This window comes from Molothrus aeneus, chromosome 6 (assembly GCF_037042795.1).
Source record: "Molothrus aeneus isolate 106 chromosome 6, BPBGC_Maene_1.0, whole genome shotgun sequence".
Classification (NCBI taxonomy): Eukaryota; Metazoa; Chordata; class Aves; order Passeriformes; family Icteridae; genus Molothrus; species Molothrus aeneus.
Genome location: NC_089651.1, coordinates 17,227,391 through 17,279,584, shown reverse-complemented (window position 1 = coordinate 17,279,584; position 52,194 = coordinate 17,227,391). Strand labels below are relative to the sequence as shown.

The window sequence follows — 52,194 nt, the reverse complement described above, 5'->3', positions numbered from 1 at the left end:
AAAAGGGAGAGCAGGCAGAAGTAGAAGGACAGGTAAGAGAGAGCCTTACCAGGGTGTGCAGAGCTGAGCCATGTTGAGGACACAGTTGAGGAGGGAGAAGAAGCAGGCGATGGCAGCGTGCTGGTTTTGGCTGTGGTGGGAGCAGAGGACTCTGTGACAGGAGACTCCTTTGCAGCACTGGTTGTTGGGGAAGAAGCCCTGGGCCTCAGGGTTGTAGGTGTGGGCCTGGGGCTGGTGCTGGGAGCTGCTGTGGAGGAGGCTGTGGAAGTGGTGGCAGTGGATGGCAGCCGGGTGCTGAGCGGGCTGCTGGGGGCAGGTGGAGAGCTGGGATGTGGAGAGGCTGTTTCCAGAGGCACTTCTGTGGAGACAGAGGTCTTGGAGGTGCTGCTGATGGAGGTGGCAGCTGTGGTCTTGTGTGTGGTCACAGGTGGCCCGATGTGTGGCACAGTTGACTGTTCATGGGTGAAGGCTGCCAGGAGGGAAGCACAGGTCATTGGTATGTTGCTGGCTTATGGGAAGTTGGGTGATGTTGACTCTTCTGTTTTGAAGGTTTTGTGCTCAGTTATGGGCCAGGATGGGAGACCTGGTTCCCACTAAATCTGGTTGGTTTTGGGTTTGGTTTTTTTTCAGTTAATAAAGGTGTCCATTATCCTAAATATGTTCTATCCTGTCCTGCTTCTCTTTCATAAGTACTTGCTGTTGAGTATTTTGAAGGTTGACCTCTAGCAAGTTATCTCCTTCTTCCTCAAACAGCTGAGTGGGGAAGAGGTATCACTTGTTTACAAGCCAGTTTAAAACTGGCTTGCTGCAGACTTCTCTGGGAGGGATCCGTGGGAGGGCCATGGCTAGTGAAGGGATATGGATGCATTGGCCAGGGATGACTCTTATCTCTTTCATGACCAGAGCACTCACCTGGTACTACTTTAGTAGTTGGTGTCTTAGCTCTGGTTGGCTCTCTTGCTACAAAGAAAGGGATGAGAGAAAAGAATGATTGAGTCTTGGGAAGGATTCTAGGCAAAGCATGTTGTGGCATCTCCCCATAGGAGGATCAGTACTAAGACAAATCTGGCACGTGGGTCTAAGTGAGAGAACTTTAGCCTGGAGTTGAGTGTACACTTTCTTGCCCACCCTCCACTGGTGACTCTTGCACTCAGGGTCAGCATTGGTCCACAAGGTCATATTTGTTGAATGGCACTTTTCATGGATGTGCCAGGGCCTAGGCATCCTTTGGCTGGAGATGATGCCTTGGGTTATGCCTCTCACTCAAAACTGTCCTGAGCTCTAAATTGGAGATGTGTTTCCAGTTTCCCTGCCTTTTGTTCACCCTGCCCCACTGTGCATTCTCAGAGCAGCACTGTAAGAAGAGAGAGGTGTTTTAGCTTGTATCTGATTGGTAGCTGTAGGGCTCATGGATGCCTGAACCCTCAATAGAGGCCTGTGCCACAGAGCCAAAGCCCTGAAGTTGCAGGAAGAAGGATACAGTCAGGGTCATGTGTGAGTCAGCCCCAGCACCTGCTGGTGTCCCGTGGCAATAGCAGGGGCAATTGAGAATGAGCACCAAAACTGAAGCCTTTGTGGGACATGCTGCTTAGAAGAGAAGGGTGGGAGCTGGAAGGAGCAGGCAGAGCAGCAAGAAGGGCAGGAGGGAGCCTTACCAGGATATGATGTTCCCAGCTGAGTTGAGGAGAGGGAAGAAGCAGATGAGGCTGAAGTGATGGGCAAAGAGCTGGAGCTTGGAAATGTCCTTGTCAGCGGAACTTCTGGGCTGGTGGCAGGGCTGGTCTCTCTCAGGACAGAGGTGCTGCTGGTGGATGTGGCAGGGGTGGTCTGTGTCTGTGTCATGAGGTGCTGCACAGGCTGTGTCAAGCTTGTTCTTAAGTGGGTAACAACTGCAGAGAGAAAAGCACAAGTTGATTTAGGGTGGGTCTGACAATTTGACATTCCCTGCCTTTTTCTGAAGTTCCTGAGGAAAGAAGAGCCATATTGGATGCACATGTTTCCCCTCCCAAGTATTCCAAACTGGGCAAGACCATCATCTGGAAAAGCTGAGGTAAGTGAAGCAGAGTTTTAGGCCAAGGGCATCTGTCTAGTCCCTTTTACTCACCTTCTGGGTAGTGCAGAGTGGTTGCTTCGGTTCCCTCACTCTCTGTGGTGAAAGAATGAATATTAGTAATGGTTGGGAGCTGGTAAGGTTCCTAGAGGAAACTGTAATTGCTTGCACAAGAAGACCAATATATATGCACCCCAACAGCATTTTGTGTGAAAAACCTGGATTTGGGAAAGAGTGTACAGATGCCCTCCCACTACAGTAGACTTCCCACCACACAGTGTCCCAGCCTGTCAGTTGCTAATGTAACAATTCATGTTGTCAAACAGCCTCAGAGGACACTGTCCTTGTTTGTATATTGAGTGACAGACATTCAAAAAGGTTAATATTTTGGGGGGAGTATTTCTTACTATGAAATATATGGGGGTGGGGGAATATATAATCTGTGGTCTGTGAGTTTTCAAGAACTTGCTTTGATGCACAGAGAGATTTTGTCTAAATTTGGAGGAACTGTTGAAGAGAAATTTTAGCTTTAACATCATATTTGGAGGTCAGATGCTTGCTCCATTGGCAAGATAAATTTCCATTTTAATCACATTTCTTGTCCATGTCCTTTCCTTTCTGTTAGCAATGTTAAGACCACTAGTAAGAATGCTTGGCTTTTTTTATAAGGAGTATATTGACATATGCCTTGTGAGTGATGGCTTCACCTGACAGATGTAAGAAAGTGCTATTTACCTGCTGTTGTTAGTTTAGGCTGGCTGAAAGTTGTGCTCTGAGTTGTGGTTTGAGTAGGTATTGAGGAGGTTGCCAATTCCGTTTTGGTGGTGGTCTTGAAGGGTGGTGAGGTGACCCCTGCTTGTTCTGTCTCAGTTGAAGTAGCAGTTGATGAGGCAGAAGGTGATGAGGGAACAGACTTTGGTGTAGTGGCCATGGTTCTTTTCACTGAGGTAGTTATGGAAGGGGTAGTGATGGTTGTAGTCATGTTTGGTGTGGTAAAAATTGATGTTGTATGTTCTTTTGTAGTAAAGGTAAAAATATAATGTGAGTAACCAATTCATAGAAAAATTAAAACCAGATAAATTATAAAGATATTAATATTTTAGAGATAATTCTTTATTTTTCAAATATTTTCAGTATGACGGTTGTATTCATGTTCTCATAAGCTTACCAAATATTTCTGAGCTTATATTTGTTTTCAATTGTCTCATGTCTATTTTCTGTTCTAATTTTCTGTATTTTTCTGTATTAGATTTGTTTAATATATAAGTAGTTATCTTTGTTGTCACTCTGGCTAAAGTCCATATGGGCTTTGTCCATTGGCTTTTATTATGTTCCAAATCAGCCACACTTGCAGCTTTATGCAATTTGTATTGAAAAGCTAAATAACATCATACTATAGACTGCCCTTCCCTCAGTGCAAAAATCATCTGTCACAATGTCAGCTTTCATGTGTTTTGACTCCTTTGGGACCTGTTTTTACCTCTGCTTTCCCTGACAGCCATGGTCCAAGATGGTTTATTGGCTGAAGTGCATGTTGGTATGAAGCTAAATGAGGCTCCACAAGCCACAGAATCAGAAAGTAATTTATGCTGGCAGAGTCATCCTCCAGAGAACAGGACTTTAGAAGGCTGGACAAAGATGCTACACTGATACCTGTGTGACTCTGCTTTGGGGCTTGCTTCCATAATTTAGAGTCAATAGATTGGGTGCTCCTTGAACTCCATAAATGAACCAGTGGAAAAGATGCTGAAGCGGAGCTAATAAATCCAACTGGAGCTGGGCTTGCTCACTGCTTATAGAATTTCTAATTGTCATTCTCAGATGACTACTCAGTTTTTGGTTGCATTTTTAACCTAATGCCTATATCCTATATCTTTTTATGCACTTTCAATCTACGCTTCTGAACATTTCTGGTTTACAAACTCCTTTCTGGAAGCCTGCTTTGCCTGCTTCATGATTTGGAGTCTAATGCTTGGATGTTGTGTGAATTTGAAATGCGTTCCTAGGAATGGTATCTCAACGATGTACAGAGGTTTAGAACAAGCTTATAATAATTTATTTTAGACAATAACACTAAAAACCTACCAGTAGTTGACTTTATTGTGACAAGAGGTTGTGGGGGTGAAGTTCTTGGAACTGTAATTTTTGCAGTTATTGTTGGATTTGTAGTCTCAGGTGATACAGTTGTTGCAGAAGAAGTACTAGGTACTGTTGGAAGTGTGCTTCTGGTAGAGCTTCCTGTTACTTTAGGCTGCACTGTTGTTACTAAGAGAAAAAAAATCAAAATTAAAAGATGAGAAATAGTCCTCAATAGTCTATTGATAACATATGTATATTAATGGAATTTTTCTAAAGTAAAACAAGTGTTTTTATAGCTATTAGCAGTAGCTACTATTAAAACCCATTACCTTATAAATTAAACCTTGAAGAGCTGTGATCCATTGCTTCCTTTGCTATTATGTGCAGTGAATACCATTAAACAGGTATTCTTGGAAATGCTTTATACCTTTTTCTTGACTTTAAAGTGAATCTCGCATAAACCCTTGTTCCTATCAGCAGAGATGGAACAATATTCCAATCTTATATCAAGTAGTATCCATAATTTTATTATTCACACAACCCACAGTATAAAATTTTCCAATACTATCTGTCTTCAGGGAAATTAATGGAATTTCTAACAAATTTAAGATCAAGATCTGTAGATTCCTTTCCTGTATCAGGCTATAGGGGTTTGGTATAGTCAGTCACATGTTTCCATAAAGACTTTGTTCAATTGTTGAAGTGTTACATGGCCAGTCCCTGGTAAGATTTGGCATAAGTTTATGTGAGATCCTTTTCATCATAGAATGACTTGTGTTGGCTTAGACCATTAAAGATAATCTAATCCACTCCCTCTGCAATGAGCAGAAATGTCTTCAACTAGATCAAGTTGCTCAAATGCCCCTCCAGCCTTAATTGAATGCTTCCAGGTAAGGGGATTCAACGGTCTCTCTGGGCAACATCTTCCAGTGTTTTACCAGCCTCATCATAAACAATTTCTTCCTTATATCTAGTCTGAATTTTCTCTCTTCTGATTAAAACCATTACCCCTTGTCCCATCAGAACAGGCCCTACTTAAAAAGTCTGTCTCCATCTTTCTTATAAGCCCCATTCTAGTATTGAAAAGCCGCAAAGAAATCTCCATGGACCTTTCTTCTCCCCATGCTGAACAACCCCAGATCTCAGCCTTTTCTCACAGGAGAGGTGTTCCAGCCCTCTGGTCATTTTTATGGCCCTCCTCTGTCTTTCTTGAATTAAAGACTGGACAGAGCGAGCATTCCGGGTGGGCTGTCATCAGAGCAGAGGGGCACAGTGCCCTCTCTTGCCCCGCGGGCTATGCAGCCTTTGATGCTGCCCAGGATATTATGGTACGAGGACATTTTTTAACATTTCACCTTATGCATGTGAAACTGATAATGCAGCTATATCACACAAAAAAGAACATTACTGATTTCATAAACACTTATCAGGACATAATATCAGTGTGTAAGTTACACAATTGGTCAACTGCGTAAACTAACCTGGTGAAGGTGAAGATGGTTCGGGTGTGGTGGTAACATTTACTTGACCTGTTACATAAAGGCAAAACAGGTTATATTTGTGAATAAAAATATATTAAAATATCCCAGATGAAGTACATCTAATTGGATTGGATTCCAAGAACTGTGCTAATTACTGAGCTATTCCTGAAAGTATTTATTCTTACATATTTCAGTGGTCAAAATCACATCAAAGAACTTAATTATAAAGAAATCAATACATCTCATTATTATAATGAACACTAGCAAGTTTTTCCTATCTTTGTTATGACTTTTATGGCTAAGGGCACCTCAGTTTTCAGGGATAGTGGAACATAGTTTTGTATGTAAGGGAGATCACTAGCTGAGATCCTGGTTACCCAAGACAGAATTTTGTTTGAGAATTTTGTTCTTAAGGTTTTTTTTTACATCTGCATGAAAATCCAAACTGTCCAGCTAGAGTCTATCCACAACCTGATTTATTAAGATAGGTTTTCATGGAAATAAGACATATGGTAATAAACCTCAAGTTAATTAAAAAAAAATCTAGAAAGATATTTATTGAGTCCAGTAGCTAAATCTGCTCTTCTGCTACACATTTCCCTTTTTTTCCTGTGAAATGTGTTGAATACCTCTGAGACTCACAGCTCTGCTGGGCCTGTGACTCACACAGATTAGAACACCAATACTGTATTTTACAAGCAGTGTAGTAATGGGTTTATTTTGAAAGGAAGTTGTGTTTAGATGAACACTCATTTATGGAGAGATACTAGAAAAATATCTTCTCTGAGTCTGTGCAAAAGTTCTAGTATGGTTTTCAAGTTACTGTGGACAAAGAAATGCTGCTTACCACATGGCATGCACCTTTCTTCTTCATGGTCAAAGTATTCATCATGAGAGCAGTTGTAACAGCCTGAAGAAAGGGGAAGAGAAGTTTGTTTTACATTTCTCAGAGAAAGGCATTTAATTTACACTATTTATAATTGAATATATTATATATCTGTTATTAAAAAAATAGTATCAAGTTCAGCATCACCTATTCAGGTAAGTATTTCCAATGTTATCCTCCGAAGGAGGTTTTGTCTATGTAGGAATTTGTTTAGTTTCTCCAGCTATATCCATTTGTTTAATAAAAATACTAATTTCTCTCTCCACATTTTCTTTCCTAAGTACAGTGCATTCATTGACTTGGTGCAAGTCAGAATTTCTCTTCCAGACAGGCTGAGCTTGATGTAAAGCTAAATTTAGTACGTCTACTGAGTTGATTATGTATTTAAAACACTACTAGTAAGGGAAATATCAGCAAAACTTCTTCAAAAATAACATCAATTAGATTATCATTATTTAACTGTGGCATGACTGATAAAAAAAACAAACAACAGCACTGAAACAATTATGTTACTCTTTCCTGGTTAACAGTAGTAGAGATTATTACCTTCAATATTGACATACTTGTAGTTTTGATTTGGACAGTTACAAGGCCTGTAGTGCCAGGTGCATTTGTCATCATTGTATCCACGGGAAAAAGCAGCATCAATTCCTTTTCTATTATGAGAATTGTAATACTCACAATAGACAGCTAAAGAAAGGACAAGCAAGAGAGAAGATTTTTGTTTTTCAAATTAATGGCATGATACTTCCAAAGTACTAGAAGGAAGACAAAATCAATTAACAGTTGGAATAAAAAAACCTTCACTGCAGTGATTAGCTTCTGATGTAAATATGTATTTTAACTCACAGAAGTCAGATTCTTTTTTGCAAGTTCAGTGTGATGACATTTCCACAACTTTTCATACACAATATATTGAAATGTGGAAAGAAATCATCAAAGATGACAACTCTAACATTGATTTCTAGCATGTTCATCCTCTTTTTTCCTTTGTATTTGCTGTTTTGGAACACCTTGATGTCATTTTCCTGTTTTACAGTGTTCCAGCCAACACAGCTGTCTACATTCCCTTGACATCCACAGAGAAATTGATTTCACCATAGCTCAAATGAAACATATTTTTTTACAATTTCATGCTTTCTCTGCTGGCAAACTCACAGTGCACTATACACTGATAGCAGAAGAAACAATCTACTTTCTGTGAGCACATTATTTTCTCCCTCATTATTCCATGGTAAAAAGAACTAAAATATTTTGGTAGAGATTTCAAAACCCAGGTGACTGAGGTTAACTCTTTGCCCATGGACAAAATGCAAACTTGGAGGAAGTTATTACTAAGTTTCCCATGTTGCCAAATGAATATACTGACAATAAAAATCTCTTAAACCTGTTTAAGGAGAGCTTAAGGAAACTCACGGCAGAACTCAGGGGTCCTCCAGTCAATGCAGATGCCCTTTTCCAAGCATGCCATGGCATAGACTGCGATGGCGTCACACATGCACTGGCAGTCCCCTCCAATGTCACACCCACAGGAGTCTCGGACACAGGCCTCGTAGTAGGGCATCCGATTCACCTGCATGGCAAAAGGAAGGGATTCATTTTCCAAGATTACTCTGTGCCTATTATACTCTAAGTATATGCATAGCCACTGCAGCATTAGCCACATTTCTCACTGGTTTTCACCACCTGAAAATGCATTATCAATATCAGGCATCACCAACAGACTGACTAATTCCTGATTCTTAAGTTTTCATTCATTTTTTTGCTCTTGTAGTTTTAGCTAATCAGTTAATGGCATACACAGCATCTGTGTTCACAAAAGGGCTGGTGAAGTGGAAATAAAAAAAAGAAAATTAACATAAATGTGAGCCATAAGCATTTTTATATGTATTTTGTTGAAACATTTTACCAAACAGAAAATCACCTGTTGGAGCGTGAGCATTTGGAAGAATACAGATTATGCCTATAAATAAAAAAAAGAGCAAATAAATTCTTACCTTATTGTGACAGGCAGAAAAAACATGACTGTTGATGATGGAACACGTCTTTTCTGCCCATGCTTTACGATAAGGGTTCTTGCTACAGGGGTCCACTACAAAGTACACATCCCCACAGAGAGGATTCTCTTTCCAAGAGTTGACGAATTCCAGCTCGTTTGATGCCACGTACTTGCTTCGAGTTTCAAAGTCATCCCTCATGTTGCCATTATAGTTACCACACAAACCACAGATGGTTTCCTAGATTCAATGAAAGCACCAATATCAATTCAGCAAGTTACAGTTCTCACCTTTCCTTTTGGTCACTGACTGTTTCCTGTGCTTTAGGAGTGAATGTCATCTACAAATACTCTCTCATAACGTACTTGTGCATGGGTTTCTCCTCTAAACTGTAAACTGTCACCAAATTCAAACATGCAGTTACATAAATTACAAACACTTAGCTCAGAAATTTCCTGAATGCAGTATAGAAATTCCTTAAAAGTTAACCTCTTGTGAAGATCTCTGCTGTTTTGGAGATAATGATAAAAATGAATTGCTGGTAGCATTTCTGGAAAACCTTTGCCATCACAGAGATTCAAGGCAACCATGATCAAATGTTCAATTGGAATGGAGGGACACTTTAAGGAAATTATTTGCAATACCTGTGTTTCTCTGGAGATCTTGATGAAGAAGTTCATGTGCTTATTCCAAATAAGAGTCATGTTGTATTTTCCTGGGATAATGATGTCAAACATCAGGTGAAGGGCATTCTTTTTCACTTTGTATCTTATACCAGGATTTTCCCCAGAAATAGCAAAGGTTTCATCTCTCAGTATAATTGTCAGATTCTGGAAGAAAATTTATTTGGAAGTTACAACTTACCAAGTTTCAGTATTTTCCTAGCTGAAGTTCAGCTGCTGTGATACTGCAGCAGGAAAACAGTATTTTTTTGATTGAGCAATTCACTGCAGAGTAAACTTAAAAATTTCCTGGCTTCTACATAGACAAGATTCTTGGAGAATGAAACACAACATGAGAATTTTAAAAACCCAAACAAACAGCTATGGCATTTCCTACTAAAACCTTCTAAAGGCTCTAGGTTTAGCACATAGATCTTGTAAGTGAAATTTTCTCTTAAGATACAGCTAAAGCTTCCAAAAACTGAAGAAAACCTGTTCTTAAAATCTATTCAGTTGGATAATGGCAGAAAGAAGAGCTTACCCCAAGGTAAATGCTGATGGATCTGGAGCACGTAACTCCTGATTTCCCACAGATGACATTCTCAGTAACAATTTTGAAAGAGGAAATGGGTCTGTTAACACTGCAGCCATCCTAAAAAAAAACCCCAAAACAAACCACAAGAAGCACAAAGGCTCAGTAGACTGTGCCTGAAGTCTTCCAATTTAAAATGTTAAAGTATAAGAAAATACAGGATGCTTAAAATGTCATGAGTAATTCTGTTTTGGGAGGCAATGACCTCTGCTTTGCTGGTCGAACTGATGTAACTTCCCTAAAAGACATATTTATCTTGTACAGCATACAATGACTGTTAAAACATATTTTTTAAAAACCTAAAATTGGTTATAATTGCATGAAAATCATGTTTTTTTAGAAGCAAAATATTTTCATTCTAACCATTGAAATAAACATAATATATAGAAACTCAGTAAGTGGTTATAAAGATTCAAAGTGCTGTATTGTTTATTGATGCATCCTAGCACATTTTTGTTATTCTCTTAAATTCAGCTATTTCTTGATGCTGAGATGCTGCTGCAATAACCAGAAGGAAGCAGGTTACCATAGCTAATATGTATTCACAGTTGCCATCAAACACAAAACGCTGTCCATCAAAGGTGGTGATGTGGCCTTCTCCATATAGATTACAGGTGGAGGAACACCTTGTTTTCTGAACACATTTCCATTTGCCTTTCGTGCAAGTGCTGGGAGTGAGAACAGAAACCACGCTCATATTTCAAAGAAATGTCATCGTCACCTGCTTATTTTTATACATATCCACTTTTATCAATAACATGTTCAATTAATTAACTTATGTATACTGAGGCCAAGTTACGGTTAATATAAGAACCAGAATTAAAATTTATGGACTGCCTAGAGAATGAATTAATAATAAAGAAGAAACCTTTTTGTACTTTTGTACTTATTGTATTTTTGTACTTTTTTCATTAAAGAAATAGTATATAAAACCCATTTATTTTTGCTCTTAATGAGATCAGAAATCACTGCTCTGTGTAGTTTGGGGAGTGGTTTTTTTTTAATAATAGATTAGCAACTGGAAAGGGAATAAAGTACTTTGAGAATGCTGCTAAAGAGATGGGAATCTTTTTGGCAATGGTTGCTTTTATCTACAGAAAAGAAAGATAGATTTTGCCCTCATCTTTACTGAAATGGGTTGTTAATAATACTTGACTTTATATAATTTACAGTCACAGGTCCTACTGATGCCTTTATTCCTGAACATACATAAGGCAGAAATTATCCCTGAAGCTGCTACAATGACTCTTATCCATACATACATTATCAAATGTTAAGCTTCTCTCTCTTGTTAATCCCTGTACTCTGTCATGGTATTTCTTCCCTTCAGCTATTGCCATTTCCTACTCTCCAGTCAGTTAAACACTTAGTTTTAAGTGACTGTACACTTCAGTGAAACAGAGAATCAGCACTGAAAAACCCTGTGATTCTTACCAGATCTCACATTCTGTCTGGATTTGTTCACCTCTTCCATAAGCAAGGCCACCATATTCACATGGACACTCCTCAGCTGGCACACACCTGCCATCGAGATTTTCATAGAGGCCATCAGCACAGACACAGCCTGATTCACACTTTGTGGGTATCTGGGAAAGGCCAACAGATTGCAAAACAAAAAGAAAAGAATGTAAGATGCATTTTATCCTGGATGCAAATGGTGTCAAGAGTTAACCTGTGCTAGGTTCTGTTTGGGCTTGATTTTAGTTTTGTGATGTTCCTTGTATTAATATGCTGTCAGTTGAACTAGTTTCACTGAAGCTGTAACTTATACTTGTGGTCTGAGATACTAAACCCACCTGAAGACTCTGAAAAACTTATTTTCCATCACTACCAGTCTTTCAAAAACAGTACAACAGAATATTCTTCATATCAAGGAAGCTTATTACAATTTTTCCAATTTGTCTGTTTCCTTAATATAAGAAAACCCTATCAGGACAGCCCAGATCTTCACCTAGCCCAGGTCTCCTGCATTCTGTGATCAAAAGCAGCAAAGAGTTGAGAAAAAATAGAACAGGAAGCATAAACCCCGTATTTCCTTTCACATGGAGTCACAGCTTATGGAGTACCTGAGCCAGAGATTATATATGGAGTTAAGCATCCTTAATGTATTTTTATTCTAATAAAATTTAATTCATTATTTCATCCAATTAATTTCTTTAATCACTTCTTAAATATGTGTACAATTTTTCTGTCCACAGCCTGATATTTAACTGCATCATGTAAAATAAAATAATTCCTTTAATTTCACTAGAAGCAATGTAGTCTAGTTCTAAGTAACAACTAGAACATTCTACCTCTCTCAAAAGGATAAATATCTCAGAGTTGTGAAACTCACACATTCAATTCCAGTAGCTAGCATTTGACAGGTAGGGGCACATGCAGCTCCATACTTGTTTTCTAAATTGTCAGAACATGATATGTATTTCTTAGGAGCTTTGCAGTTTTCTAGGAAAAAGGAAGAAAAATTAACATTGAGGAGAAATTAACATAGAAGAGAACAGTGAAGTAGTAATTTTACAAAATAAAGGACAGAAAATGTTTCCAAGTAAACAATATCAGACTCATACCTGCAGGATTTTGAGGTTTGCCTGTGCAACTTAGCCTCCCATTAACACAGTAGCTAGGAAGAAAAAGAAAAATCAATGAAAGTCTCTTCTAAGAAAGAAATTTTGATTTTTTGCAAAATTGTTTTATTAAAAATGTTTCACTCATGTTACTACCTCCTTCCCATCCTTTGAAGTGGAATATGAGTCTTGAACTTGTCTCTTTGCTTTCTGTATTTTGAAGTAACATCATTTTGGAAAGTGAATGCCTGTTATCACTAGTAGGCAATTGTCACTAGGAGGATGGCCTATCAAGTTATTCCAGAAGTTTGTCTGGAATATAGCTAAGTGCTGTTGACAAAATCTCCTAGTAGGAATAATCAGATCTCAGCTATTATTTTTTATTTTTCTTTGTAACATTTCCAAGCTGAAGGTAAGTAAAATGTTTTCTACTCAGTCAGAATATCTATAGTTTAGAAAAGGGCAAAAAAGTTGTCTTGAAAAATAAATTTATGCTATTAAAAATACAGGAGACTGTACTGGTTTGGGCTGGAATGGAGTTAATTTTCTTTTTAGCAGCTCAGTGGTGCTATGTTTTGGATTTCTGACCAAAACGTTGCTGGTAACACAATGTTGTTTTAGCTGGTGCTGAACAGTGTCCCAGCATTCTTTCTCCTCAGGCCGCCCTGCCAGGGAGGAGGCTGAGAAGCAAAGTTTTTTCATTCTGAGCAGAAACTGGGAGGGGACACACCCAGGACAGCTGACCCCACTGACCAAAGAAAGATTCCATACTATACCACCTCAAGCTCAGCAATAAAAGCTCAGGTAAAGAAGGAAGAAGGAGGGATGTTCTGAGTTACAGCATTCATCTTCCCAGCAAACCATTATGCATGGCAAATTCCTGTTTTCCTGGAAACATCTGAATGGCTGCCTGCTGACAGGAAGTCCTGAATCAATTCCTTACTTAGCTTTGATTGTTCATGCTGCTTTGCTTTTAAATAAGCCTTTTGCTTATTATTCATTAAGAAATTTAGTAAACTGTCTATATCTCTACCCATAAAGTTTCTTGCTGTTGTCCTGATTCTCCTCCACATCCTGCTGGAGTAAGTAGCTGTGTGGTGCTTGTCTACTTACTGCAGTTGACCCTTGACAGAGACATGAAGACCCCCTCATCTCCATTTTCACTTTGTTCTCCTTTAAACTTGACACACTTACCAGGTGATCCCACCAGTCATTGTTGACTGGTCAGGCAGGATGTACTTTCTGTCCTCTAAGTAGCAAGGACAATGAGATTTACGAACACACTCATTCTTGTGGTTCAGGTACGTTCCTTTAGGACACTGGCACCCTTCAATAGGAATATCAGTTGGATGGCATTCCAGGGCTCGGTTGGAGAGTGACAAGCATGTCCTGTCACACGCCTGAGTGTTGTAGCTGAATGTTTGATTGCCAGTGCAAGTAATGGCTATAAAACAAGACAAGAGCGTATGTTAAACTCATTTACTGATTGTCTTCCTTGTAAAAGATAATGTCCTTTTGCTTATTATGTGCTGCTTATTTTGTGCCAATAGTTTCATTGCTTAATGCTTCCAGCTGCTTCTCTTCCTGTGGATGTGGAGCTCTAGCAAAACATGTTGCAGACCAAGACTTAACAGCAAACTATGCAGTTATTCAGAAGTTTCATGCAGGTAAAATACCTTACAGCTTTTTTGTGAATCTTGGAATTTAATAACGCAAAGGGAAGCTTAGCAGAAATATCAATGTATTTTTGAGTAACAGTGAAACCCATGCCTGTGTCTGAGTTTCAAAATTATAAAATAAAATCTGTAGAGAGTTTTCCCTAGTTCTCTCCCATTTTACAGGATAGCTTTATTTTTCTGGCTATTCTGTACCTTAATTATCAAGTCCTGGAAGTATCCACATGCTCACCTTAAAGCATATGAATAATCTTTTTCATATAGTCTTGAAATAACAACCCTGTTGAGACAGACACTGGAAAGGTATCTAATAGTTGGATATTTGTTACCCAATTGCAGGTCTTCTTTCTGATCACTATTTTCTCATTACTCATCTGATGGCAGACCACTAAGAGCTGGTTCAGGTACTCACTGCAATTGTCCATACTGCTCCTCCAGTTCTCAAGGATTAAACCCATGGAGCTGCATGCTCGTGCATATGATCCCAGAGCAGAACAAATATAAGGAAAGGTCTCTTCATAATTACAGGCTTGGTAGACACATCTCTGAAACCCAACACACAGAGAGTACTTTGTTACTGGGGACCAGACATTGGAAGTGCTAAACCCTGAAGGTATTTGAAAGACATGTGGATGTGACATTTAGGGACATGGTGTAGTGGTGGATTTGGCATTGTTGTATTTATGGTTGGACTCAATGATCTCAAAAATCTTTCCCAACCAATATGATTCTATGCTGAACTACAGAACAAAGTCACACAAGATACATATTACTGCATAACTAAAACTCATGGAAAATATCTGAGTAATTGCATTGATGTAAATAAAATACACTTAGTACCCTAAAAAATGCCTTTGTTCATCTGCTGCTTCTCATTTTTAATATTCAAAATGTTCTGCCTAGATTGACAAGTATACTAAACTAGATTATGCACATGGTAAAAATCGACACTTTGCACAGTTAAAGTTGTTGTCATGGACAACTGCAGCATGAGCAAAAATATTTTCTGATTCACAGGGATGGGACTGGTGCCTGTGACCAAACAGACTTTCAGTGTGGTGGAGACATAATTTTCAAAACCACACCTGTTCCTAAGCTTCTCTGCATTGCTGATTCAATGTGTGGGACACCGTATATGAGTCCAATCTGATTTATATTTGGACTCCCTCTGTACAACATCCATCATAACAACTTCATACCTTGTAGAAAGGAATAGGGTTCACCACAGCATGGCATTTCTCAAACACTGTACCCTTCTTGGTCAGAACAGAGCAATGAGTCTCAGCAGATATTTCTAATGAAAGTAAACAATAAACATTAAAAAGGGAAGGTTAGGAGGAAAAATGGAAAAGGAAATGTTCAAAAATTTGGTGTTTTAGGCAAACTTTCGGCAATGATGCACTGAACAACAGGACAATTCCTAGCTTGTTAGCTTTCAGACTCTATTCTTGTACAAGTAGCTCAGTAGAGCTTTTTTTTTTCTTTTTCACAATTTATTTTTTTTAAGACCAATAGCAACAGAGAGTTGGGAAGACAAAACCTGGATTTCAGTCTCAGTACTGCTGAGCAAACCTAAGACACTTGTGGACATTGCAGTTTCACTAGACAGATCAAACCACTCTCATTCAGCATCTCAATCCCAGATCTGAATTTGTGAGGTTCAGTCCTCTCAGTCTCTGTTTCTGTGCAGCTCTCTCATTTCCCTGGTATGGGCTTATGGAAGTGTCAGACAACGCCAGCTGGAGAGATCAGTTACCACAGCATCATGCACTTACTGTTCAGTTGGCTCAAAGCACAAGGGTCAGTCTCTCTCTCTAAGGCAGGATGGCAATTTCCTGCCCTCCAGGAATCTACAAACAGGGAGGCTGTCCCTTCAGTGATATCCATGCTAGTCATGAAGTCATCTGTAGTGTCTCCATTGTAGTTGCCACACAAACCTGACAACATCAGAAATGCAAGGGATGGCAGAAATTAAATAATGTGTGCACAGTGGCCTATGTTTCATTCTATAACAGTGAGACAATTGATTCAAAAGCTCTACATAGAGTGTCAATGACTACTCAGGTCAAGTAGCCAGAGAATGTTGATTATGTACACATTCAGTCACTGAGCCTCTGCCTCCTCAAGTTAAGAGTGTCAGCTTCTAATCAATGACAAAATCATAGAGAAGTTATTGTCTTTTTTTTCAGAAAAAAGTGGTTTTAAATAATGTAAAAAAGAAAGGCCATGAAAAGCTTTTGAAGTTGCATGTTTTCTTATGTATATTAAATGCATAATGACAAAGAATATGCATTTAGGCTTTTGTAAAAGCCAAAGCCTCTCTGTAATTCCCCATAATCAGAATGCAAAATACGCTTGTGTAGCTAATGTTGCTGTGCAATAAACATCCCCATCTGGTGATTACCAGCTCAGAAGCTTTTAGATTCTTAGGCTCATTATGTTTACAATGGTCGTGCACTACATTCAAAGAACTTTGTGCTCCAAGATGCAGAGACCACACAGACTTATTTGTTGCTCCTTCACTGTGTAGTATAGCACATATTGAAAAAGGCACACATAAAATACAGAACAGCATTGTGTTATGTATGAAAAATGCGACACCTTTAGTTTCTTTGATTCATTTTAAAGTTATTAGTGAAAAATCAATTCAGTTTCCAATGTATTTTTTTGCTTTGAATCTGGAGAAGAAAATTGATTTCCTAAGAGATGAATACTAAGTTATCAAAATTATACTCCCTATATTTCCTCTTTTGCAAGGGGACTTGTTTACTTACCTAGTGTTCTGCCTTTGAATTGTGATCCAACTTTCACATAGGCCTGGAACACAGGCGATGTTTGAACTACAAGTTCCAGCCCAAAGTTTGTATTCATCTGAACGTACATGGAGGACTGTCTGAAAACAGTGATGTCTCCTGAAGGAATAAGCACGTTTAAAAATAGAGATGTTGGTGATACTGCAAGGTAACGATTTTAACACATATATAAATGTTCTAGCACTCTGTCTACAACTCTTCTCCCACACACAACTCTCCACAGAGGAACAGATGTAGCAGGAGAGACTTTAACCTTCCTCTAAAACCCCTGGTATTAGCAATTGAAAGATGGTGAAAGATGCTGGGTTGTGTAAAAACAGACAATTTAATTTGGATATAACTTATATTCCCCCTTTTTTTTTACCTGATCTGTAAGGCAGCCGCTTGAGTTCATCATCATCAGTAAGGAGATCATTCTGAGAAATCACAATTTTGTCCTGTAAGAAGAGGACATGGAACCAGAAGTAACTATCTTTACATATGGTATTTATATGTTAAATTAAGCAACTGTACTGTCGATGATCTATGTAAAAGAAAAAAATTAATTCAAGCATTTTCTCACACTATAACATGCTGCTCTTAGCTTTCACTCTGAAAATACCTTCCTGAGTTGATGTAGCAACTGAGATCTTTACTGTGTATACATGAGCAGAAACATATCTTTAGTATTTACCATCCATAATTTTTAAGTTCAAGCTACCAGCAATGACTTTGAGCACTTATTTTGCTAATCTAGTGATAAAATCCTGGATGGAACCTGTGAAGGGAATACCTACCTTTGCAGACTGGTAAATTATAGCACTAAGTGAGGTCTCAGAATGAGAATAACCAGTCTTTTCATACACAGCCATTAGGGTTCCATTGTGTGGCAGGCTGGAACTCTGGAGGGAAATGGAAAAGAGAAGTAAAAAGAGAAGCCATGTCAGTATAACAATGATTTGTAGAATAAATATGTATCTTATGAAGTCCTCAGTTTGTGTTCCAATAGGAAACCAAATACTGACTAAAATATATCCATCTGATATTCTGTTGAAATTACCTTCATAAGAACATAAGTGCAAACCCCGTGGAATCGATATGGCCTCGAATCAAACGTGGTAACAAAGGAGCCTCCTTCCAGTGAACACCTTCCAGGGCAGGGCAAGTCTTTGCAGTTCCACTGGCCCATCACACATTTACTGCAGAAAACAAGAAATTCTGTGCAAGATTATTCTTTTCTTCATGTTCTAAAAGCTCGGCTACTTCCTAGCAATGAAATATGTTGTTTTTATCACTTATCTCCTTTTGTTTTCTATGCTTTGATCTTCTCTGTCTACATATATATCAGTTGAAGTTGCTCATCTTAATTCAAAGTTGCTAAACTCTTTTACGGATTGTCAGTAAACTTTCCGAAACTGTGAAAGGTGCTGCCCTTTGAAAAATTTTTTTAGGCAAAATTTTCCAATGGTCTGGTAAAGGTACTTTTTATTCTCTCATGGAAGTAACTGTCGCTACTCACCAGGTCCTACAAGCTGCTTTCATTGTCTCACCAGGAGCATATGTTTTCCCATTCAGTGTACATGGACACTGGCTGATGTGAACACATGTCCGATTCTTCGAGATATCATCAAGAACAGTTCCTGCCAAAGAAGATAAACAAAACATTTTTCTCCATCCTCACTAGCACTACAGTAATTATGGCTTGAGTGATTTCTGAAATTAGCCTGAGAATGCTGTTCTTGCACAGCCAGTGTCCATACTCCGAGATATAACACGCAGGATATTTTCTCCTAATTAAAATGAAACTGAATATTCACAAGTGACAACAGCTTTTGACTACTTTGTCATATGAAAGCAAAGTCAATTGTCCTATTTTGAAATGCAAATGATAGGATTAATCACAATTTCTGTAATGAGTTAATCTTGAATTATTTTAAAGGGAATTTACAAAATTCCCATAATACTGCAGAAATACTCTGAAGCATGCTACCTCTTCCTGGTGTCTGATCAATGTATATTTAAGTAAAGAACTTTAAGCAGATGGCATATCTTTCTCTCATCACAAACCATGGTCTTGTGAGGAAAATGTATTCATAGCTCTGTTCTTGTGAAGAGTGACCATCCATCTTGAAGGACCACAATTACTCAAGACTCCAGTTACATTATGTTACCTGAGAAAGAGCAGTTCTAGCAGCACAATGCCCTGAAATGCACAGCTAGTTCATTATTAAGCAGTCCATTCCACTTGACTGGATATGTGCAAAAAACATTTGTGTGATCCATTAAGAATATGATGAAATGATACCTTCTGGACAAAAGCAGCCATAGGTACAGTGACTGGAACAGCTGTACTCGGGGTTGGAACAGGTTTTAATACACGGAGAACCACATTCCTCATAGATTTGGTTTGCAGAACATTTTCCCACAGCTGCAGCAAACAGTGGGAGTGTTAAGATTTTGAAAGTGTAAACATAGAATATTTCACCTGCTACCTAGCAAGGAAAAGACCTTCTGATTTCTGACACTAACATTCTTTTATCCTGCCTCAATATTAATTTCTTCATTTGAGTACTCTTTATTCATATATCATCATACATTCATTCTGGCTTTCTTTAATTTTTCTTGCCCAAAAAATTGGAAACATTTTTTCAGAAGCTTGGAGAATGGCAAACAGGCCATACTGCAGCCTAATGAAGTACCAAAAATCAGATTTTCTGTAGTATTTCAAGGTTTTGCTTCCAAGCAGTCATTGTAAATAAGAACATCTGAAAAAGGACTACTGAAAATCATCTTTTAATAAAAGGAGCTATGACAATTATTAGTAAAAAGGTTCAAAGACTTTGGGGGCTATTGAAAAGTGCTCTCTCTTCACTGGCTAATTTTCCAAGTACAGTTATAAGAAAACTGTTCTTAGAACAAGCAGCCCCCTCCTGTAGGAAGTTTGAGAAGTTAAACAGTTTTCACTTGGTGGATGTTTATCTGCTTTATTGTCACTGATCTAGACATAGGAGCTATGTTTTTGAGCTTCCTTCTTTGAGGTTTCCCTGCTCTCCTTACAGCTTTATCAAAGAACACTGTTCTCTGTAAAAAATCATTTGTTTGATTAAAGACAGTAGAGATTTTTTAAAATATTCCAGTTATTATCCTTATCCCTCTATTTAAGACACAGAAAAGTTAAGCACAGTCTCTCATGAATAAACCATTTGAACTTACAGCAGAAGTTTTCAGTTCTCCAGTTGAACACCATTTGGTGGGACATGGCACATTGCCTGGAATACTCTGACAGTGTAGAGCAAGTGCAGTTGTTTTGTCCTGGCTCGCTGCAGTCCTGCATATCAAGCTGGCAACGAATGACAAACCTATCCTTGGGCACACTGCAGGTTGGTGACACCAAATTAAGTAGCTGAGAGCAGATCATAGCCTGAATAAAAAGAGAAAGAATATTGTTCCTGGTGGTGTTTCCTTCATATGAAAACCACAGTGGAATAACACTGCTAGTTATTCCTAGTAATATGCCAGATTTTCTTGTTACTTTGTTTGCTTTCCCCCCAGAGTTTTATAATGGATATTTGACTTAAAATGCATGAGAAATTCACAGATAGAAAGGAATATAAATTCATTGTACAATAGAAAGAACTTGATATATTGAAATAATTCCACTTCTCATTATCTTGAAAATTAATTCACTTTCTGTGCCATCAGCCCCCCTAAAAATGGCTGAGAACATTACACACAGGAAATGTGTTGTGTCTCATGGCAAACATGACACAACATGTTCTGTGAAAAACATCCCAGATGAGAAGATCACAAAATTCATTCCTCTTGGAGCACACACTTGGTACATTTCTGTTGCCTGCATGTTTGTGTTTCCTATCATGTGCCTACTGCAGTGTAAGGTCTCAAAGGTTCTCAGGCACACTGATTTTCTTTTCACTTACAACTGTGATAGCTGTTGATGGTGGTTGTCCCTGTTATCAGTGCTGTTATCTGGCAGTATGTCATAGGCATTGTGAATATCTTCAAATCTGTTCAGCTTATAGTATCAGGTCTCCAGGTGTTAGATAAAAAGTTCTTAAAGCTTTACTGGTTTCCATGAATTTCCCGTGATAACCTGCCTGGAATCCCAAAAAGTTCTGATCTAAATGCTGGTTGATTTTTATGAGTGATTTAAATCTAGCCTCAAAATCGCCTGTGGCCTTTTGTTCAAATGTGGTTTTAATGCAAAGAACTCCTTTCTCATATCATGCTATATAGATGTTGACTGTACCCATTTTCATGGAAGTAATTTTTATGAAACCACTGCCCCTCTGTTGTTGATTTCTATTTATCTTGCCCCCTGCTAAGAATTATGCTGCAGAGAAGCCAAGAAGATCTTTCTTACATATTTTTTGTGAGGAACAGCAGAAATTGGTATCTCCTCAGACAGGCAGATCTCTGATGGATCATCCATTTTTTGTAATGCAGCAAATTTATATGTATCCAGCAATTTACCTGGAAATTAAAGGGTAATAATTTGTCAGAAAAAAGACTGCATTGATCTGATGTAGCAAAACTCAGATTTTACTCTTTGACTGTTAAATGTCCTACTAGTTAATTTTCCCAATGATAAAAACTGCCTCTTGTGGAAGTCAGGAGAGTTGATCCTTACCACCTGTTTCTAAAAGAGAAGAGTCCTTATCACTTGTGTGAGGAACCCATTGTATTATGCTTATAGCAGATAACAGAGTGTAGCATAATCACAGGAGGAATGTTGGCGCCCCATGGGACTGCTTTACTCAATTCTGATACGCAGCAATGCTATCACAGTATTCAATTTTCACCTTGACTCACTTTAACTCATTCTCCTCCTTTCTGAAATGTCCTTGTCTCTTACCTTCACGGACAAATTCATTCAATTCATAACCATCATAGTTCCCACACATTCCACATGTTTTCCCCATGTATTTTTTTTCAGCCAAAACCTAAAATAAAAAAGAACAAAATATTTTAAAGGATCACCCTAAGTAAAATTATCTATACAGCAATACCTTTCTCAAACAAATTCACTGCAAGCACTCAATTAAAAGTGATTCTTCTCATTAATTTCAGTGACTTTTTGGAGGAAGAATTTTGTATACAGTGAACTCTTTTCCCAATAGGCAAATAGTGATTTTTAAAAATTAGTATTTAATAAAAAGAATAAGATTTGAAGACACAGGGAATTGAGGGGGGATAACATTCTAAGGATCCAGGAAAAAAAGAAAATAATGTTGAAGCCTTGCTAATATCTCTGTTGACAGAGCACAAATTTCAGGTTTCTTCTCTTAAGAAACTTAAGGTTACAGGAAGAAAATCTATTTTCAGAAGAAGGTGAATCAGTTCTCTGTTGTTCTGGAGACTAAAATGGTAGTATTACTACTGGCTACAAACAATGAATTATTATGAAAATCCTAGATCAGAGAAATAAAACTATATTCTTTGTACAGTCAGATTAACCCAACGCTATCATTTTCTCTTGTGATATCTTATCTCATGTGATAATAATGCTGATAAATCTCCCAGACAATTTTCTACATCTCCTTGTTTTAGCAAACTTAATCAATTTAGAATTCAGTGTCTTTTGTGGTAATAATATCAAGGTCACACTGAGAAAATGTATTGGGGATTTTGAAAGGAAAACGTGAGAAGATTCTGAAAAAAAAAAGAGAAAAGAAACTGGTAGAAGCATTCGATATTTGAAACCAAAGATGTCCCAGGGAAGCCCAATAAAAAAGTCGAAACTATGGCATACAGTATTAAGTTCTACACAACTTTAAACATCTCTTAAGAAAAAGATTGCAGCTGCTGGAACACCCTGAGGAAAGATTAAAATGTGTGCAAGTATCCACAAATCTCAGCACTGGTGGCTTTAGCTAATTACGAATGCTGCAAGGGAAAGTAATATGCAAAGTTGATTATTTCAAGAGGAATGGATAAAACAGGAAAATAATAAATATCAAAATAGTAAATACTTGCAAAAGCACCCAGTAAGTTCAGAGAGTTCTTGCCATTCCAGTAAATCAGTGACAATTTTCTTCTCTGCTCTATGAGAACATTTTACTAACCATGAGGTAGTCATCATTGTTCCACATGACCACCAGCTCCATCTCCATCAGCTTGGCTACCAGGCGGATGTTGCGTCCATAAGGTGCTATTTGGATTCCATTGCTGGTGTAAGGCAACTGAACGACACTGAAATAAGGGGAGAAGAGAAAACCAACCTCATAGCAAGATTATGCAGGTATTAGTTATTTATTTTGGATATGATACATACCCAGTCTGAGTACTTGCAGCAACATAAAACAGAATTTTTTTCCTTTTTAACTGTGACATTTCAAAACACATGAAAGTCTGTTGATTGAAAATCCACATGAGCTGTTTCATAGTAGGATCACCAAAAAATGGGTTGCAGTGATTGTACTACTGACAATGTTTGCACAGGACTTGGCATCTTCACTTGGTTTGGTTTTATTAGAGCACAGTTATTTGTTTCAAGAACCATGAAGCTGATGTGGTGAAACTAACGCTGATTCTCCTGAGGAGAGTCTATGGCATTTTAATATAAGAATTATGACTGAAAATTGACAAGATCAGAGAAAGCTATAAAGGGAATGTTGTAGAGTATGAGTGCTTGATGGGAAGCAATGGGAGTAGAGTTCAGTTAGGTGTGTTAACTTTAGTAATTTGTTAATTCATTTTTGACACAAAGCAGTCATCAGTGAACCTGCTATATAACTCCCTGCAGCTGTTATGTAACTCCCTGCCTTCTCTAAACACTTCATGCCCCATTCATGGCAGAATCTTACCCAACACTCCTGATAGAAATGCTGCCTTTCTCAACTATGACAACAGAAGGTCCAAGCTCAATAATGATCCTTGCAATTTTTTTGTCCAGCCCACGACGGAACTGAATGTTGAAGTCTGGGCTGGTCTCATCACATACAGTAGCAAAGATGTAGTTGCAAGTCCCACTGAAGTCATACTGGTATTTATCAAAGGTTGAAAAATGCCCTCCTCCCCAGGTAGAACAGGAATCCTTGCTCAAAACTACAAAAGAGAAAGAAACATGGATTTAGCATATTTGCTCATTCTAATTAGCATTTCAAATAAAATACTGGACAAGCTAATAAGTTTCTGCTCAGATTAATTCTGTAAACAACATTCTAGCCCTCTGTTTTTTTTATTCTTTTGTAATCTCAATATTTTATCTCAAGTCAGGAAGTGAAACAATATTAGGAGTGAGAGCAATATTCTCATTTACTGCAAGCAGAGGAGAATTCCCTAACTTCCTAGATTAGGAAAAGCCCTTGCAACTCCTAAGGGTAATATAAAGATTTACCTTTTTATTTCAGTCTGCTAGATCTGTTTGCAAAGGAGACAGCTTGCTACTGGATAGAGCCTTAACATCTCAGGCACAGCATTTACCAAGCTATGGCATTACCCTATCATAATTAACCGCATAGTCAATCACCAGATATCCAAAGACAGTCTTCAAAGCCCAGCTTGTAATTCCTCACTCTCTCAACTGTCTATTTGTGTGATGAAGTTCCAGCCATTTTTATAAATATATGGATTGTTTTAATCAGTTTTAATTTTTAAGAAGTAGTCTGGAATGTTCATCTGAACAGACAGATGTTCATATGTGGAAATGAGCCAAAAAGAGATACAACTCCAGCTGTTAGATAGATCTCCACCTACTTACAGCATTTGAACAGTCCCTCTGAACTGATAATTTTATTGAAGTACCTAAAATCATGTCCTCAGTTTTGCATTTCCAGACTTAAGATTGTTACTTTCATTTTTTAATTATTTCTGCTTATGTTATCATATGAAGCTCAGGTATCTTAGCATATATCTTAGAGTTACAAAGTATCAGATAAGTTTATCAAAGTCTACATGCAGTTTATATTTATTGTTTTAAAGCCAAAACATCTCTTTTAACTGTAGAGAAGAGATCAAATAACTGCAGAATGCTACTGGTTTTATCCAGGTCATGCAGAAAATACTGTTTCCCAATGAGCAGTTACCTGCTGGCAAAAAGTACTCCTCTTCCACACTTCTGTTGTGTCCTGAAGGTCTGACTGGAAAATAGGAATTGTCTGATTGTTATCATTGATCCTTCATGCCCAAGTCCAGCTTGTTTAATATACTGTGCCTGAGTGATACTGACCACCAAACCCCAGAGTGTGACAAGGAATGATTACCCAGGGCTGCACAATGGTCAGAGTGCAAGAGGTGCCCCTTTCAATAAACACAGGAGCATGGTCGCTGTATTTGTTTTTATTTAAATCTTATCAAAGAAAAATAACAAATGGGAATGTCAATAACTCAAGCAAGTTTAAATCCAGATTATGTGTTTGTCTTTTGAGTTCAGCTTTTACTAAATAAAATCTAGAGATTTTCTTTTAATTAGTCTATATCCATGCTCTACTGTTTCTCTTGCTGTAAGAACATAGAGCAGACAGAGATGAGTTCCTGAATATTTGAGAATTTTTTGTCAGATTAAAAGTCTTTCAGCTATTTTTACTTTACAGATGAACTCCATGTAGCTTCTCTATGCTTATACTGAATGAGAATTCTCCTAATTCAAGCCACTTTCAGTTTCTTCTGCCTAAATGCATATTATAATACATTTTCATTTTATATAATTATTTTTCTTCTACACCTCCACATTTACCCCAAACGGGATAAAAAATTTCATTTGGCCACTGGAATGCAACAAGCTTTGGAGTACAGAGAATTGATTTCTAATGATATGCAGAAGCAAAGCATATTTTACTGTAAAACCTTAAAAATATTAATTACTAGGTAGATTGTCTGTAAATAGACTAGGATAGAAAAAAATTCAGAATATTAGGACTTGTGTCCTTACTTATTTTAGAAAGGATCTTGTGAAAATTTTGTGTTTTCAGAAGGGTCATAGCCTTCTGTATCCTGTAGCAGAGTAACATCATATCCCATAACATATATCATGTTTGCATGATGACATTCATTCCTTCTTGCCATGGACATGGAAAACTAAATGACTATTGAATTAAATTCGAATTTAGAAGTCAGTGCCTCACGTTTCTTCAGAAAAGGACATGTGAAAAATGTTGGTTCTGCCTAAGGGTTGATGTAGCTCTGTATTTTATTTCCAGCAGTGACCATTAACAGCTTGCCCGAGGGAAGACTACCATCAGATCAGGCATTTATACTTCCACAGATATTCTCTCAGTCTCCAATTATTTTCAGTTCAGGGAATTATGTGAGGCTATTGAGATTTTTCTGATTACCACTCCCCTGTGCTCTGGCTTCCATATCCTTGTCCACCATCATTTTGAACAGAACCAAAATTTCTTTGTAGCAGAAAATTCCACAATAACTACAGTCAAAATTTGCCATTGAATTTTAATTATGAGTTAACAGTTTAAGGATACCTGCCTTTCCAACAATACTTCTGATAGTTAATATTTTAAATATTATGTTAATTTCTTTTGTTTTGGCATTGCAGATTTTTTTACACAAATAAGACAGTAGTACCTTACTATTTGTATTTTTCATACTCAGAAGGACTAGCACAAATTTACAATAAGTAGGTGGCTGGAGTTAATTTTGCATACAGATTTGGATTTGGATGGATGCACACAAGTCATTCTTTGGAGTTAAGGGAAAACTGCTGGTAAACTACCAGAAGTGTGGTAGCAGCTGGCACAGCTGAACACTGAAGCAGAAATCTGTCCTACTCTGACCCCACTCTGGCTGCTGGATATAAAGGTGAGGAATAAGTATTCCACACTCTGATTGTCCATTTGCATATAAATTTGTTTTAACCTGAAATCTTTAAAATAATTTTCACAGACCTAATCTATATGGAGAATGAGCTTATTTAGTTTCCTGGATTTTGCAATATCAAAAGAATCCATAACCTAAATTTTTAGATAGTATTAGGCAGCAATATATAGGAATGAAAATCAAACATATCACACAAATTACCCCAATAGCATATTTCTAAACGTGGAAGGTTATTAAACTGCTCACAGTTTCTATCCTTAGGCATCAAAACCCCAGCATGGTATGCTGAAGCACTTTCCATTTAGTTTAAAACTTACCCCAGTGAGGCAATGCATTTTACAATCTTTTTACATGCAAAGTCTTCTTTTGGAATTTCTAAAATTTAACGCTTCAAAACATATGCTCCTTGAGGCAAAGATTTATTTTTATTATGTGGTTTGTACACTGCCTTCTGCAATATGGGTTTGATACTGAATAGAGTTGTCACTCACACTTGAATGCAAACATTAAAACCAGGTCAGACACTTACTTCTTTGTAGAGATTCTTTCTGTTTTTGGAGAAGAATGGGGGACCAATAATTTCCTTCAAAAGCTGTGAAAGGAAAAAGACAACACAATGAAGTTATCCTCTGAGCAAAAGAAGTTGAATATTTGTATATTTATTTATTTTTAAGCATGCTGCAAGTTAAAGCAGGGTCAGCATCTATGAATTGTGCTCTGTCACACAAATATGAATGACAATTATAATGGAAAATCACATAATTCCTATTACATAATTAGGCAATAGAAAATTCTTCTGTACCAGACAAATGTTTCCAAAATTTGCCAGAAATTCTACGCAATATGAAAGCTCCTACACTTCATACTAAAATCCTATGTTCCTGTTACAAAAAAGTGGGATAAATATTTCCTTATGTTTTTGAGTTCTTGTTTCACCATCTGGGTAGAAGGAGTGGAAGGAATAGCCAAAAGTGTGAAAATATGGGGAAAGTATTGTCCTGTGCGCTGTTCACAAGAACCGTGGGATCTGGAGCTGAAGACAGGAAATCCCCAGGAGTAGTTGCTGCCTTTGCTGTTCATGTTAAGGCAGAATGATGCAAGCTGTCACCGGCTCCCTTCCACACACCTCTTCACAAAGCCTGGTTTGGTTAGGAGAAGCCAAGGAATGTTGAGCAAATGCTGAGTGCAGTGTGGTTCCTTTCCCATGTCAAACACAGACCTGCTGCATGAGCACAACTGCTCCACGTTCTCACGCATACCCAAAGGCTCTTTCACCCAGCATTTTCCTCCAGCACTGCTGAAGTGAGCCTTCAGAGTCAACAGCTGGGTGGTAAAAAACCTAAACAAGATGCAGGAATAAAGACCTGAGGTGCTTCAGAAATGTGCTACTCAGATTTAAATTTTCTCGTGTCTGGTATTTCTAAGATAGCAGGAGCAAGTATCTTGTAGAACCCATGCAATTCTTTATTATCTGTTTAGAATCTTTTGCAATATAGAAAATGTTGTGCCAGAAGGTTTCTTTCATCAAATAAACCAGGCCAAATCCACATAAATATCTATATATACACTACAGCTCTGCAGGGTGCTGCTGCTTCCTTGGATACTGCAGTGAGTGGAAGCCTCCAGGGAGCTCACCAGCTGGAGCAGACTCTCAGCCAATTCCATGCTGTGCTGCTGAAGGTGAGGTAGTATTTGCCATGTGCTACCTCAAGGGCTGCCGGAAAACAGGTGAGGCTCTGCCTTTTATGTAAGGCTAGGTTAAAGCACAAGAGGGAATTTTGGAACTGAGTGTTTCAGCACATCCTTTTGCTTTGGACTTCAGATTCAGACATCTCCAACATTCACAACAGCCTATACCTCAATTCTTCTATGAAGCAGTACTTGCTGAACGAAGATGTTATCTGGATAAATAAATCTAAGTTTTTAAGAGCTAAAATACTATACTGGTAGAATTGTATACAATAAATATTTAGGCATAAGGGAAATAAATCAAGGATATAAATTCAGTGAATTAAGTGCTCCCATCCTAATTGTTCTCATAGCTTAAAATGGCATTTATCTCAGCCACTCCCAAATTGTCTGACACACTCATCACAAAATCATTCTAATCCTACTCATGCTGCCTTGCTGTCTAGAACTGGTCAGCACTGGCCAATAATTGTTTGAGATTTTGCCAGAGTTTTAGAAAACCTCCATGGTTGGCCTGTAACTCAGTAGGCATTTCCAAAATCCAGCATGCTCCTTCCAAGTTCCTAGTGAACCGTGCATCACAGTAAGCACACCACAAAAAGGAACGGTCAGTTTGTGGCTTTCAAGCTAACACTCTTCATGCCCAGAGTTGCTGCTGCCTTTTTTGAATGCCTGGATTTTGATACCTGCATTTGTTCAATAATCTAGTATTATTGGCTTTACAGTTTTCCAATTATTACAGCTTAATCCTAAAGTTTAAACACTTATGAATGGGATTTATAAGTGTGTAACAGCTGCCTTCCAAGGATATTAGCTTTGCAGGAATTGCATATACACCTAAAACATTACTTCAAGTCAGATCTATCTAGAGAGCTTGATGTAAAGTAAAATGTCTAATGGACAAATATTTTAGATTAGAACAGACAAATCAGTTCACAAAGCTTGTATGATAGCTTTTCAAACTCCAGCACCTAAGCATGGCAAACAAAATTTAACATGCACTTCAGGTTTTGTATTTAGATTAAATTTGAGCATAATAATCATCCTGGATTATATGGACATGTACAAGGGTTAGATTGAAAATAACTATGGATATGAAATCCACTTTAACTTTTTGCCCAAAGACTAGCTAATAAAACAAATGCAGAGCCATTTGCTGACTATCTGCCCATCAGTATCCTGTCAGATCAAACTATTATACTAATTACAGTACAGTAATTATTCTCAGCATGTACATTCTTTTTCTCACATTTAACTCTGAAGAGAATAGTTAAATCTTCCTGGCAACACTATCAACCAGAAACACACAAAATGGGAGATTGTACAGATGTAGCAAGTACTATGGCTATGTAGAAGTTGTATTTTGCAATAATTTAAGATTTTTTTTCATTTAAAAGGCTGTCCTAGTGTTAAATGAGATTTCTAAAGTACTGAAATCTTAATTTCTGACATTTTACTATTACTGCAAGTATTCTGTTTTCCTTTGAGAAATGACATTAAATACTTATTTTGAATTATCTCAACAGAAATACTTATTTTGAATTATCTCAGTAGAACTTTATCCAGAGTTTCACTTCTCTTGGATAAAGGAAGGTTTTACTTCCAATTCCCACTCTTCTCCAGCTGGCCAACTTCCTTGAGAATGATATCTGTTGAAGTGCAGTTTTTGTGTGGTCAGCCTGTCTAGTTCACAGCAGCAGTACAAACCAGGGAACATGACGTACTATGAAGAAATTAGTAATTTTGTTCCTATACTCTGGTTACTATGAAAAATCCCTATGGGAAAATACAATTTTATGTTGAACTGGCTTCAATCAAAGTGTTTCAAATCAGATAAAAAAATGAAAACAAAACACTGAAATGAAATCTCTGTACTTCCAACTTGCAGAAATAATTTAAAATGTCTGTTTTGTAAAGAGTTCTGTTTTTCTCTTCTACTTGGAGACAAACAGAAATGTTGAAATGTCAGATGTTCTGGAAAGGACAAGAGCATTAAAACAAATTATAGAAGCCTAAAATTAAACTTAACACCGAGGGTACTGGTAAAGCTGTAGCTCTAATATGAGTTATTAGTTGCACATGTTCATGATGATTTCTCTTCAATAGGAAATTTTTACCTCCCTTTGTCTCTTGCAAACATAGATATGTGAACAGCACAAATCAAGGTGACTTCCTAGTTACATACTTCATAAGAAAAAGTATGATGGTATACAAACCTCTCAAAAGGATCCATGCAGTTTTGATTATTGAAATAGCTAAAGAGGTGAAGCCTTGATTTAATCAATGAATCATCACCTCGTATTAAAAAAAGACTAAAACTAACAGTTTTAATCAGGTTTCAAGCTTCTGCAGATTTTTTTAACTCAAGCATGTTTACTGATTTTCTTGTTATCACTTTCCATAAGATTCCACATCAAATAATCAAACATATGTCCTTATAATCAATATTTATATTTCTACCTAGAGACAGACTCAAGGTACAGAACTTGGATGCAGATCCATAAAGAAGAGAATTAAGTCCTGGCTTTGGTCAGACTCATTCTGAGGATAAAACACTTGGATCTAGAGTTCAAAACAATGAGTACCCTGCATCTTGTCCTATTTAAGAACGTACAAATCAACATCCAAAAATTGCCTGATTTCAAATCTTTCCTTGACAGAATGAAATTTGCTTGTTTTCAGAGTCTCTAATCTTGTGAGGCATTCCAAGGACCTGAAATGTTGACATATCCCAAAGGACAAAACTGCTCTGTAAGAATTTTCTAGATCCTGCTTCTAGGGTTTTTATCTTTAAATTCAACTTAGTCATTTGTAGAAAAAATTCTGATTTGGGATGGCCAAGTTTACATATAAAGCTTGTGTCTGTGTAAGTGTCTACAGCAATTTTCTTTTGATTGCAAGTATTTCTATTAATACATCTATTATCTAAAACAGGAAGTCATGTAGATGGAGATTTTGCTCTTGCAGGCAGCAAAACTTGGGGTTAGGACCCACATTCAGGTACTTGACTTGATATTGGTTACAATGGTGCTGATACAGTGAATGGAGTTCCACCTGATTTATAACAATACAGCTGAGGTTAGAAATTGGCTCTGAGAGTCTACTAAAGGGTTGAGTTGCTTATATTTAATTATTTTCATGCTACAGTTTAAGTCAGTGATTTAAGAGCAATAAATGTCCCCATGCAATTTGAACTGCATGATTCATTAAATGTTGTAAACACAACACAGAAGAAATAAATTTAACTTTGTTTCACCTAAAGCAAGCGAAGTATGCTTTCCAGCAGTTTGAAATCTTTCCTTGAAATTCTAATTTTAATAACTAGTAAGTAAGAGAATATATAGAAGAGATGAAAAAAGAAAAAAAAAAAAAAAACCAAGCAAACATCTTAAACCATGCCAAACCATGGCAAAAAAGACTTATTTTCCAAAAATCCACAGGTAATAGGATAAGAAGAATAATGAGTAAGGTGGCCAAGTAGCTACAGAGCCAATGAACTTACCTATGAAATCTTCTTTCAGAAATTAAACATTCATCTGGTATACAGGTGGGTTAGATCAAAAAAGTAAGACAGACTTAGAAAGACTGAAGGATTGTACTGAATAATATATGGAGGAATACATCAAGAGTCATGTAAAATTTTTAGGCTAGAATAATTTGCCTGTTTTCCAGCATAGGGTTCGTTCATAATTCTTCAAAAAAGAAATGCCAACACATAGCTCATACTTAATGCTTTCTGCAGTTCACATAACAAAGAAAAATGTTTTTGATTACCACTCTACACAGAAGATATACCATATATATCTGCAATGACATTGCTAGGACACCGGATCATGAACATCTGAAAGATGAAGGTGCTTGGCAACTCGGAAATACAACAGAAGTCCATTAAAAATATTTCCTTTAACTAGGGTATGAGTTTTAGGGAAGAATCCAACAAATCAGTGACCAACTTTCTGAAATAGTGAAGAATGAATTATTTTATTTCAGCCATGAATTTATTAAATAACCTGTTGTGGTTGTAGATGAAGAAAAAGAGAAGAAAATACGTTAACTGAATTCCGCAGTTTGTGGGAAAGGAGAACAAAATCTGAACCTCATGTGATGTCATACTACAATTTTCCTTCAAGCCATGTACCAAGAGGAGCCCAGGCACCCCAGACTTACCGGCAGAGTGCAAGAAACTGCAGAAGATGAGCAATACCAGTGTTGGGAGCATGATGCACGCCCTGCCTGGGCAGTGTTCTCAGTGCTCCCCTCTGTTCCAAGCAGGCAGTGCCAATGCTGCCACTTTCTAGGCTGCCCTCTTCAAGCTTGGATGCTTTATATATAGAATTGCAATGCCCTCCCTCATTCCCACAGCTTGCAGAAATTGTAACAGCAGAGTACCCGCCAAACAGGATCTCCTCTTTATCAAGTTCAACACACCTAAAAGCCACTTAGAAAACGAAGAAAAAAGAAAATGCAAACCTCCTCCAGTTCATTATCATTCTTACAAGGCTTTTATAATGGCTTCTATCTCTAACAGCTCAAACACTTTTACCTGCCTTCACTGAACAAATTTGGAATTATACCCAAAAGCAGTAAGACAAATAATACACAAATTATGATCACTAGCTGATAAGGAAAGGAAGAATGCTGGACCAGCACACAAAGTGGAAGAATGAAGTGCAGGAGTTTTGGAACTGCTGAAAAGACTGTGTGAATAAAAGATGGTAAGACATGAATGAACAGAGATACAGATCTCAGATTTTTGTATTAACTCTTCTTTCATTAACTTCCATTCACTCTCCTGGGTGACTGTGTTCATCTCTCCCTTGTGTGACATTTTAAGCAAACTAATAAATTTTACCTGGGTAAAAAGGTCTGTCCACAGCACAGCTGATTTCCTGACTGCAAGGGAGCTAAGTAAGCCCTTGCCCACCACCTTGGCACTGCCAAGGACAGAGGGCAAACTCTGTTCTAAAATGGGGCAGACTATTGCACTGTGGTACTTTGGAACCTTTCACAAGATAATCACCTTCCCACCAACATCACAGATCAATTTTACTTGTGTTACACTTGAATCTCTCCATATTAGAGGTGAAATGTTCAATGCACGGCATATGTTCAAAACATCACTGCCACCACTGATTTGACAGTAAAACAAGAACTTGCTTGATCCTGTCATTTTTCATTGGCAAAATATTTTCTTGTGGAAAACATAGTATCAATATAAGAAAACGTTCCCTATAAAATATGAATTGCATGGGTTATCTCTCCATATGAATTTCTTCAGCCTTTCCTGTTTTCACCTATGCAATACTGAGGTGAGCCTCTGAAGAAAGTGGCAATAAATGGGGCCTTTTCCTTGGCAATCTGCCTGCACAAGAGGTGCCTGCTCTGTCATGCCCACCAATATCACAACAACCAGATCACAAGCCATGGCCACAGCTGCCAACACTGTGTGTGCCCTGGTGTTTCCCTGTGCTTCCAGCACCCAGGGACAGTGCTTTAAGGGTCAGAGAAGGGAAGGTGAGGGAAGGTCAGGCCAGGGGAGTGAAGGGATAGGGAAATTCTCAGAGTTACCTCTTCTGAGTGATGGGAAGAAGCCCAGGAAAGACAGTGACTTAACCTAATTTCAGCCATAGCTCAATGTGGTTGTAGTTAAAATGAGAACATTACATTTTAATTGACATGAAGGTCTGCCTTTTTGGTTTTCACAGTAGTGTTTTTCCCCCTCACTACTCCCCTATTCTCTCCCCAACAACAGAAAGTGGATGAAGTATATGACTGTTGATAATAGAACTGCGACCCTAAATTTAAAATTTCTGCAGAAAATTTTCTGCATTGGCCTTATAAAAGCCCTAAAGTAAATGATCAAAATCACTTGTCACTTCTAAAAATCATGATCAAAGTGAAAAATAGTAAGTCCTCAAAACAGCCTCTAAGCAGACTGATACCATGATAAATACGTAATTATGATTTCACAACTGTACCTATTACATTATTTCTGGCAAATTACCTCTAAGTTCTTATTAATGAAATCCAAAACAGAATTTCATTTTTAACACTTCTAAGAAGCATCTTCTTTATGAAGATAAGGGACTGCAGTGCTCCATAGCAACTCAAACTTTATAACTGATAGTGTCAGACAGAAATTTACCTTTCTCTGATGGAAGAGACAAAAAAAAAAAATCATCACTGTTGTCCAAAAGGATTTTTTTTGTAATATATGTTCATAATCTTTCTGTCAAGCAGTAATAAATTAAAACACCTGACATCAATGAACATTTTACTACTTCCTCATTTAAAGACCTGGGCACTATAGGGCATCACTTTTACTGTCAAAGGTGGCAGACAGAGACATCATGGAATTAAGATCACTGGTAACAATTAATTTTCCTCTTTTATTACCACAGCTTCAAGCTTTTCTCTGTAGCCTTTATATTTACTGAAACCTTTTATATCTTTACTACATGAAGCTTACAAAATTCTCAAGAAATGCACATACTGACAAAAGTAATTTCAAATATTTACCCAAAATATTGTTGTTTTCAGTTCCCTGTATTTGTAGCAACATTCTTAGCTGAACACATTCTGTCTGAGAAGTCAGGATAAAGATATTACCTTCAGCTTTCCTGGAAGGAATTTCAGTCACTCAGTCTAAATACTTATGATTCAGCAAGTTATTATTTTATAGAGACATCCCATGATGATGTGAACAGAGTTAATCAAAAGCATCCATCTACAACTGCATTTAAGTCAGGACTCCAGACCAAGGAAAGAGCATTTGCTTGAGGACTATGAGTAGTGACTGAGTTCACAGTACATAGATAATTATTTTACATGGAAGAGCTTTGTGAAGAACTGCATGCCCAGCTGTAGTGAGATAATGACACCTCTAATTAATGTGGATTTTTTCCATTTAATAATTATAATTGGTTTAGAACAACATCACTTATCAGAAACTGCTGTTGTACAGGAGAGCAGAGATTGTTGTGACCATATTTAGTATACAGTAATGGGTTCTCAGCATTGAAATACAGTTTAGTCTCCAACATCATGTACACTTCTGGAAGATTTTTGAAATGTCAAAGGAATTTATGTAAGCCAGATATTATGCAAATTGAGAAAGTCATAACACTTTAACTAAGTAATAGACTATCTTGTCTACAGTTTAATTAGTCTAGGAATTTTTAGGTATATCAATTACAGAATATTTTGATGCTTTTATGCAGATTGCTATGAAAATATTCCACTTCCTGTAATGTAGTGATTGTATATTATTTTAGCAGCCTTCATATTTCTTGGATAAATAGCTACATATCTTTATAGAGAGTCAGACCAAAATATAGCATTTGATTACCCCTAGTCCCTGTGGGTGTATAAGTACTTTCCAGCTTTGGAAGCTTTTGCCTGTAAGTTTCCATTGCTCTCGTGGAATGCAAAGATACAGGCTTAACAGATATAGCAATCTGACACAACAGCTGAGCTGATGGGTTTTGTCCTTGAGCTCTGAAATTTGATTTCCTGTCTAATTCAAATTTTGAATTTAAAATTGAATAATTTTAAGATAAATTGTTTTAATATAACGCTATTAAAATCATCTGTACTTTAACTTCCAAACTATTCTAGATGCCCAGCCTTCAAGTAATTGTTTTAAAATATTCATGATTGAATAATATATGTATAATGAATATAACATGTATTGTCTCATAAATGCTGTATCAGAATTGCATAAAATAAGGCTCTTGCAATCAGCTGCGTTATCTTTTATCCTTTATGACTGAGACATTCACTATGACTGCCAGGGCAACGTTGGTTTCTATCTACAATCCAATGAGCTGTAAAATTTCCATAGGACAATTTGAAAATTCAGGGTTTTTTTGGTATAGATTGTCTCAAGGTAACACTATTTATTTTCTGTTAGTGGAACTTACCTTACACAAGGTAATTCCATTACCATTCCACTTTTTAAAAATAAACCAAAAGCACAACGTAACTGGCATTAATGTGCTAACAGAAGAAAACAAGCTCCCATTTTTTCTTCCTGTTTCTCATCCTTGTCTTTCAGGTAATGTAGCCAGGCAGCAGAGGATCACATTGAGTGCAGCTTCCCTGGGCTAAGCTTATGGCACCCACCGGGGGCTCCTGTCTAGTTGTGTGAGTAGCTGGCAGGCACCACACGGCCAGCTGGTTGTCTCTTTTGCCAAGATGCTTTCCAAAGAATCTGGCAGTAAAACAGATACATATTCTGAGAATGTTCCAATTGTGGTAAATAAGAAATTTTTGGCTGAGAAGTATTCACAAAAAAATCATGACCAGCTTATCCCTCATCCTCAGCCTATGTCCCAGCTTTAGATCTTCCTGGTATTTAATGCTGTGTGCCTTTCCAGCTGCTTTTCTTAAACAGTGTGTATAGATGAAAGTGAACACAAACTGAGAAATAACTAACAGGACTCTTTCACTGTTCCAAAAGTAGCACTCTTATACTGTTCCAAAAGTACTTTTGAACTTAAATTACTGTAGAGTCAAGTTTTTCCTATATACCTGTTAGAAAAAAAAAATGTAGAAAATAGTTTAAAATCATGCCTCTAAAAGTGGTAAAGACTTCATTGATTAGTACTTAACTTTTAATTATAATTTGTTGGGGACAATGGCCTGAGACCTCCCTGTGCTGGCTTCACGCCTCTGGCACTCCCTGTGATGAATATCTCAGATACTATAGCTGCGGGGACCTGGGTTGGGGCAGTTCACTCTTTATGTCCTGCCAACACCAGAGGCTGACAAAGCTGCCACTCCCACAATTCCCCGAATTGTATCTGCTGCCCTGAGGACAGGGACAAAATATTTCAAGTGTTTCTGGAGTAAAACAATTTTGGGGGAAAAAAATAAACCACATAAAACAAAGCAAGGCCTGTTACCATAATACTGTGCTCCCCTTCCTGCACAGGAACACTGGGAAGACAAACTCTGCTTGCTCTCAGTTCCTACACTCTTCTCCTGCTTCTGAATCCTGTGTTGCTGCTGCTGGGCTCAAACTGGTTTGCATTCTGATCTCTGGAGCAGTCGGGGCTGCCCACTTGGTTCTGTAAGAATCCTGAATTCTGGTCATTTTAGGTACAGTGCTGACAGGAGAGAACAGGATAATAGGATTGTGGAAAGAAACCACAGAAGGACTGTCACCTCTATTCATGTCTGTCTTCCTTTGATTTTTTAGCTAAAATTTCTCTCAAACACTATGATCATGAACAAAATTCTGTGCAGATTCTCTTAAGGCCGAACTTATCTCCTAGTGATTAAGGAATCTGCAGAGGAAGACTGATTCTCTCATTTTCATTTGCTTCTAATAGAGAGAAAAAAGATTAACGATGACTTCATATAAAGTCTAGAGACAGATCAGACTTTGTGCTGAACTAAATCCAGGCATGGAGTGCTCCTTTTTTTTTCCCCAAATAGAAAATGTTGAAACCAATTTGATTTTACTTTTATAATTCCTAACCTATATTTTTCTTCTGAGTCACATTAACATGGAGAACATTTATCTGATGGACAAAAATTGGTGAAAGCACAGGTCAGGGTTTTTTCCTCTTTTTTGGCCTTTTGGCTTTACCAACTAATCAGTATTTCTTTTCTAAGGGAAATTCAGGGAGTTTCCTGAATTATACATCAGCTCTTCTCCTGGGCAGCATGCACTTTGACTCCATACAAACCAGAAAAAGATTGGAAAGCATTACTTATGAAAGCAGCGGTGGCTCAAATATTTCTAGCTTAGTTAGAACTCCGTTCAGTAAGTTATTAAAAACATCCTAAATTTTCTTAATTGCTGTACTCATAATTGCCACACAACTGAGCTAAACTTATAGTTTGTAATTAATGTTCAAACCGGACTTGGAAAAATAAAATTATTTGCTTCTTTTTACATCACGGCTCTGTTAATTTAATAATCAGATAGATTTTGTTACCAGATATAGCATGAAAAGCAAATACATTGTGTGAACCAGGAATTCATTAAGTACAAGCTTTCACCTCTCCTGGTAAGGAAGTAAAATAGAACCTGTATTTACACAAATATTAAGGGCTGGGAACAGGACGTCAGTGGCAATCCATGTTTAACTTGTTCTTTAATGTGTGTGCATTTTAGAACAGATAAGTCTCCAAATGATGCTAATATAACATATCTGCTAAGATAATAAAGTCAAGCATAAGCTTGTGTTTACCCTTTACTTGATATATTCTGATGCTTTTTCTTTTAGCATTTTGGTTGACTTGGATTTAAAAAATGAAAAAAACCCAAACAAACACAAACAGCCACTGCAGTCACTCTTCCAAAGTTCTGAATCTCCCAGATGTCTGAATTGTGGTAGAACAGATTTGAAAATCATGACTTATATCTTATTCTCAAATTTGAAAACCTCTTTCCATTTCTAAAGAAATGAAGTTATTGGAAGAATGAACCAAAGGTAAGAGTGGAAAAGTGCGGAGGGATTGATGGAGGCGGTTTCCATGCACAGTTCCAGAAACAAAGGACAGTGTGGCTATTTTCCCCATGGGCAGAGAGCACTCAGTAGGGAGAATCATAACAAGAATGCACTGATAGAAATCATACAAGAACAAAATTTAACAACTTGCATCACTTTTGAGTGTCTTTACATTTGATTACTCAAACATTACAGAATTGCAGCTGCAACTTTTCTTTACATCTTCTTGGTCTCTAGGGCAGACAGCTGTGTTTGTGTCATGTCTCTCTCTGTCAGCTGACTATTTAATATATTGAGACCTCACTGCATGGAGAGACTGGCAGCCAGTTAATGTTTATCTTAATGTAGAATAAAGATGTCCACACTTATTTTCTCACAAAAAATTGAAAATTTTTGCCCTCATTTTTCACCTAAATAAATGCTACAAATTCTGTCCTGAAAGCTCTTTGCTTCTGTGCATGAGTAAATGTAATCAAATCTCCATATTATTATCAGTCATACTGGTACTGAAATAACAGTTTTTGCTCATGATAAAATCCCCCACTATTTAAAACTTCTGTGTAATTAATTTAACATGCACTTTCAATGCTATGATGCTCCTAAGGAAGATTAAACATAATAAACTATGAAGAATCAGTTGGAAAATGAAAACTAAACATGAAATTGCCTTTATGTGGCAGTTTCAGTTTGACAAATGCACTGCCCAGTTTTTAAACCCAGCACAATATAGCACTGAATTGCTGCACTGTGCCATGCAGTGATATCTTTGTGATCTCAAGCTTGGATTTTCTTCCCTTGGGTCAGGTGGTAGTTGTCTCATATACAAATGTACAGGACAAATATAAAGGACTATTTCACAGAACTTCAGTAGGATCCAGACTTTAGTCCTTACACTTGGGAGTAGGGCTACTCCCTTGTGTTTTTCTTCAAAGTAATACTTAAGTTAGGAGTAGATACTCTCTAGGAGTTGTTCTCCAGCTTTTTTTTTTTTGTTTTAGACTCTCTTTTCTTTCAGGTAAATGTTCCACTCCATTAATTACTGACTTGAAACCTCTAGTTTCTTCTCATTGTTCAGTTTAAGAACAAGCAGAGAGGCAAATCACAAAACATGCACATATGTTACCTAACTACAATCCAACATAAGCAGGATATTTGTCAGATGTGTTTTCTAAGGTGCAATGTACTAAGAAAATCAAAATATGCATTGTTAAATTCATCTAAGATATTGTCCACGTAAGTTAGATGACTTAAATGCTGTAACAGCTCCAGTGTTTCCACCTGTTATTATTTACTATGTGTATAAATGTATATATGTGTGGTATGCATATGCATATTATATGTATATACCGATAAATCCTGTTCTTTTGATTGGTTATTTAGTGAGTCCAGAGAGCTGGGCTGCTGTCAGGCTGACAACTGTAAACAGAACTGAAAACTTTGACTAATCAAAGTGCTTAGCGTGGGCCAAAGCATGGGAAAAAATGGCAGGGGCAGGTTTTGTTCCACTGATGTAATTCTGATATGACGCTGGTAATTCCATTTGAGTTAACCTTACAGCAGTTCCAAGGCCTGTGGCTGCTGAGCTCTATATTGAGTACTTCCCTTAATTTCTCAACCAAGTATCAACAGAATACTTGCTTGTTGAGAATACAAGAACTCAAAATTGCCTGTGGGGAATCTGGCAAGCTGAGCTACTCCTCTGTTTACATGTTTTCAATGAAATAAACTAATACACCCATGAAGGCTGGTTCATGAATGATAAAACTCTCATGTACTTTTAGGGTAATATTTTCCAAGCCTCAAAAGCAGTGGAATATTCACATCTGAGAAGTACCTGAATGTAAAGGCAATAAAGAAAATAAATAAATAAAGTGGAACTTTAGCTATTCTTTTATCATATTTATCTACATTCCACACATTTCCAGAAAGAATTTAATTTAATTTAATTTAATTTCATTGATCTCACCTGAAAAGTTAGAGCTTACATTGTTTACCTATGCTCTCACCAATTACTACAATCCTTCAGGATGTGGTGGAGTGGTGCCTATATAAATGTGCCTATATAAATGTCATGTGTTCCTTGCCCTCACAGATAAGCTATGTTTCTGGTTACTCTGGGGTTTGGCAGCCTCTGGACTTCTCAGTGAGAAGCAGACATCACAATGTGAGATGTTTCATACCGTCAGAAAAGAATGGGAAAACCTTCTTAGTGCTGTCCCTTCTCCTCCTGGAAGAACTGCAAATACAGGTGCAAGGAAGTTTAATTCTTAGAGCATCCTCATTGACTTCTGGTGAGCTTGATATAAAAATGGGCTTCCCACACACCTTTATTTTGAGAATTGAGTTTCAAACATCATATTGAATTCCTACTAACTACTACTGCATCATACTTATGATCGTGCTTTCTTCCAGTAATGTGCTGCAAAAAAAGACAACATATCTGCCAGGTATCAGTTCAAACTCTCATTCTTCCTCAAGGTGAGAAAAATGTAGCAGTGGGGCTCTTGTTTAAAGAGCTGATGTTGAATAAAGACCATTAAATGTACTAGGGAAGCTGAGGTCACTGCTGGCACACAATGCGTGACAAGCAGTGAGCATTAGAGCAGTCCTCACTTGCTCTCAGGTAAGCTCATTGAGGTATAATGTCAGCTTATGGAAAAGGTTGCCAATTTGGTAGAAGGGCATTGCTGAGGATTACAGCCTTTTGCCAGAGCTTTCTGAACAGTGAATTCAGACAAGAGAGTGCTGAAAGGATGGTTCTGGATTTGAAACTGTATGGGAAGGCAGCACAGGTAACAAAGGATATGTAATATACTTGTAATGGACTGATGAGAAGGTGCTGTACAGCATTTTCCATTTGCTATCATTTCCCATATAATGAAAAAGTTGTGTTCAGTTTATTATCCTCTATTTCAGTCAAGAAATGAAAAGACTGTGCTGTTTGTTGGAAAGATATTTAGCAGTCTTATATCCAATGGGAGACAAGAGAACTTTGTAGCCACTCACTGCTATCTGAGAATACCCATTTATTACAGACTATACTGACAGAGGCAGGTTTTCTGCAGAGGGCTGCAAGCTACAAAGTGTTATACTCAGCAGAAGTACATTAATAACTGTGAAAACATTTCTGCTGGTTTTGTCAGTGCTAATTGTCTCTTTCTCTATCTTGTTCTGTTTGCAATGATGACAAACACAAGTGAGAGAGAGAGAAAATGGTGTTTTACAGCAGTTTTTTATAATGGCTAAACCTGAATGACCTTTCTCCTCACAACTGAAAGCAGTGGGGTGGCTGCTGTTGGGAGATGGAGGCTTTCTACTGTTTTCTACAATGGCATGTGGCAACTCCATGATACACCAAGAAACTCAGCTAAGGCAACCTGCATCATGGGTGTCCTGGTTTTTGCTGGGGTAGAGCTAGTTGCTTCCTTAGTAGCTGATACAGTGCTGTGTTTTGGAGTTAGTATGAGAACAATGTTGAAAACAAAAGGGTGTTTTGGATGTTACTAAGGAGTGCTTACCCTTGGTCAAGGACTTTTCAATTTCTCACACTCTGCCAGTGAGGAGGTGCACAAGAAGCTGGAGGGAACATGGCTGGGATGGCTGACCTGAAGTGGCCAAGGGGATGTTCCACACCACAGAGCATCATATTCAGCATATAAACTGAAGTGAGTTATATGGATGGGTACAGTTGCTCTTTGAGGACAGGGTGGGCAATGGATAGTGAGTAATTGTATTCTGCATTGCTTGTTTGGTTGGGTTTTTCCCAAGTTTTATTATTATTTATTAATGTAATGTAACATCAATATTAATTTTTATCATTAAGACATTTTCATTTGTTAAACTACTGTTATCTCAGCCCATGAGTTTGCAGGGTTTTTTCTTTTCCCTGACTCTCTCACCCCTCCCATGGCAGAGCAGAGGCAGGGGGAAGTGAGTGAGCAGCTTTGTAGTACTTGGTTAGCAGCTGGGGATAAACCCTGACAGTGGATCCTTACTTGGAAAGAACTTTGTCTTGGATCAAACAAGATAACAATTGTGAACATTCTCCTGACAATCTGGGTTGAGGACACTAATAACTTACATGATCATTCTTCCACATAAACAGTAAGTCCAATAGGGGATCCACTGGACTGCTGAAGGCACACAATGTTATAAACCTGTCCCTGCATGAAAGTTTTTTCCAGAGTCACGGATAAAAGCCGCAAAATGCTTCAGACACTGTTTATACTACTACACTGAGTTGTATCACTAAGGTTATAATTCTCAATTTTTTTTAACTAGATATTAACATAATATTGTGTGTTGTTCAAGATTTAGCACTTTAATAGTGCCTACTTGCTAAATTAAATCCTAAAGGATCAGCAGAAAGTAGTTAAATGACCATGGTTAAAATTCTCATCAGCAAGCACCAAACTCAACAGATCTCTCAACAATGACATAAGCATGATTCGTCACACCAGGATATCCTTGAGCCTTTAAGGTTATGAAATATTTACAACAAATGTTCTTTAGTGGACTCAAATATAAGAATACACAAATGGAAGTTGACTCTAGGTTTTTGATTGCTTATTTTTACTGAAGATACAACATCTGTCTTTTTCATGTTGCCTTTTCAAGTATTTGGCCCATTTTGAAGCATCTGGATTTAGAGAAGTCATGCTATTGGTTCTGCAAAAGGAAATGTCCATTCATGGCTACTAGCAAGGAGGGAAGGATAAGAAACTCTCATCATTACCAAAGCATGTACAGCTAAGTATCAGCATTTTATGTCCCTATTATGAAAGAAAATAGATTTTAAAATAACCATAATGTCTGTCTTCTGCAGACCTGGGAGACATGGAAGATCATCAAGGTAACTCTTTCTGGATCTTACAGCAGTGATGATCCACATAAAGACCAGTAATACACCGTGAGACTCCTGGCTAAAGATTGCTACTGAGTGGAAATCTCACTGATTCAGGGAACTTTTGTCTGATCCCCTACACAAACGGTACTGTTCACACTGTATCTAATGTAGCAATACAAAATCAGAGCAACAGCATAAGAATTTGTGGAAATTACAAAGAGCTCTATTAACAAGGCAGTTATGAAGCATCTGTGACTTATGATTTTACGTATGACACCATGCTTTGTTGATAATCTTACTTTAGGATCATCTAAGGAAAAAACTCCTGAGCAACTTCAAGAAGATTTGAGCTATATGACATTCACCTGAGAGCAGTCAGGTAAACTCAACTCCCAGTGCCAGAGTCAAAATCCAAACATTAAGCTAGTATACTTGGTTTTGATTCCTTAATTTTTAAAAGGCTTCTACTTCAGATTTTGGAAAAAAGCTGAATTTTTTCCCTACCTCTGTGACACTGAAGTTCTGTGAATACCCATCCATTAATAGGAAGAAAAATCTAAAAATAGTAAGCTTTTCTAATGTGACAAACCAGGACTTTTGGTGGTCCTATCTGCAGTATTTTCATGTGTGACATCCCTACCTAGATGGGCCTGAAGCATTAAAAACTGCTACTCAATAGCATTGTCTCTAACTCAAAAAAATATGCATATGCATACACAGAACAATTCCTCAGTGAAATAAAAAACACAAAACCAAAATACAACCCCCACCTCAACTCCCCAAACCAAACCCAGCTGTAATTACAGCTGTAGCAGCTTGTTTGTGGTTGGTATGGAGTGAAATACACTGCTAAAGAGCATCTCTCTCTCTCCAATGACTAGTTAACTCTTCCTTTTGGAACCTTCCATGCTATTGAACATTATACCGAACATTGATCATTCATTACCCATGAAAATCTATTATGACTGTGCTATTCTGGTAAATTCTGACAGACTCAAGTCTTGAGAATGACTCTCAAAGTTCCAACAGCAATATGGGTTTATGTAGGCATGAAGGGGATGCCTGATTAAAAAACCATCTGGTGAGCTCAAACTATTTTAACCCATTAATTGAAAATGAAATGCCTTTAGGGCAGGCTCTCCTAAAAGAGAATAGCTGATCACTTCAGCTGTGTGAAATGCAGCAGACCCAGCTACCACGCAAAACAGAACTGTTAGCCAGAAGTTGTGTCCAGCAACTCAGAACTACTGCAAAAACACAGCAAATTATAAACCACAGAATCAGGTCTCAAGATGCAGTGACTCACATAATTTTTCAGCATTTCTCTGGAAAATTATCCAAACATCATACTCAGTCTATTCTAAACAATTCATAGGCTCCTCTTAGCAGAAAAAAGCCTCACCTTCCTGGTAGCATAGTCTTACTTGAAAACGACTTACGAATTTAGTGTCATTGCAAGCATCAGCTGTCATTGCAAGCATCATTCCCCATCCTACAGCAATGGTTTGTGACTCAGGATTGTTGACGCAGCTTTCCTGTCCAAGCATCCAGCAGCCGCTCCAGCGGTACCACACTCGCACCGCCTGAGCTGGGACCGGGGCCCCCTCACGGCAGGAGCTCCTTGCACACCCCACACTCTGTACACAGCCAAACAGGGCTTCCTTACCGGCTCATCCCTGCGTTTCCCACAGCAGAATCCCAGATCCTTGCAAGAATTTAATCGCGGCACAACAACACAATCTTTCGGAGCTGGTGCCCGCCGAAAGATTTCCCGAACTTTTACCCCGACGGTCCGTGCACCCAGACAGTCTGGTCTGGTCTTCCAGCAGCGTCATCAGCACCTGCCTTGTCTCTGAGTGTCCCCACCTGGGCCACGCGTCCCCGGGCCCTTTGTTGTGCAAAGGCTCGGCACTTCACGGCCCCTTGCCCGGCGCTCTCCCCACACAGAGCTCAGCCCTCACTGCAGCTGCTCACCGAGCTGCCTGCCCCGAATGTGCCCCTCAGCAGAGGGGTATACACGGCAATTGGAGGCCTTTCACCTCCCGGCCTCGGGATTGAACCAAAACAAGCTGCGCCTCAGCCCTCAATACTGCGGGGGCGCAAGCGGAGCCCGACCATGTGAGGGACTTGAAGCGACCTTCTCAATAAAAGTGAGTTTTCCTGAAAATCAGACTAGAAAAATTACCGTTTTAAAAGATAAGAAGAAGAATGGTTTTGATTTAGAAACAAAAGGGAAAGAATGGGAGAAGACTGTAAACACAAACCCACAACATCCTCACAGCACAGGCTTTTAACTCGGGGCGCACCTTCTTCTCAGCAAGCCCCCATGGCCTGAGGCAGCCTGTGCACCGCTCCCTGTGAGCTCTCAGGACTCTGACCTCATTAATCCTACAGGATCCCTCACTTCCTATGGAGCTCAGCTAAAACTCTCTTCCCACCTACTCCCAAAACCTTCCCTTCCCTGCAGATGCCCAGCAGCTTGCATGGACGTGCCCTAATGCAAGAGGCAGCTGGCCCTTTATTTAAACAGACTTTCGATGCTGTAGAAATTGAAACTAAGGAAGATGGGAGTTGAATGTCAATGGGTAAGAATTAAGGGGAAGGCCGACAAGGCTGACACCCTACTGGGAGTCTGTTATCGTCCACCCAACCAGGAAGAAGAGGTAGATATTCTATAAGCAGCTAGGTAATGTTTCAAGATCATCAGCCCTTGTTCTTGTGGGTGACTTCAACCTACCAGACATCTGCTGGGAACTTAATACAGCAGTAAAGAGGCAGTCCAGGAAATTCTTAGAATGTATGGAGGACAACTCAGCTGCTCCTTTTTGAGGCAAAATACCATCAAATACACATTAAATTGCAGGCAGCTTGACAGACTGCATACTGAGACTTGTACTTTGAAAAAATTGAGTAGGGAGGTGGGCTGATGTGATTTGCCAGGTAGTGTATCACCCCAGACACCTCTTTTGGGGTCAGTGGTCTCCTGTCATCCACAATGCCTGTGCTCAGTTTGTCAGAGCCCCCTGAACCCATCACTCTCAGGGTGAAAGTGGTTCAAAGAATGTGTGCTGGGACTGGGTACACCCAGGGCGTGTCTGCAGCAAGGTGGGAATGGCAGGTATTGAGCAATGCCAGGGGTTTTTTTTAATACCAAAATATAGATGTCTGTCAGTGATGCTGGCCTGTGTAGACCTAATGGAGTTTGTTTCAAACCTGGGTCTGTTTTCTGTCTCAGTACTAATAAAACACAAAGGGCATTTATGTACATATAGTGTATTAAACTGAACTCATTGATTTGGTCTATTTTGATTATTGAAATTTTGATCTTCATGTTTTTCAATTTTTTGGATGTAGTTTATTCAAAATTATATATGCTCTGCTTTAAAATCCAGTTACCAGTGAGGTATCAAAACCATAATCTTTTTGATGCAATTTAAATATAGCATGCTAAGAGGATCAATTCACGAGTTCTAGGCCATAAGCAGGAAATTAAATAAAGGGATTTAAAAAAAAAAAATTAAAAAAAAGAAAGGAAAACATACTTGTTTGTTTTTAAATTTTTCTTGACTGTAAGTATTATTGTTTCAAATCTAAGAGAGTCAACGGGGACTTTGGTACCTCTGAAAAACAGGATTCTGAGTAGGTCAATAATCTCCAGAACAATAATTTTTATATCAAGAAATCCAGTAAAATTTAAAATGTTTACTCTTAACTAATTTTCCAGGACTTTAACTATGCAATCAACAGATAGAGTATGTTTACATATTGGTAGCAGTCAGTGAGTCACGATTTAGTATTTACATTCAGTGATGATGTTGATACCGGATTGTGATATCTCTGCAAGTTCCATATGGGCTTTTTTTGCACTTTTGGTCTACCAGACAAGTTTATCTCATCCTGTACCTACGTATCTAAAGGATATTTCTATAGATTTTGTTTGAAGGACAAAATTGTATTGTCTGAAGCAAAGCATATGTGGGGAAAATTGTTGCATGACATCTTTTGGCAGTATTTCTTTGTGGCAAATGCTGAAATTATTGGTCAGTTTTTCAGAGCAAAGTGTTGCCTATCTGAAATAAGAACTTGTGGGTTGACTTTGTCTGGATGTCAGGTGCTCTATCACTCCCCTCCTCAACTGGACAGGGTAGAGAAAATATAGCTAAAGGCTCATGGGTTGAGATAAGGATGGGGACAGATCAATCACCAGTTGCTCTCACAGGCAAAACAGACTTGAGTGGGATCTGTTACTGAAGATTTAACCACTAGTAAATCAGTGCTGGGTATTCCTGATTGAACTTCCTTGTTCTTCATGTCCCTTAAAATGTCTTCCAGGATTGGGTGCTCCATCACTTTCCCAGGCATTGAGGCTGACCAGCCTCTAGTTTCCTGTGACCTTCCCTTACAGGAAATACCAGGATCTCACCTTGTCTATCAATTGTTCCAAATAATTTGAACCAATCACTTGCAAAAAAATTTTGCTAACTGTCAGTTTGATACTGGAAAATCCTAAAAATCTCTTTCTGTGGCTTAGCAGACTATTTTGATTTGTTAAGTATTGCTTAAAATACCAGCATCTCCAAAATTAAAAAAAATGTCTGGAATTATTTGGAGTTCTCGGAATTGTTTGCATGCCTCCTGTCAATTATCTCTGTATTCTCCAGTAAGTATAACAAAAGCAGTTCCTTAAATAGAATCATTACTCTTAGTTAGTAACCATTAGTTATTCAAAGAGCCAAAGCTAATTGCTTTGTATTCTAGTGATCTTTCCTTCCTGCTGTCTGAGGACACGACTTCTGGCATGATCCCAGCAATCCTCCCCCAGATGTCTCCTCTCCTCATTGCTTTCCTGTGCCAGGGCCTCCCTTAGTTCTGGACCATGCTCTCCACTACTGCCTGCTGCGTAATCTCCAGGCAGAAAGGCCAACCACAGGGGGGTGATGAGGAGAAATGTTGGTGTCTCGAGCCCAAGGCAGAGAATCTTTCAAGGCACTCTGAAATGGTTAACTGCATTCTGTAGAAGGTTCAGATCTAAAGGTCTCCTACAATCCCTAGGTGGATTCCATGACTGAAATCATGGGATGCAGAGGCTGTTTCTCTTTTAAGGTGAGCTATTCCCGCAAGGCCTAAAATGCAATCACTAATTTGCAAGATCTGGTTTCTCTGCCTTTCCCTGAGTTGCAAGGGACTTCTGAGCAAGGTGACTTCTACTTTAGGGTAGGGAGCTGTCGTTCAGTCTCTACTATTCCCCATTTCCATTAATGCCTACTTCAGTGGTACTGATTCTTAGTACTTCCTAAACAGGGTGTGGTAACACTGTTCTGCCAGGCAGGAAGAAAATTATTTGTGCCTATCCAAAGATGAGGATACTGTGAGAGATAGAGATAGCATTGGAACTGGATCTGCCTTTACTGATTGTTTGGCTGACCAGGGTTTATAGCAGGACCTGTGTCTCTCAGGGCATCCCTAAAAACCATTCACCAGCACAAACTGACACATCCTTTGTACCAGTCTGTGCTAGAGAAAATTAAATATGTTTTTGTGGTTGTTTTATTCACCTTCAGAATCTGTCAGTCTGAGTGACTGGCTGCTTTATCAATGCCAATGACAAACTTGATCAAGAGGACATCTCTGAGTGCTCTGCTTCTGTCACCTACTCCATGTGGCTTTGCAGTCTCAGCTGTGTAGGCCTTTGTGAAGGCTGAGTAGGTACCACAGAACTGCAGCCATTTCTCCTGAGAACAACTTTGTGCTCCTGGAGGGTAATTGCTACATCTTCCTCTGTTGCAACAGCTTTGAGGAAGTGCTGGCCATGTTGAGCTTTGGCCCCTTTGAAGATAAGGAATATGGCAGCCATTCTGAACAGCAACATTTAGAAGTGTTTATTGTGTTTCTTTAGGGCTGGTTTATAACAAAAGCTTGGCATCATTAGAGCAGTACACAATTTATTAAACTCTACAGTATTGAAGGCAAGGGTGGCAATAAACTGATTTGGTGTCCTGCCCCCTCTGAAAAGCATCTCCTCTGAGGAGAATGTAATACTGTGCACTTGCTTCCCCTCTGTGAAAGGAATCTCCTAAAACTGCAGGTATAGGAAGTCTGGTATGATGAACAAGGAGATAATTTAGAAAGAAGATCCTTGCATTAGCAAGTACATAAAATATAAAAGGGCAAGATGTATTTTTACTCTTCTGGTCTATTTGCTACTAGATAAATAGGTAATTAAAATGGTACTAGTGACTTTTCAGAATCTCTTTAGGTTGTTTTTGGGGGTCTCCATTTCTGCTTGAGAGGCTTGGACAGGACTGTCCCTTCCCAAGTAGCCTATGAGAGGGATGTCATTCCATGTCGTGATATTTCATATGAAAATGCTACCTTCAGAAATCCAAAGTGGAAACGTGTGTATGATCTCCCTAATAACTAATCACAGAAAGCTATTTGAGCAGAAGTAAAAAGATTTGCTAAATGGTATAATAGCATGTAATAGATAAGTGGTGTAACAGCAAAATTGACTCTTATCTCTCCATGGGTAAAAGCCTCTGGGCTTCCCTCAGCGTGTGACCGGAAATCCGCTATATCATACAGAGAATCCGTGTGCCTTGGCAGTTCTGCAGTTTAAACTTGATTGCCCACCCAGAACTCCCTATTGTAATCCTCAGGGAGACTTGGCTGCTTCTGCATGCACTCCACTGTCCCTTAATTGATTAATATTACTTCATTTATAAAGTTCCACTGGCAAGAGGTGACATTTGTATAGTTGCATTTGGATGGTGTTTGATATATTGGTGAGTACAGAACGGCAGATTTGACAGCACAGTAACAGCACTGCCCATGTTTTATATGCAATTGTGCAAGGTGATTTGGACATTTCTGACTTTCAAAGCCAAAAAATTCTTCTTTGATCTGCACACAAATTAATTATTTAGAAAAACACCTTCACAGGTTTTCCCTTTTGGCTTTACATAGAACAGGAAAAAATTCGACCTGACATACATAGGCAAAATCTAGTGCTCTATAGGAATCCTTCCCCAGATTTACACAGGTGCCACATTTATCTATTTGTAAAAATACATATAAATATTGATATTTATATTTGTCGATGTAAGAAATGCACAAACGTGACTGGTACAGTCCTGATAAGTAGTAAGCAAGAACTTTTGTGTGTGCTATTGGCAGAAGCAGGTGTGTCTAGTGATAGGTGCTTGGATTTTTCTGAATGCCTTCTTACACATGAGCAAGGAAGTTATTTGTAGAATTCTCAGCATAAAATAATTTAGTTTCCCTCATTTAATGTAAAAGTATCCATTGTTAATCATGTGGAAAAGGAAATAAATAGCTGTGAGGGAGAGCAAATAAATAATTTTTTCTTTTGCTTTAATTATTTTTAAGAAAAGCAAATACACTATTTCAGTGAAAGGCTCTATTTTTCTTCTTTTTTTGTGACATCTTTTTTATATTTAGTGTGATCTTTATCAAAAGCCTTCTTAATATCCTCATGTTTCTTTCTGTGGTGTTTTTAAAAGAAAACTTAAAAGCAATGAATCAAGACCTGGTTTACATCCAAATTCAAGTTTTGCAGTCACTGTCACTTTCCTATTGGACTTTTGGAGCCAGACACAACTGCCAAAGGAGGATGCAGCTGCTGAAGTCTGAGGCAGCCTGGAGTGCCTGGGCCTGGGGCACTTGGTCTTCTGGCCTGCCCAGAGCCGTGAAATCATTGGTGAGCTGTGACTCTAAGTGAAACAGCTGTGGGAGGAGGTCCAAGAGCTGTGAAGAATCTGAAAGGATGAGGAAGCCATCAAATGGCAGTTCTCTGACACCCCAGCCACAATACTGCCAGGGCAAGGGTGACCTGAGGAGTATCAGGCATGGCTGAAGGGCAGTGGGGAAGTGATGAAGTCTTTGGGCATGGAGATGGTGTTCAGCTTGGTTCTGTCACTGAAGGAAGGCTCTGAGGATGACTCAGATCCCTCAGGTTGTTGCCTTTTCTGAGGAATCAGCATTCCTGGGTGCTGCTCTGGAATGCAGTGTGGGGAACAAGCACAAGTTAAAAGTCTTGGAGTAGTTACAGAGCTGTCACCTCACTGGGGTCATGAAGGTGTGGTGGGATAGGTCACATGGTTGGAGTGCACCAGAGGAGGGACCCACCAAGAAAAAATCCAACTGTTGATGCACATAATTTTCTCTTACAAACCCAATACCTTCTCAAATGAATGTAATCCAGTGTGGTTTCCCGCTACTACAGAAGGAGAACTAAGGTTACAGCAAAGATGAGACAATGGTGGTCATAAATGAGGAAGTAGCAAGTATAAGAAACAAAGGATCCAAATTTGCCAAAGGTATTGGTAAGACAATAACCTCACCTCAGAAACTTTTTTCTCTGTTCACATCTTGGATATTTTTATTTTTGAAATGTTTAGCAAACATCTTTAAAAAGCTGTCATTAATGAGACAAGTAACTTTAAAAAGTAATGAAAAATCTTCCAACCATGCAGAAAAACCCAGTAAATAACAATCCAAAATTATATGCCACCACAAATGCAAGATGCTGAGGCTAGAATGCCAATAAACAATACGAAAATACTTCAGAATATAAGTATAAATTGTGTATTTTGATATCTAGTAATG

At 38.2% G+C, this 52,194-nt stretch overlaps 1 protein-coding gene across 1 annotated transcript; it reads right to left on the bottom strand.

Annotated features, from left to right (window-relative positions):
- Nucleotides 1–745: 745 nt before the first annotated feature.
- Nucleotides 746–45,404, bottom strand: MUC6 (mucin 6, oligomeric mucus/gel-forming). The gene is made up of 31 exons (XM_066552531.1): nt 45,353–45,404; nt 23,604–23,844; nt 22,863–22,989; nt 21,653–21,740; nt 21,161–21,270; nt 19,993–20,200; nt 19,085–19,207; nt 18,299–18,419; nt 17,840–17,978; nt 17,577–17,681; nt 17,165–17,237; nt 16,762–16,899; nt 15,763–15,924; nt 15,187–15,281; nt 14,400–14,532; nt 13,506–13,755; nt 12,315–12,367; nt 12,083–12,192; nt 11,182–11,333; nt 10,274–10,415; nt 9,697–9,807; nt 9,138–9,323; nt 8,494–8,733; nt 7,913–8,069; nt 7,043–7,186; nt 6,458–6,520; nt 5,611–5,658; nt 4,136–4,315; nt 2,786–3,064; nt 1,656–1,889; nt 746–960 (listed from the first exon to the last, which is right to left on the bottom strand). The coding sequence occupies exons 1-31, from the start codon at nt 45,402–45,404 to the stop codon at nt 746–748; spliced, it is 4,479 nt and encodes a 1,492-aa protein (XP_066408628.1).
- Between the last annotated feature and the right edge of the window lie 6,790 nt (nt 45,405–52,194).

What these genes read in the sequence shown, in the direction of transcription:
- MUC6 (XM_066552531.1), bottom strand. Translation starts at nt 45,404, where the DNA reads ATGACGCTGCTGGAAGACCAGACCAGACTGTCTGGGTGCACGGACCGT. An exon ending in TGCTTTGAGCCAACTGAACA is followed by an intron (nt 15,282 to 15,762) that starts GTAAGTGCATGA and finishes TACTTTCATTAG; the next exon opens with AAATATCTGCTGAGACTCAT. An exon ending in CCATCAGCATTTACCTTGGG is followed by an intron (nt 9,324 to 9,696) that starts GTAAGCTCTTCT and finishes ATTTTCTTCCAG; the next exon opens with AATCTGACAATTATACTGAG.